Here is a 72,089-nt window from a genome sequence, read left to right on the forward strand (position 1 = left end):
AAACTGCTAGCACTAATTGATGAGTTTAATAAAGTAGCAGGATAGAAAATTAATGCCCAGAAATCTCCTGCATTCCTATACACTAACAACAGAAGAGCAGAAAGAGAAATTAAGGAAACTCTCCTAATCACCATTGCAACAAAAAGAATAAAGTACCTAGGAATAAACCTGCCTAAAGAGGTAAAAAAATGTTTATGCAGAAAACTTTAAGACACTGATGGAAGAAATCAAAGATGACACAAACAGATGGAGGGACATACCATGTTCCTGGATTGGAAGAATCAACATAGTGAAAATGAGTGTACTACCCAAAGCAATTTACAGATTCAATGCAATCCTGATCAAATTACCAATGGCATTTTTCAGAACTAGAGCAGGAAATCTTACGATTTGTACGGAAATGCAGAAGACCCCAAATAGCCAAAGCAATCTTGAGAAGGAAAAATGGAGTTGGTGGAATCAGGCTTCCTGACTTCAAACTATACTACAAGGCCATAGTGATCAAGACAGTATGGTACTGGCACAAAAATAGAAAGGAGGATCAATGGAATAGAATAGAGAACTCAGAAGTAAGCCCAAACACATATGGGCACCTTACCTTTGATAAAGGAGGCAAGAATATACCATGGAAAAAAGACAGCCTCTTCAATAAGTGGTGCTGGGAAAGTTGGACAGCTACATGTAAAAGAATGCAATTAGAACACTTCCTAACACCATACACAAAAGTAAACTCAAAATGGATTAAAGACCTACATGTAAGGCCAGACACTATCAAACTCCTAGAGGAAAACATAGGCAGAACACTCTATGACATCCATCAATGCAAGATCCTCTTTGACCCACCTCCTAGAATCATGGAAATAAAATCAAGAATAAACAAATGGGACCTCATGAAACTTAAAAGCTTTTGCACAGTGAAAGAAACCATAAACAAGACTAGAAGGCAACCCTCAGAATGGGAGAAAACGGTTGCCATAGAAGCAACGGCCAAAGATTAACCTCCAAATTATATAAGCAGCTCATGCATCTTAATACCAAAAAAGCAAATAACCCAATCAACGCATGGGCAGGATACCTAAATAGACATTTCTCCAAGGAAGACATACAGATGGCCAACAAACACATGAAAAGATGCTCCGCATCACTAATCATCAGAGAAATGCAAGTCAAAGCCACAATGAGGTATCACCTCACACCGATCAGAATGGCCATCATCACAAAATCTGGAAAAAACAAATGTTGGAGAGGATGTGGAGAAAAGGGAACTCTCCTGCAGTGTTGGTGGGAATGTAAGTTGGTACAGCCACTATGGAAAACAGTTTGGAGGTTCCTTAATAAAATAAAAATAGAACTACCATATGATCCAGTAATCCCACTCCTGGGCATATACCCAAAGTAAACCATAATCTGAAAAGGAACATTTCCCATAATGTTTATTGCAGCACTATTTACAATAGCCAGGACATGGAAGCAACCGAAATGCCCATCATCAAATGAATGGATAAAGAAGATGTGGCATATATATACAATGGAATATTACTCAGCTATAAAAAGGGATGAGATGGAGCTATATGTAATGAGGTTGATAGACCTAGGGTCTGTCATACAGAGTGAAGTAAGTCAGAAAGAGAAGGACAAATATTGTATGCTAACTCATATATATGGAATCTAAAAATGGTACTGATGAACTCAGTGACAAGACAAGAACAAGGACGCAGATGCAGAGAATGGACTGGAGAACTTGAGGTTTTGGAGTGCGGGAGGTGAAGAGGAAGCTGAGACGAAGTGAGAGAGTAGCATAGACATATATATACTACCAACTGTAAAATAGATAGCCATTGGGAAGTTGCTGTATAATAAAGGGAGTTCTACTCGAGGATGGATGATGCCTTAGAGGACTGGGTCAGGGAGTGTGAGGGGAGTCGAGGGAGGTAGGGAATACAGGGATATGTGTATAAAAACAGTTGATTGAACTTGGTGTACCTCAAAAAAATAATAAATAAAAATAAATAAATAAAAAATGAAATAAAATACAGGTGACTATAAAGTCTGGGAATCCTGACAATGTTTTCAAAATAGGTGGAATCTCCTTGATAGTTTCATCTAATGCAAACATGCACATTTATGCCATGGAAATTGGACGCACATATCATCTGAGGCAACATATGACAGATGCACATGCAATTACCAAGGGGAATGCTGCTGTACTGCACATTGTTTATTGCAGTTTTGCACAGTTTATTGAACAATGAATTGCTCATGAGGGACAATCACATTCACACATCACAATAAACTATCATGGAAATTTGTCTATGTTTTCAGTTTTTAAGTTTGTTCAACTTAAATTCAAAGGACTGAATAACAATCAGTCTAATACTGTTAAGATAGTCAACTTGAAAAGGAAATAATACACTTTGTAAATACTTCCCATGTGGAATTTTTCCTGATTGGTCCCATTTTGTTATGATCATGAAACGTACCTGCATAGCTTTCACTACAAACAAATACCCCCCAATAGAACACTATAGGGCACCCATGACCACATTCCATCATGGTGTCATTCAGTGGTAATTGCAAGGAAGATTGTAAGGAATTAAGGTAGAAACTTAGTTATAACGTTTTAAATCATGGAGAATACAAGAAGGGGATGTTTTTTGTTGTTGAAATAAATAGGCCAAAAGAGCCCTCATGTCTTCTCTGCTTCTCTTAGAGGAAGGATCATGATACTGTTATCCTAATGGATAATCTGACTTAACCAATGATAAACAGTTGACAGCCATCATTAAAGTAGCTTTTAACAAGGCAAGGAAAACTAGTTGTTATGAGCAATGAGAAATACGCATGTAGTATCAGGAAAGCTCCCCTTTGGAAAGGGCAGATTCTACAATGTGAGGAGTATGATGGTGAATGTACACTTTGTGTATGTTAATGTGCACTTTGATCAAGGAATCTTCCTAAATAGCTCATCACTTTAAGCTATGTTACCTAGACATTAAGATTTTGACATATCATGGAAATATGTATAATACCATTTGAGGGCCTTACCACAGAGGACAAAAAAGGAATATTTCCAGATATATGATTCATCTGAAACATCTTCACATACTTTAAGCCTGTTTCATTTAAAAACAAAGCAAAACCCACACATCTGACCCAAGCTGTGATGTGCAATACAATGTGTCAGTTGCACAGCCCCCTGGGAGGTGGGTGAGACCCATCATGCCTTTTTGCTGGTTTATTTTATTCCTAGAGCCCATTTGCTGCCAGCCTTTACCTTGTTTCCAAAGTAAAGAAAAATACCATCTTGAGGTCAGATAGTTTCCCCAAGGAAATAAAAACAGTATAATATTGACACCTTCTGACTGGAAGAGGACTAAAATGGCACAAATAAGATATATTCTCCCATTAGAGGTTGGCAGCATTTTACTCATATTTAAAGTTTGTATTCTCTAAGGCCTGGGTCAGAGCTCAAGCTAATGAAGACCTGGGGAGGAAAGACCTTTTCAGGTCTGCACTTGGAATGCTGTAATTCTTCGGTTCAGAGGCAAGGGTTAGAAAAGGACAAAGTTTCATGAGCACTTCTCCAAACAAAGAACCCCGTTTGGGGCAAAGCTGACAATGTCTGGGGGCCTTGGAGTTCTGGGGCATCAGGGAACGGTCACTGGTCCTTCTCTTGTGTAGCCAGTGTGTTAAGTGACATCAGACCTACCATGAAGGACCTATCAATGGGTGTTTACTCATAACCTAAAGAATGCCTGTGACGTCTCTGCGGGTGGTCACAGGGAGAGGTCTCTGTGGGATGATCTAGAGGTCTCTGGGTGAGATGACTCAGTGTGTGTGTGAGGAGATGCCTGTGTGGGTTGAGTGTGAGTATGTGGGGGGTCCCTGGGTGGGGTCAGAGTGTGGATCTGTCAGAGGGTCTCTGTGGGGTGAGTGTGGGTCTGTAGGAGGTCCCCCTGTGGGGTCAGGGTGACACACTCAGAGATCACAGTGTGGATTCCCTGTGGGTCTGCAGAAGGCAGCTGGGTAAGTTCAGTGTGTGTCTGTCAGAGGTTGTGTGTGGGGTCACTGTGTTTATGTCTGTTATCCTGTCTAGGGTCGGTGTGGGTCAGTGGGTGGTCCCTGTGTGGGTAAGAGAGGGTGTGAGGATCATCTCTGTGTGGGGTCAGTGTTGGGTGGTGAGAGGTCCATGTGGGGGTTAAGTGTGGGTCTATCACAGTTTCTATGTGGGGTCAATGTGGGTCTGTGGGAGGTTGCCGGGGGGGGGTCAGTGTGGGCCCCTGTGTGGGGACTCAGTGGGGGGCCCTCCATTGATGGCCTTACTGCCCCTCATGGCAGGAGAAGAGCAAAGGGACTTGCCCCTTGCTGTTCCTTGCTGTTCTGTCAGGTCCCTTCTCTGTCACTTCCCCTGACAGATGCCATAGGGGTCCAGCTCCCCCCACCCCAGTCCTCCCCTCTTGGTGCCCCTGAGAGGACCAGGCAGCAGCCAGGCTTAGGGTTTCTGCTCTGTGCTAGCCTCTACTGAGCTCTGGAGGGCGCTCTGTGCCCTGGGTCCCACCCCTCCCAGGGGCCCTGGCTGTGCCCCCACTGCTGTGCCCACCCTGGAGGATGGGGCCCAGAGAGGGGACCTGGCTCCAGGGAGAAACTGCGGCAGGAGCAGACCTCTGTCCAGTGCCCCCCCAAACCCAGGTCCTGGTCCTCCATGTTTGGGTCCTGACAGGCACGGGGGCAGGGCCATTAATGCTGCCCCTGGATCAGGGCCCCTCCTGGAGCAGGACTCTCCCCCTCGGGACTGACTGGTGCACAGAGGCCCGCATCTCTCTAGAGAATTGCTCCTGTCTCCCCGCTTTCCCTTGTGGACGGGGCCATGGAGGAAAGCTGACAGCACCCTCATTCCCTACAGGTCACTTCCCGGCCTCTGGGTGACACAGCCTGTCTGCTGGCCTCTTTCCTCGCCGGGCTCTGGGGTGAGCAACGCTGCTAGCAGGTGAGATGTGCTATGACCCCAGCACCGTCCCTGGGCCTGTAATGTCCCACCTGTCCCCTGGGATCTCCAGGTAGCCTCCACCTGTCTGGGCTCTGGGAGCTGGAGTGGGGGAGACTCTGGGGTGGAGCCACCAGGCCCGAACTTCTTTCCTCTGAGCCTGTAGATGGTGGTGGGACCCCAGGGGCTTCTTGGTCACTGCACCACTTATGGGCACCCCTGCCACTTGCCTTCTTCCCCTGCATCCCACCCTAGGGGCACATGTCAGACAGTGAGGTGACTGCACACACAGCCACGCCCCTGCTCAGCCCCCAGGCGGGAAGTGGGTGCTGTGAACAGCGCTCTCTTCTCCTCCGGAGTAGGGATAGACCGGCCCTTGGGGGCCTGTATACTCCTCACCTCACACCCTCAGCGCTGGGACTGCATGGTCCTCATCCTCCCCACTGCTCCAGGGAGAGAGAGGCAGAGGGAGGGTGACATTCCCAGCCCGTCTCAATCCCAGCTCCATGGGGAGAGGAGGGGCTTTCAGGGCAGACATCAGCTATCCCCACTGAGACATGCGGGCAGGCTTTCTCCCACCTCTGGACTTGGGGTCAGCACTGCCCCCAAACTCCCCTCCTTGTTCTGACAGATGAACTTGTCTCTGACCCTTTCTGGAGCCTGAGGGCCATGTCAGCCTCTGCAAAGCCCTCCCCTAGCAGCCACACAAGTTCAAGGTAGAGAGCAGGAGAGGACTGAGCCAGATCCTGAGAGGGGAGGTCATTAGGGTTAGTTCACCTTGACACATCCTGAATGCTGTTACTTGTTTTTGTAGTGCTGCTATGATAGATACTTAAGGTACAGTTAGGGAATTGGCGTGAGGCTTAGTATTCCATGCTGGGCTCAAATTCCCTCCCATCCCACCTGGAAGCCAAAGCAGGCACCTGGGAAGAGTGGACCCTGATCCCATCCCCTCCCCCCAGCGGGGAACAGACAGAGGTCACCATGTCTCATGAGAAAGAACATGTATTTCAGGAAACAATAAAGATTGTGCTGGGAAGAACCCATTAGCACAGAGAGGATGTGCTAACATGAGAGAACAAAGCCTTTTTCTGCACGGTATGCATTTTTTTTGGAGAAGCATTTTCCTACCAGGAAAGCTGTGACAGGCATGTTCTGTTTGAGCAGAAGAAGTGTATTTGTCAAGGATACAGTGCCCTGGACAGTACATGGGATGGCCTGGGACACGTGCCGCTCTTGCTCCATGCTGGCAGGCCCTCCCACGGCGGGGACCTGGCTCCCTGGGTGGGAAGGCCCACTTGCTCTCCCTGGGACGGGTCCACTCCCTCTTTTGAGGACAGCTGTGGCCCATGGGGGTAGCTTGGTGTTCATGGGCTGTATCTCTCATCACTCTCCTTTGCTCTTGCCAGGAGAGAAGCCTATGGTAGCAGGAGTGTGGACCTAATGGGTCCCAGAGTTCCCCTTTGCACCAATGTAACTGGGAGGCATGAAGTCCATGGTGAAGTGCCACCGTCTCCCCTGCCATCCGTCCAACAGCTGTCATGAGAGCCTGGGCCTCAGCAGCCCTGCTGTCCTTAGACAACCTGCTTTTGACGGGTGCCTGGCTCTGGGCAGTGGCTGCTGCAGGCTTGCCCTTTTGCAGGGGTGCATCTGGTCCTTTGCCTTGACTGGGGAACATCCACTGCAGAAGGTGCTTAATCCTTTGTCTGAAGTGGCTTTCTGAAGGAACCTGGCCGTTCTTCATGATTAACTGGTGGAAGTTGCTTCCTAGGGACTCTGCGGATTCCTTTTTCTGGCCAGGGTGGATCATCCCACGGGCCTGGTAGGCCCTTCGTTCTGCCAACCCCTTTTTTGCGCCGTCCTAGTTTGGGCTTCCTCTAATTCTCTATCCCATTAATGGGGGCAGATTTCCTGCTCTGGTTTTTATATTGGGGCTGCCGTCTCAGGTCCTCCTGCTGCCCCTGGCTGCTCTCTCCACTGGTTGTAAGAGCAGAGACTATCTGGGAAATGGACATGTCTTCACTGGAGCAGGTCTGGGAACAGGACCGAGTTTCCTGAGAAGCCAAGATGTCTGCGGCAGTGAATATGTTTGAGCACCAGTCTTTGAGAACCATGTCTGTGGCACAGTTGTGAAGCAGCATGCTGGTGGCCCAGCCTGGGGCTTGTTTCTGCTGGTCTGTGAACCCTTGGACCTCAAGTTTATGAAACTGTGCCTCAGAGTATAAATTCTCTGGATTTGAGCCAAAAATCTTTATATTTGACGAGAGGCTTTTATTGGCCCTTGGAGATCGTGAGCTCCTCAAATCCTTAATGATTTGGGATTTGATGAGTGTACTCAGTCCAAAGGTGACTTTCGAAGCAGGGTCCCCCTCCATGGAGGGCCTCTTGGGCCCTGGCAGATTGGGACCCTGCATTGAGATCCACCACAGTCACGCTAGAGCAAGAGTCTGGGGAGGCCTGTCCCCCAGCCTCCTCCTGTGGCTCCTTCCTGGCCATTGCTGCACATGGACTGGGCTCCAGGCTGCCTTTGTCAGCCCCCACAACAAACCCATCATGCCAGATTCTGCCCACAAAGTTGTAGGAGGGGGTCTGAGATAGTGGCTTGTCCTCCTGTTGAGTCACAGGGGCCTCTGAGGGTTTATGGACGTTGCCAGGTGGCAGTCCTCCCAGGCCCGCCTGGGTTTCCTCACTTGCCTGTGAGGGGACAGGGAAGGGACTCTCCAGGGGGGGAACTGCCTCTATTGTTATCACTTTCTCTCCCAGTTGGGGCTAAGGAGGTTTTTCTAAGTCCTCAGTTAACCGGGCTGTTGAGTGGTCCACAGATTCCAGTGTGGCCCCTGGAAGGGGTATGGGGTGAGCCTTTTCCAACTTCAAGGTACATATGAACTTGAGACCTTGAGGGTTAGGCTCCACCTGTGCCTCACCCAAACTTTACAATATGTGCTTCCAGCTCCTGTTGCATATAAGGACTGAGGACAAGAGACCCGTGGGAGGTGTCCATGGAGGCTCCGCCATCCTGAGAGGACTCTTCTGTTTGCTTATGAGCATGTGACTCTCCAAGAAAGTCTAAGACATGGGAGGCAGCAAGCCCCGGATGGTGGACATGCATACGGATCTGACTCTCCTGGGTCTGCTCTGCCTTCCTGCCCACAGGGACTCCTGAGCCTTCTTCTGGAGGCTTCCTACCTGGGCCCAATTCTCTTTCTGACTCAGGCTTCACTCTTGGAACCTTTTCTGGGGGGCTGGCTGAGGCCATGTACAGATCTTTTAGGATCCTCCCCACACTCTGCCCTACAGCCTGGTTCAGGTCTTTCCCTCCCGGGATCCTTGCTGGGCACCTGGCCCCCATCTTCTGTGCATCCTGGCTGCTTTTGCCTGTACCTGCCAAGGGCCTTGAGGGCTCCTTTTTGTCCTATGCCTGACAAGGCTTTGGGAATTCATCCTGAGGCTGCATCAGTGTCTGAGATGCTTGAATTCTGTGAGGCAGGCCACTTTGTTGCTGCATGAACCTTTTTGAAGTGTGGTGCTCCAATTTCTCCTGAACCTCAGGGCTGATCAAATCCCCAGGAAGGACGGAGACAGAATTCTGGGCCTGGGAAGACCTGCTGTTCTGGGGAAGGTTGGGAGTGATTTGGCTAAAGATTTCCTGAGATCTTTTCACCATAGAAGGTAAAGTTCTCCCACTTTCTATTTTCTTTTTCAAGAAGTGATTTTCCAGATTATGAAATGTTTTGGGGAAGCAAGATTGTGCCTTATTTTGAACGGTAGGGCAAGATATGTCACGGGACCCAATCTGAGGTTGAGACAAAAATGGACTGATTGGGAAACAGAGTGTGAGATGGGCAGTGGTCTCCAACTGAGCCACAGGTGTGAGCTGACACTGAGGCATGGTTGGCATCAAGGGTTGGGGTCGGGCCTCGGTTTCCATGTGAGCCTGAGGTGGTGGTTGACATTGGGGAATTGTTGGAGTCAAGGATTGAGATGGAGCCTGGGCACCAGGGTGGTTCAAGGGCTGAGCCAATGACAGTCGTGATGTTACTTTATCTTGAAAATGGAATGGTACTGCATTAGTGTCTTCATTGAAAGCAACAGAGCGTAACTCTAGAGGGGAACCAGCTACCATGGCTGTAGCCACCAGAGACTCGCTGTGCAGAAAGGGGAGACCCCAGAAGAGCTGGATGCATGTCTTCTGTGATGGTCCCCCAAAGAGTCAGGGTATGGGGGCTTCCTGGGACCAAGCAGCTGTTCTGGTTTGCTGTTTATGCTCCAGAAGTGGTGATGACCCAAGGTGTCCTGCTTGTCACCCAGAGATTTGATGCTCTTCCCCAAAGAATTAAGGTGGTAGCCTGACTCCTCCTCCTTTTCCTTCTCCTTCCAAAGCTTCAGTTCTACCCTCTTGGTGATGAGTATCTCCAGCAGCTTGTGCACCTCTGGGTTGGCAAAAGAGAGGCTACCAGGCTCTCCCTGCCTGTTTGTGGGGTCTCTCAAAAAAGAGGCCTCTGGTGGGTGGTGGAGAAGGTGCTCTTGCCAGGACTTGAAGTGTGTCAAGGTGGCAGGGCTCCAGGATTTTGCAGCCACCTGCCCCCAAGATGGGGCTGAAGTGGGACAGCTTGAACGGACAAGGCCTGAGATGGCCGGTCTTGGAGGGGAGCGTGGAGATGAGGTGGGTGGGATGGTGCCCAGGGGGAGTGTCGTGGAGTCACCCTGAGTGAGGCTCAGCATGGAGCCTGGTGGGGGTGGGGCAGAGGAGGCTGTGAGAGGTGGAGGGTAGGGCCCTGCATCTGGGGGGCATGGCGGGGAAGGGGAAAGAGCCAGTGGCCGGGGTGAAAGGCTGTCCAGGGGAAGGAAAGACTCAGGTGGATGAGAGGTTCTCAGGGATAAGTGTTTATGAACAGAACCTGAGGAGGTCACTGAGCCTAGAGAAAGAGTGGAGGCCCAAGGTAGAGGCCACTCAGTCAGAGGAGCTGTCTCTCCCCTGCATGGCTGGTGGGCTGCAGTGGCCGCTGCTTTGCACACCTTGCTGGGATTCTTGACAGGAGAGCTGATGAAAGCGGCCCTTGTCCGGGAGCCTCCCCATGTGGCTGCAGGAGACACGAGGCACAAGCTGCAGCCAGGAGGGCTGGGCCGGCCAGGCAGGGGTGGACACCTTCAGCCCACCGCCCTCCAGGGCCCCCATGCTGACTTCACAGTGCTCCTGCGGTCCCTATCCCCAGGGCTTTAGCCATACCCTGCCCCCAGGGCTCCCCTCCCAGCTCAGCCCCAGGCTGCCTGCAGCCCTGGGTGACATCATAGGCTCTGGGAGGAAGAAGAACCCAGGAGAGGAGGAGAAGATTCTTTACCTTTGCAGAAGTGCCATGAGGTCCAGAAGCTCCTCGAACTCCTCCAGCTCCTCCAGGCAATCTCTGCAAGCTGGAAATCAGCAGACTGGGTCATGGTGGGGAAGGCAGGCGCCTAGGGGTCTTAACAGGAGGCTGAGTGCAGGGTCCCTTTAGGGGACACCATTGGGAGTTTGGAGGCCAAGCACCAGCTTCCAGGTCCATATGGTCCCTGACAGTGATGGCCAAGCTCATGAAAGGGTTTCTCATTTACAAAGTGCTTCCTTATCCATTACCCCTTGCTGCGCTCACAACCTCACTGTGGGAGAGAGTGGGCAGGGCTCACCTCACGGAGGTATCTCGGTAAAGCTATGCAACTTGTCCGTGGTCAGACCTGGAGGTCCCACCTCCCAGTCCAGGAGCTTTGGGTCCATTGCAGCCCACATGCCTCTGCTGGGCCTCACCCTTTTCCAGGCCCCTCGTGGCTTCACTCTGCACCTGAAATCTGGGATGTATCTGGGTTCTGCTGTCCTTCCCAGGAGCCTCCCTGGGGTTCTGTTTCCTGAGGGACAGGCCCTGCCACTGGAGCCCATAGAGCTGGGCCCTCAGGGCCGGGAGAGGTGGGCACACGCTTGGGGCACACAGGGCTGAACGGCAGAACTTCCCTTTCAAAGATCCATTTTTCTTTCTGTGCCTGCTTCTCACCCTCAGCTCAATTTGATGCTGCGAGAGAGAAAAAAATGAGGACCTGGGACCCTATTCTCACTGTGCCCTGTCTAAAGAAGCATCAGACACTCTGTCCATATATAGTATGACTTTCTACATTTAACTAATAGAGTTCCATATTTTTTGTTTCCTTTCACTCATTTTTAAAGCAGATAAAAATATTGTCTGTTTTCCTCTTTGAAGAACATAAAGAAGGATTTTCAAAGTGAGATTCACCCTGGATTTCTTTCATCACTGTTCATCTGCTCAAGAAGCACACATTCTCAGACCTATGGGCTCATCTCATTACCAAAACAACAGTTCGTGTACCCATCGCCCAGTGAGGCCCAACAATACCAGAGCATTGCAGTTCGGAACAGAGAAAGTTTTACTACAGTGCCATGCAAGGTGGGTGGCTCATGCCTGAAAAACCCCAAACTCCCTGAAAGCTTTCAGCAAAGCCTACTTACAAGAAAAGTGAGGGAGGGATGTGGTTAGTGGTTGCAGACTTCTTGGTGTCAGATCCTTTGTTGTTAAACTCAGGTCATGGTCAGGTAAGATGTTCCTATAAATCTCCAACAGACAAATGGTATTCTCTGTTCTGACAAGAAAGGGCAAGGTCCCAAGGCACAACTCTCAGGCTCCAAGGTCCAGGTCCTGGCTGGAGAGGCAGATCTCAGTTGGCAGCTCCCTCAGGGCCAGGTCCCCACAACCTACCCCCTGTCACTGCTGAGGGAGCTGGGTACCCAGGACCCAACTGTCCCTCAGGTTCCTCAGGCCACCCAAATGGCGGGGTCAGATCCTGCAGCTTGGGTGCCAGGCAGACAGCCGCTGCCATCAGGTCACAGAGGCGGGGAGAGGGGAGAGGTTCCCTGTCGCCTCCAGGCCTGGGCCTGGGCAGGGGGTGGCTTTGGCAAGGGCTCTAGAACCATGCTGGACACAACATCCAGCCTGTTTGCTGGGCAGCCCAGCTCACCTCGCAGGTGGCCGGGTGAGCTATAGGGCCCGGGTGGAGCAGGCCGCGGTCTCCTCTTACCTCGCTCTCCCCCTGAAGACCACCTCCCTGGGGACCATTGGCTGAATCTGCCAAGTAACAGCTGTTCATTGAGAGTTGCTTGCTGGGGGAAGGGCCCACTATGGCACTGAGCAGTGGCTGAGCAGGACCTCTAACAAGCTTTAACCCTCCTGCATTAATAGTCTCCCAGCAACCATTGCCTGGTACCTGGGTGCAGGGGAACAGGGAGCAGCAATGGCCAGGGCTAAGGGCTGCCCATGCAGTGCTCTGTTACAATGTGAGCTCCATCAGGTCGGTCTCTGCTTCTGGAAGCCAGGGCCCCCCTCCAGCCCCCGCACGAGGCTCTCAGGGCCTCAGCACTGCCAGCAGATCAGCCCTCATCCAAGACCCCTGTTCGTGGCTGGTGACCCAGTGCTCAGGGGCCTGTCCTCTGGCTGAGATTGAACTCAGTGTCCAGTCCTGGGCCTCTGGTCACTGAGTTTGGGACTTGCCCTGGAGTCCTCGGCCACACCTGGACAAATGGTCTGAGATTTTTGGATGGAAATCCTAGTGTTTCCTCTGTCCCTGCCCAGGCTGGCTTGTCCATAGAGGGGAGATGTTCTGTTCTTTCTTGAAAATAGGTGTCCTATTCTTTCCCATCTCAGGAGTCTCTCTAGTTGATTCAGAGAAGTGGAAATAATAATAGAAAAGAAGAGGGAGTCATGTGCTCGTGGTCCTGGGACAAATGTTCCTAACCTTCCTGATGTTTCCATGTTTCCTAGGAGGTGGTAGGGAGGTAGGGAGGGAAGGTAGGGAAGTAACAGGAAAAAGAGCCCCAGTCCACACAGCAAGGCAAGGATGATGTCAGTTGCCCAAGAAGTGGAACTAGAGTTCAGCCAAGTATCAAAAGTGCTTTTCAGGGAAAAGAGAAGATTCTCCATCCTGTGAATCACACTGCTGCTCTCAGGCAACTGAGCACAGCGTGTGTACTTGGGGACTAAAGTCTTAGGCCCACATCACAGAGCTGTGGTCTGGTCACAAAGGGCTCCTGAGGGTGGGGAGGGAGTATTAGAGGAGAAGCCTGGACCCTGGCCCCTCCCCAACCTTCCAGCCCCACAGCTCCATTCATCTACCTTCTCTGAGCCTTCCCCAACTACCTCCTCATTCTGCTAGACATAGACTTAGTTAAGCTTTGATTCATTCCACCTGGAACTCAGATAATACTTGGTTCCTTTGAGATTTCTACTTGACCCCCATCAATACCTTTTACAATTCTGGAGTTGTCCCTGGAATTTCAGTGAATCCCAGGAATTTGTATTCACAGGATGCCCTTGTCTGTAGCTCTAAGGTTTACACAAAGTGTGTTTCTGCATTGCATTAGCCCAGACACAGAATTTAAACTTCTCGCATACTTCTTTAGCTATGTGAGTTTCAAAATATTTAAGAAATTAAAAAAAATTAATTTTCACTCTATTCAGCTGCAGGGACTTAAACATTAAATCAATAGTTATTCAAATTTTTCAAAGCTATGAAATATAAATCATATTGAAATAGTGAAACCTCCAGAGTAAATTTTTCATGTTTGCAGCATCCTTGCTTCTGAAATCAATAAACTGGACAAAAACTTTTGGAACATTCTGTACAGATAAACACATCTTTTAACAAATGATTCCAGCATTTTCAAATCTAGGAAGCAAGTTTTTTGTTTTTGTTTTTGTTGTTTTCAGTTCAGAAGTCTTCCTTCAGTAATTGCTGTAAGTTGGACTTCTAGCAGCCAATTCTCCCGGTCTTTGTTTATCTGGGAATATTTTTATTTTGCTTTCTTTTTTGGAGGATAGGATTTCTAGACATTGAATCCTTGATTGACAGTTTTATTTCTTTCAGCTCTCTGAATATGTCACCTCACAGCCTTCCCTCTACTGTTTCTGATTGGAAGTCAGTGACTAATCTTACTGTGGTCCCCTCATACATGGAGAAAGTTTCTCTCTTGCCATTTTCAAGATTTTTCCTTGGATTTTCCACACTTTGACTCTGATGTGTCTTAAAGTGGATCTGCTTGCTTTCATTTTACTAGAGGTATTCACTAAATCTGTAATGTTTCCCATCAAATTTGGTAAGTTTTCAGCCGTTATGCCTACAGTTATTTTTTTTTTCCTCTCCTTTCTCTCCCTTGTTTCTGAGACTCACTGCACACATGCTGTTGTACTTAATGGGGGCCATAACTCACACTCCTCCAAATCTTTTCTCTTTGCTTTTACATTAAAATCTATTAATCTACCTTCAAGTTTACGGATTCTTCCTTCTTCCATCTCAAATATACTGTTGAACCCCTCTAACCAATTTTTCATTTTCTTTATTGTAGTTTTCAATTTCAGAATTTATATTTGCTTTCTTATTTCACAATTTGTAGCTCTTTATTGAGTTTCTCTGTTGACTTATATTTTCATCTAATTCTTCAAACATGGCTCCCTTAGTTCTTTTGTAGTTATAGTTATTTTTAATACTTTTATCTTTTGGCCTAACACTGGAATTATAATTGATATACTATATGAGTTTTAAGGGATATGTTATATAAATGCCTTACCACCGTTACAACATCAGAGTACTCTGAATTTAACTGTATACTTACCTGTCCCAGGGAGTTGTTTTATACTTTGGTGTATTTTCCTTTTACTAGTTAGCATCTCTTCATTTCAGCTTGTAGAGCTCCCTTGAACATTTCTTGTAAGACTGATCGAGTGGTGATGAACTCCTTCAGCTTTTGCTTCTCTGGAAAACTCTCTCTCTCCTTCCAGTTCTGAAGGACAAATTTGCTGGGTATTATTTCTTTGAATAAACTTTCTGTCCCTTTCTCTGCCTCTTCTCCTGGGACCACTATATTGCATATTGTTGATCCACTCGACGGTGTCCCTTAAGGCTGCTTTGAATTCTTTGTTTGAAAAATACAATATCTGAGAATACTTAAAGACAATTTCTATTGTTTTATTTTCACCCTAGTATGAACACATTTTTATGTTTCTTTTCACGTCTTATAACTTACTATTGAACACTAGACTTGAAATTATATACCATAGATATCTCTGCCCAAATAATTTATTTCTTTTTATTTTTATGTATTGAATTCCAGGCATAACCCATCTTTCTTTTTTCTTTTTTTAGAGTTCCATCCATTTTTTCCTTTTTTTCTTCCAGTTTTATTGGGATATAGTTGACATACAGCACTGTATAAGTTTAAGCTGTACAACATAATGGTTTGATTTACATACATCATGAAATGATGACCATAAATTTTAGTGACCATCCATCACCTCATATATTATAGATAATAACTAAACAAATAGATAATTTTTTCCTTTGTGATGAGAACTCAAGACTACTCTCTCTCTTTTTTAAAATAAATTCATTTATTTATTTATTTATTTATTTATTTATTTATTGACTGCTTTGGGTCTTTGTTATTGCGCACAGGCTTTCTCTAGTCACAGTGAGCGTGGGCTACTCTTCGTTGCAGTGCGCGGGCTTCTTTTTGCGGGGGCTTCTCTTGCTGCAGAGCATGGGCTCTAGGCTTGCAGGCTTCAGTGGTTGTGGCACATGGGCTCAATAGCTGTGGCTCACGAGCTCTAGAGCACATGTTCAGTAGTTTTGGTGCATGGGCTTAGTTGCTCCACAGCATGTGGGATCTTCATGGAGCCTGGAGCGGGCATTGAACCTGTGTCCCCTGCATTGGCAAGTGGATTCTTAACCACAGTGCCACCAGGGAAGTCCCTCTTAAGACTGCTCTCTTAATAACTTTCATATACAATATGCAGCAGTGTTAATTATATTTATCATATTATAATTACATCCATACTACTTACTTATCTTGTAACTGGAAGTTTGTACCTATTAACTGCCTTCATCCAACTCCCCCTCCACCCACTGCCCACCTCTGGTAATTGCAAATCTGATCTCTTTTTCTATGAGATTTTAATGTTTGTTTCTTGAAGTATGAGTTGACCTGAACACTATGTTAGTTCCTGTTACACGAAACAGTGTTTTGATACATCTGCATATTTCAAAATGATCTCAATGATAAGTCTAGTTACAACCTGTCACCATACAGAGATATCACCTAGTTATTAACTGTATTCCCCCCAGTGTACATTTCATACCTATGACTTTTTTTTTGCAACTGGAAGTTTGTACCCTCACCTAGTTCTCCCCTTTCCCAACCCTCTTCCCCTCTGGCAACCAGCTCTTTGTTCTCTGTACCTATAACCGTGTTTCTATTTTGTGATGTTTGTTTTTTAGATTCCATGTATAAATGAGAGCATAAACTATTGTCTTTCTCTCTTTGACTTATTTCACTTAGCATAATACGCCCTAGGTCCATCCATGTTGTTGCAATATGTGTGGAATTGCAATATATATATATATATATATATATATATATATACACACACATACCACAACTTCTTTATTCATTCATCTATTGGTGGGCACTTAGGTTGCTTCTGTATCTCAGCTATTGTAAATACTGCTGCAATGAACATAGAGGTGCACATAACTTTTTGAATTAGTGTTTTTTGTTTTCTTCAGGTAAATGCCCAGGAATGAAATTGCTGGATCATATGGTAGTTATGTTTTAAATTTTTTGAGGAATCTCCATACCCTTCTGCATAGTGGCTGCACTGATTGACATTACAATTTACGTTGTTTGATAGAATTCCCTGTGAAGCCATCTAGTCCTGGACTTTTGTTTCATGGGAGTGTTTTGATTACTATTTCAATTACACTACTAGTGATCAGTCTGTTCAAGTTGTCCCTTTCTTCCTGATTCAGTCTTGGAAGATTGTATGTTTCTAGAAATTTATCCATTTTTTCTCACCATCTGATTTGTTGGCACATAGCTGTTTGTAGTATTGTCTAGGATATTTTAAGCTCTGTGATATCGGTTATAATTTCTCTTCTTTCATTTCTTATTTTGTTCATTTGTGTGCTTTCTCGTTTTTTCTTGATGAGCCTGGCATATGAGTTATGTGTATCTTTACAAAAACCTAGCTCTTAGTTTCCTTGATCTTTTCTATCAAATTTTTGGTCTCTCTCATTTCTTTCCTCTCTGATCTTTATTTTTAACTTTTTTTTTCTCTCTAATGTCCATAAAGGGTAGGATAGGTTGTTTATTTGACATTTTTCTTGTTTCTTGAGAAGGCCTGAATTCCTATAATCTTCCCTCTAAATACTGCCTTTGCTGCGTCCCATAGGTTTTGGGAGGTTTGGCCTTATTTACATTTGTCTCAAGTTATTTTCTGATTTCCTCTTTGATTTCTTCATTGACCCGTTGGTTTCAAAGTAGCGTGTCTCCATGTGTTTGTTTTTTCTATTTTTTTTGTAATTAATTTCTAGTTGTATACTGTTGTGGTAAAAAAAAGATATAATTTCAATCTTGAAATTGAAATCTTGTGCACTTGAAAAGAATGTTCTGCTGTTTTGGATGGAATGTTCTACAGCTATCAAGTCCAGGTGGTATATGTGGTTTAAGACCACAATTTCCCTACTGATTTTCTGTCTGAATTATCTGTCCATTCATGTGAGTGGGGTGTTAAAGTCCTCTGCTGTTATTCCATTACTATCAATTTCTTTTTCTATGTCCGTTAATATTTGCTGTATATATTTAGGTCCTCTTATGTTCGGTGCATGTATGTTAACAAATGCTATATCCTCTTTTAGTATTGATCTTTTTATCATTATATAATACAATTATTTGGCTTTTGTTTCAGACTTTATTTTAAAGGCTATTTTGATTCTTCTGTTTGATGTGAGTATTGCAACCCCAGCTTTCCTGTTGTTTCCATTTGCATGAAACATTTTTTCCATCTCTTTAGCTCTGAAGTAAGTCAACGGCAAGCAGCATATAGATCGGTCTTTTTTGAAATACAGGCACCCTAAATCTTTTGATTGGAACATTTACTCTATTTACATTTAAAATGATTATTAATAGGTATGTACTTATTGTGATTTTATTACTTGTTTTCTGGTCGTTTTGTAAATCTTCTCTGTTCTTTTCTTTTTCTTTGAGCTTCTTCACTGTGATTTGATCATTTTCTTTAATGGGATACTTGCATTCCTTTTTCTCTGGTTTTTGTGTCTACTGTCAGTTTTTGATTTGTAATTGCTATGGAATTACCATGTTCACCTATACCTACATCTTCCTGTTTTAATCTGGTAGTCATTTAAGTTCAAATACATTCTAAAAGATCTACATTATTTTCCTTCCCTCCCCTGGTTTGTTTTGTTCCTTTACTATATGATTTATGTAAAGAAAAGTGTTAATCCATGATAATATTTGTGAAAATATTAAACTTTCTTTTAATGATATTGCTTGAAATAGTTATTCCATTAGATGCACAGCAGTGAATTTATAATTCAGACATTGTTTCTAGTTTTAGATTTTATGTATACAAAAGAGCAGTTATTCATCAATTTGATCTCTGTAGTTACTCTCTTACACAGTTATTAATAGCTATAATTAATATATATAATTCTATTAATATATTAATATGTTAACATTAAAACAACATTCTATATATATTAACACATTGACATATATTAACATATTATATACTAATAATATATCAATTATATATTTATTAACATATCAATAGCCAATAATAATCACTATATTAATAATTAATTATTAATAATTACTAAATTAATTATATATAATTAATAATATTATATTACTAAAATTATTAATATGTATTAAATTGATATGTAAATATGTTATGTATACATTAAAATTAAATATATTAATACATGATATATTATTATTATAAATATAATATATATTTTTATATATTAATAATATATAATAATTTATATATTAATAATAGTAATTATATATGATAATAATATAATAAAATATATTATATTATATATAGATAACTAATAATATGTGAAATATATAATATAATATATATTCTATAACTATATAATTGTAATTATATAATTATATAATTACAATTATAATTAATAGGTATAAAAGCTTAATAATTCCCTTAACATTTTGTGGGGAACAATTTTAGATTCATAGAAAAGTTGCACAGATAGTACAAAGTGTTCCCTTCATGCAGTTACCCCTAAAGTTAGCATCTTTCATAGCTAGGGTACATTTGTCAAAACTATGAAATTAACCTTGGTGCAATGTTGTTAAGTAAAGTATAGGTTTTATTTAGGTTTCACAATTTTTTCACTGATGTCCTTTTTCTGTTTCAGGATTCTATCCAGTACACCACATTATATTTAGTCACCATATTTCTTTAGCCTCCTCTGATCTGTAACATTGTTCCAGTCTTTCCTTTTTTTCTCATAAACTTTAGACTCCACCTTGAAGAGTACTAATGACGTATTTTGTAGAAAGTCCTTAAATTTGGGTTTGCATGGTACTTTATTATGATTATATTTGAGTTATGAGCTTGGCGGAAGAATTCCACAGAAGTATAGTCCCCTTTTAATCACACATGAGGAATACGTGATAGCAACATGCCATTGCTGGTGATGTTAACTTTGATCATTTGGGTAAGCTTTCTCCCACCAAGTTTCTCCACTGTAAATTTGCTATTTTCCTCTTTCCATACTCTCTGGAATTGAGTTACTAAGTCAAACCTACACATAAGGGGAAGGGAATTAAATTCCATCTCCTAGACATAGGAATATCCATCCATTATTTGGAATCCTTTTTTAAGGAAAATTGGCCCCTTCTCACACATTGAACTCTAACCATCTCATTGTGACATATTTAAAATTAGGCTTAGGGCTAGACTTAGGCTTAGAGTTAGGTATGTGTTTGAAGTTAAGGTTATGGTTAAGGTTAAGATAAGGTCTGAGGCTAAACCTAGCGCTAGGATAGAAGCCAATGTTAGGGTTAAGGTTAACATTAGTGTTATTGGTAGCGCTGGGACTAGGGCTAGAGTTAGGGTTATTTGAACCTCAAGTTTGGAAGTTCAAGATCTAGATCTATATGGCTGACCAGTTTTGTTTTGTTTGTTTTTTTTTTTGGGGGGGGGGGTACACCAGGTTCAATCATCTGTTTTTATACACATATCCCCATATTCCCTCCCTTCCTTGACTCCCCCCTCCTCGAGTCCCCCCCACCCTCCCCGCCCCAGTCCTCTAAGGCATCTTCCATCCTCGAGTTGGAATCCCTTTGTTATACAACAACTTCCCACTGACTATTTTACAGTTGGTAGTATATATATGTCTGTGCTACTCTCTCGCTTCGTCTCATGGCTGACCAGTTTTTGAGGTACACCAGACTCACTCAGTTCTATTTATATATATATCACCATATCCCCTTCCTCCCATGACTCCCTCCCTCCCTCCCCATCCCGGCCCTCTAAGGCATCATCCATCATCGAGTTGATCTCACTTTCTTATATAGCAACTTCCCAATGGCTATCTATTTTACACTTGGTAGTATATATATGTCTATGCTACTTTATCACTTCATCCCAGCTTCCCCTTCACCCCCTCCCCCCCCAACCTCATGTCCTCCAGTCCATTCTCTGCATCTGCATCCTTATTCTTGTCTTGTCACTGGGTTCATCACTACCATTTTTTTTTCTTTTTTTTAGATTTCGTATATATGAGTTAGCAAGCAATGTTTGTTTTTCTCTTTCTGGCTTACTTTACTCTGTGTGACAGACTCTAGCTCTATCCACCTCATTACATAGAGCTCCATCTCATTCTCTTTTATAGCTGAGTGATATTCCATTGTATATATATGACACATCTTCTTCATCCATTCATTTGTTGATGGGCATTTAAGCTGCTTCCATGTCCTGGCTATTGTAAATAGTGCTGCAATGAACATTATGGTAGATGTTTCTTTTTGGATTATGGTTTTCTCTGGGTATATGCCCAACAGTGGGATTACTGGGTCATATGGTAGTTCTATTTTTATTTTTTTAAGGAACCTCCAAACTGTTTTCCATAGTGGCTGTACCAACTTACATTCCCACCAACAGTGCAAGAGAGTTCCCTTTTCTCTACATCCTCTCTAGCATTTTTTGTTTCTAGATTTTTGATGATGGTCATTCTGACCGGTGTGAGATGATACCTCAAGTGGCTTTGACTTGCATTTCTCTGATGATTAGTGATGTTGAGCATCTTTTCATGTGTTTGTTGGCCATCTGTATGTCTTCTTTGGAGAAATGTCTATTTAGGTCTTCTGCCCATTTGTGGATTGGGTTATTTGCTTTTTTGGTATTAAGCTGCATGAGCTGCTTGTATATTTTGGAGGTTAATCCTTTGTCCGTTGCTTCGATGGCAACTGTTTTCTCCCATTCTGAGGGTTGCCTTCTTGTCTTGTTTATGGTTTCTTTGGCTGTGCAAAAGATTTCAAGTTTCCTGAGGTCCCATTTGTTTATTCTTGATTTTATTTCTGTTATTCTAGAAGGTGGGTCAAAGAGGATCTTGCTTTGATGGATGTCATAGAGTGTTCTGCCTATGTTTTCCTCTAGGAGTTTGATAGTGTCTGGCCTTACATGTAGGTCTTTAATCCATTTTGAGTTTAATTTGTGTATGGTGTTAGGAAGCGTTCTAATTGCATTCTTTTCCATGTAGCTGCCCAATTTTCCCAGCACCACTTATTGAAGAGGCTGTCTTTTTTCCATTGTATATTCTTGCCTCCTTTGTCAAAGATAAGGTGCCCATATGTGTTTGGGATTACCTCTGAGATGTCTATTCTGTTCCATTGATCTTCCTTTCTATTTTTCTGCCAATACCATACACTCGTGTTCACCATGGACTTGTAGTATAGTTTGAAGTCAGGAAGCCTAATTCCACCAACTCTGTCTTTCCTTCTCAAGATTGCTTTGGCTATTTGGGGTCTGTTGCATTTCCATACAAATCGTAAGATTTCCTGCTCTAGTTCTGTGAAAAATGCCATTGGTAATTTGATCAGGATTGCATTGAATCTGTAAATTGCTTTGGGTAGTACACTCATTTTCACTATGTTGATTCTTCCAATCCAGGAACATGTTATGTCCCTCCATCTGTTTTGTGTCATCTTTGATTTCTTTCACCAATGTCTTAAAGATTTCTGCATACAAATCTTTTGCCTTCTTAGGCAGGTTTATTCCTAGGTATTTAATTCTTTTTGTTGCAATGGTGAATGGGAGAGTTTCCTTAATTTCTCTTTCTGCTCTTTTGTTGTTAGTGTGTAGTAGTGCAAGAGATTTCTGCGCATTAATTTTCCATCCTGCTACTTTATTAAACTCATCAATTAGTGCTAGCAGTTTTCTGGTAGAGTCTTTCGGGTTTTCTATGTAAAATATAATGTCACCTGCAAAGAGTGACAATTTTACTTCTTTTCCAATTTGGATTCCTTTTATTTCTTTTTCTTCTCTGATTGCTGTGGCTAAAACTTCCAAAACTATGTTGAATAATAATGGTGAGAGTGGACACCCTTGTCTTGTTCCTGTTCTTAGAGGGAATTCTGTCAGTTTTTCCCCATGTAGAATGATGTTGGATTTTGGTTTCTCATATATAGCTTTCATTATTTTGAGGTAATTTCCTTCTATGCCCATTTTCTGGAGAGTTTTTATAATAAATGGATGTTGAATTTTGTCAAAAGATTTTTCTGCATCTATTGAGATGATCATATGGTTTTTGTCCTTCAATTTGTTGATATGATGTATCGCATTGATTGATTTGTGTATATTGAGGAATCCTTGCATCCCAGGGATAAACCCCACTTGATCATGGTGTATGATCTTTTTAATGTGCTGTTGGATTCTGTTAGCTAGTATTTTGTTGAGGATTTTTGCATCTATATTCATCAGTGGTATTGGTCTGTAATTTTCTTTTTTTGTGACATCTTTGCCTGGTTTTGGTATCAGGGTGATGGTGGCCTTGTAGAATGAGTTTGGGGGTGTTCCTCCTTCTGCTATACTCTGGAAGAATTTGAGAAGGATAGGTGTTAGCTCTTCTCTAAATGTTTGATAGAATTCGCCCATGATTCCATCTGGCCCTGGGCTTTTTTTTGTTGGGAGATTGTTAATCACAGCCTCAATTTCCATACTTGTGATTGGTCTGTTCATGGTTTCTATTTCTTCCTGGTTCAGTCTTGGAAGCTTGTATTTTTCTAAGAATGTATCCATTTCTTCCAGGTTATCCAATTTATTGGCATATAGTTGCTTGTAGTAGTCTCTCATGATCTTTTGTATTTCTGCAGTGTCTGTTACTTCTCCCTTTTAAATTCTAATTCTGTTGATTTGCATCTTCTCCCTTTTTTACTTGATAAGTCTGGCTAATGGTTTATCAATTTTGTTTATTTTCTCAAGAAACACATTTTAGTTTCATTAATTTTTGCTATTTGTTTCCTTTCATTATTTTTCATTTATTTCTGATCTGATCTTTACAATTTCTTTCCTTCTGCTCACTTTGAGGTTTCTTTATTCTTCTTTCGCTAATTGTTTTATGTGTAAGGATAGGTTGTTTATTTGATATTTTTCTTGTTTCTTAAGGTAGAACTGTATTGCTATAAACTTCCCTCTTAGAACTGCTTTTGCTGCATCCCATAGGTTTTGGGTTGTTGTGTTTTCACTGTCATTTGTTTCTAGATTTTTTTTGATTTCCTCCTTGATTTCTTTAATGATTTCTTGGTTGTTTAATAGTGAATTGTTTAGCCTCCATGTGTTTGTATTTTTTGCAGTTTTTTCCTGTCATTGATATCTAGTCTCATGGTGTTGTGGTCTGAGAAGATGCATGATATGATTTCAATTTTCTTGAATTTGCTGAGGTTTGATTTGTGACCCAAGAAGTGATCTCTCCTAGAAAATGTTGTGTGTGCACTTGAGAAGAAAGTGTATTCTGTCATTTTTGGATGGAATATGCTATAAATATCCATTAAGTTGAGATGGTCTAATGTGTCATTTAAAGCTTGTGTGTCTTTATTTTCTGTTTGGATGATCTGTCCATTGATGTAAGTGGGGTGTTCAAGTCTCCCACTGTTATTGTGTTACTGTCGATTTCCCATTTTATGGCTGTTAGCATTCGCCTTATGTATTGAGGTGTTCCTGTGTTGGGTGTATAGATATTTTCCATTTTGATATGTTCTTCTTGGATGGATTCCTTGATCATTATACAGTGTCCTTCCTTGTCTCTTGTAATAGGCTTTACTTTAAAGTCTAATTTGTCTGATATGAGTAGTGCTATGCCAGCTTTCTTTTGATTTCCATTTGCATGGAATATCTTTTTCCATCCCTTTCCTTTCAGTCTATATGTATCCCTTGGTCTGAAGTGGGTTTTTTGTAGGCAGCATATAGAAGGGTCTTGTTTTTGTATCCATTCAGCCAGCCTGTGTCTTTTGGTTGGAGTATTTAATCCATTTACATTTAAAGTGAATATTGACATTTGTGTTCCAATTACCATTTTCTTAATTGTTTTGGGTTTGTATTTGTAGGTGTTTTCCTTTTCTTGTGTTTCCTACGTAGAGAAGTTCCTTTAGCACTTGTTGTAAGGCTGGTTTGGTGGTGCTGAATTCTCTTAACTTTTGCTTGTCTGGAAAGCTTTTGATTTCTCCCTCAAATCTGAATGAGATTCTTGCTGGGTAGAGTATTCTTGGCTGTAGGTTTCTCTCTTTCAGGACTTTCAGTATATCCTGCCATTCCCTTCTGGCCTGCAGGGTTTCTGTAGAAAGGTCAGCTGTTATCCTTATGGATTTTCCTTTATATGTTATTTGTTGCTTTTCTCTTGCTGCTCTTAATAGTTTTTCTTTGTGTTTAATTGTCGTTAGCTTGATTAATATGTGCCTTGGTGTATTTCTGCTTGGGTTTATTCTGTATGGGACTCTCCGTGCTTCTTGAACTTTGTTAATTAATTCCTTTCCCATGTTGGGGAAGTTTTCCAGTATAACCTCTTCAAATATTTTCTCAGACCTTTTCTTTTGTTCTTCTTCTTCTGGGATGCGTATAATTCGAATGTTGGTGCACTTAATGTTATCACTGAGGTCTCTGAGACTGTCTTCTATTCTTTTTATTCTTTTTTCATTTTCCTGCTCTGTGGCGTTTATTTCTCCCATTCTATCTTCCAACTCACTTGTTCGTTCTTCAGCCTCAGTCATTCTGCTGGTTATACCATCTAGAGTGTTTTTAATTTCAGTTATTTTGTTATCCATTGCTCTTTGTTTTTCTGAGTTCTTATGAACTGTTTCTTGTACATTCTCTATTTTGTTATCGAGATTTTGTATCATTTTTACTATCATTACTCTGAATTCTTTTTCAGGCATTTTTCGTATTTCCTCTTCATTTATTTGGTCTTGTGGGTTTTTTTTCCTGCTCCTTTGTCTGCATGGTGTTTCTTTGTTTCCTCATGGTAGTCCAAACTTTTAGGGTTGCTTGTCCCGGCAATAGAGGGGTTTATAGAAGACTGTTCATGCCCCAAACTAATGTCCGAGTGTTGGATTAAACAAATATTAAGTCTAGGAAACACATACATGTATAAGACACATAATTACTGAATCCATTAGGACAGAAGTCTCTGGAAAGACCTGACAGAAGAATCCCAGTACACTACCAGATATTCAAAGAGAAATCCCAAGGAAATTCAAAATCAAAACAGAACAAAACAGAAACAAAAGCAAAAACAAACAAACAAATAACACCTTACACATACAAACGCTAATCCAGGGAGATTTTGTAAGCTAGGATCAAATATAAAAAAGAGCTAGAGTACCACCAGTCAGAATGGAGATTCTTAGAATGAAATTAGACAATTGTACTAAGAGCTAAGATAAAGAAAAAAACCTAACATTAAATACCAAGGCGGTGTGTCATCTGGAAAATAGAGCAAGGAGTCTGAGCAGATTGATAGTGTTGCTTATAAGTATGTTAAGATAAAATAAACTAAAAATGGATGGAAGACAGGTGAACAGAAGAGCGTAGTGTGACCGGAAATATGCAAATAAAAGGAAAGGAATAGAAATGTATAAAAGATAGGATGAAAGGAAGCTATGAGAGATATGTTGTCCGTACTACCAAAAACTTAGCTAGAAATAGAAGTATATAAAAAGGCAAAAATATAAAAATAGAATAAAAAATAGAATTAAGAAAATATGTTGTAAAACTTGTAGATCCCTTAGGACTAAGATTGTAATTATTAATGGAAAAATAAAAAAGGGAGAGAAAAAGAAAAAAAAAATCCAGAACTCATCCCAGAATGGACCAGTTCAGTAGAATTGATACTAATATTTCTGTTTCTTTAGAGTCTCAGCTGTAAGTGTCCTCCTACTCGCCTTGGGTTTTTTGTATTATTCTGTGACCAGCAGAGGTTCCTTTATTGTTCGTCTGTAAGTATTGGTGTGTGGGGAGGGAGAGGGTACAGTAGTGGCTCCTTCCCCTGGGAGTGAGTGAGCAGTGGCGCACTGTTGTTTCAGTCGGGCTTGGAAGTGCCTGTTGCAGACGGACGCCGGTGGCTCAGGTGTAAACAGAAAGTCTCAGAGTTGGGCCTTTCTCAGGGTTTTTTTGTTTGTTTGTTTCTCCGCAGCCTCCCTGCTGCCAGTGCTCCAAGGGGTTTTAATCTAGCCCCGCCCGAGTGCCTGAGGGTGCTTGTTATTCCTGAGTGCCTTAGGTGGCCCACAGGGGGTCCCTCCACTGCCTGCTGCAGGTGCCGAAAGAGAAAGAGAGGCTATGCTTGCGGCTCCTCCCCTCCGCCCATGAGCCTGCAGCATCCAGCAGCCATTGTGGCCAGGCAGCTCTCAGGGGCAAGCACTCCTCGCTGTGGGCCTCTTCCCTCCTGTCCTCTCAGTCCGTCACCTTACTGGTAACAATTTTTCTCACTCTGAATCAGCTCTCCAGTTCCTACATTCCCACTCCTGGACCCTCTGTTCAGCTGTGAATCAACGTCTCAGTCCAGGAACGCTGAGCTGCGGTGTGGACCCTCCATGTGTTTCTCACTTCCTCCCGTCTGCCACAGCTCTGCCGCTTCACCCTCTTTGAGCCATCGTAGATGCCTCCCTACCGGTTATGTCAGGATCCTTATAATCCTTTCTGGTGTCCGAGGTCGTGTGCTGGTGTTCAGTTGGTTCTCTATGGGAATTATTGTGTCTTTTGGTGCATTCCCAATGCATCTGTGGAGAGGGATGCATTCCACACCCTCTACTTCACCGCCATCTTTTTTTTCTTCCTAATCTACCTCGTTGTTCTAACTATCAGAATCCTGAGAGAGACTGTGTATCTGGGAATCAGCCCATCTTGGACCAGTTGTTTTCCTCTGTGCTAATGGCCGTGACAGGGCATGGACCTTGGCCAGGCCTGGCCCGTGGTGGCACTGCTGGGTGCACTGCTTGGAAGGGTGTGTTCTGAGCAGGCAGCTGCAGATATGCAACAGAAGCTGTTTACATCCACAGGCCCGAATGTGCTTATCTGTAAACCTGGGCTCCTTGGGGACCAAGTGAGATGCTCCAAGTGGAAGTTCTCTGTATGCGGCCCTGCACAGCCCTGGTTCTGAGTACAGCCCAGGTCCCAGGCAGGGTGGGTAGTATTGGGTCCTGCCTCCCTGTGCAGCCTTCTTCAGTTGAGCTGTAGGTAACCACCAGGAATGCTTCAGACATGCTGTGCCCATGCTCACAAAAGACCCCACCATCAGTCCCCCTGCAATGGCACAATCCCAGGCAGTGTCCACACCCATGCTCAGCAACTGCTTTCCTCCTGGATGCACCTGTCTCCTCTGTGGTGGAACATTTCTTCTGTGTTGTGTTCCCTACCAAGCTGTGCATCCTGTGAGGATGGGGATCACACCCTTTCCACCTACACTTCCCCAGTGTGAGCTGGGTGATGGTTGAATGAATGAAAATAATACATGTTTAGGAAATGAATGGGGTCTATGTGAGTTGTTACGTTAATCTTGCTGTTGTCCAGGGCACGGAGATCTGGTCGAGCCCTCTGCAGCCTGTGGCTCTGCTGAATTTGGTGACCTACCCTCAGCTGCAACTGGTTGTCACCGTGGACAAGTGGGGACTGATCAAAGTATGGAAAGCAGAGGAAGGGTGTGAGCAAGCCTCTTTCTCCCTGCCTACGTACTCGTCTTCATTGGAGGCCTGTGACATTCCAGAGGGCCCCCTCCTGCTGGTGAGTGACCCGGCTCCCAGGAGTCTCTGCTGTTTCCCAGGGTCTGTGGACCTGGCACCAGACCACTGTGCTGGGTGGCACCTTGCCCTGTGGGCTGGCTGTGATTTTTTATCCACGGGCTCCTGCTTTCCTGTTTCCTGGTCCTGCTCATAGTCATTCTTCCCCTTGCAGTTCCTTCTCCCTACTGCATTCTCACCCTTCTTTCCCCCTTTTCAAGTCTCTGTGAGGGCCCAACTCAAAGGAAAATTGAGGCATGTTTGACAGAATGCAAGCATTTGCCTGAGATGATGCAGGCCTCCTGTTGTCAGGACATTTGGTTTAGAGGTGATTCTTAGGCATTGGGAGGGAGCATTTGACCACAGAGAAATAGTGAAAGTGGGTATAAGCTGTCAGATGGAGGAAGTGGCCTCCATCTGGGGTCAGTATCCTCCTCCTGGAGGGAAGGAGGTCTTTGAAAGTGTGGGCAAGCTGGCATCCCAAATATCAAGATGAACAGACATCCAGGAAAAGTTTCATATGTAAACAGAACTAACTCTGTAAATGAACTAAGCTTGTAAACAAGAAAAGTAAGACCTGATGAAACAGATTTCATATAAACAACTCTATAGTTGTTTAAAGACTTTGGAATAAGTGTAATTAACATCTCCACAGCAATTTGAGAATATATTGTACAGATGAAGAGGAAGCCACTATGATTCTCTCCTGGGAATGGTAGAGCACATGATTCACACTTACTTGTTGGTAAAGGACAATTAGAAAAATTAGAATATATATCAGGTCAGAGAGTTAAAAAGAACAAATGGTTTCTAAGCCAAGATTCAGAAGGTGGCAGAAATCAAAGTGTTGAGCTTAACACTGGGGCTGCCTTTGTTCTGGAGATGTTTACTTCAAGGCTAAGGGGATGAGCAGAGCTTTAATAGCCAAGTAGAGAAAAGTTGGAGTGCAGGGCCACCAAGGTTTGGGGCCCTGTGAAGTCTCTTACTTTGGGCAGGTTATCAAGTTGCAACCTAAGGGTGAGGGTGGTCTGAAAGTAAACGGTCCCTGCACTGGCTGCAGCTGCCCAGTTACCAGGTAGGAGTGAGTGAAAATCCTTTCTGGAGGTTAACACCTCCCAAGGCCTCTCTGTTCAAATACAGTGTTCAGCACTCAGAGCTGAGTAGGGCATGTGAGATGAGATAATGTGAACTACCCAAGGCAATCTGCAGATTCAGTGCAATCCCTATCAAACTACCGATGGCATTTTTCACAGAACTAGAGCAAAAGTTTTAAAATTTATATGGAAACACAAAAGATCCCGAATAGCCAAAGCAATCTTGAGAAAGAAAAACAGAGCTGAAGGAATCAGACACCCTGACTTCAGACTATACTATAAAGCTACCGTCATCAAAACAGTATGGTACTGGCACAAAAACAGAAATACATATCAATGGAAGTGGATAGAAAGCCCAGAAATAAACCCATGCACCTGTGGTCAATTAATCTATGACAAGGGAGACAAGAATATACAATGGAGAAAAGACAGTCTCTTTGATAAGTGGTGCTGGGAAAACTGGACAGCTACGTGTAAAAGAATGAAATTAGAACATTCTCTAACACCATACACAAAAATAAACTCAAAATGGATCAAAGACTTAAATGTAAGGCCAGGCACTATAAAACTCATAGAGAAAAATATAGGAAGAACACTCTGTGACATAAATCGCATGATCCATCTGCTAGAGTAATGGAAATAAAAACAAAATAAACATGTGGGACCTATTAAACTTTTGTTTATAATAAAACGAAAAGACAACCCACAGAATGGGAGAAAATTTTTGCAAGTGATGCAACTGACAAGGGATTAATCTCCAAAATATACAAACAGCTTATGGAATTCTATGTCAAAAAAAACACAAACACCCCAATCAAAATATGGGCAGAAGATCTAAATAGACAATTCTCCAAAGAAGGCATACAGATGGCCAAAAACCACATGAAAAGATGCTCAGCATCACTAGTTATCGGAGAAATGCAAATCATGATGCTAAAACATCAATGAGATATCACTTCATGCTGGTCACAATGGCCATCATCAAAAAGTCTACAAACAGTAAATGCTGTAGTGGCTGTGGAGAAGAGAACCCTCCTACTGTTGGTGGTAATGTAAATTGGTACAACCACTATGGAAAACAGAATGGAAACCACTATGGAAAACTTAAAATAGAGCTACCATATGACTCAGCAATCCCACTCCTGGGCATATATCTGGAGAAAACCATAATCCGAGAGGATGCACACACCCCTATGTTCATTGCAGCACTATTTACAATAGCCAAGATATGGAAGCAGCCTAAATGTCCATTGACAGAGGAGTGGATAAAGAAGATGTGGTACATGTATACAAGGAAATATTACTCAGCCATAAAAAAGAATGAAATAATGCCATTTGCGGCAACATGAATAGACCTAGAGATTATCATACTAAATGAAATGAGTCAGACAGAGAAGGACATATACCATATGATGTCACTCATATGTGGAATCTAATTGAAAAAAAAAAGATACAAGTGAACTTAGTTACAAAACAGAAGCAGGCTTAATAGATATCAAAAACAAACTTATGGTTACCAAAGGGGGAAAATGGTGGGGAGGGATAAATCAGGAGCTTGGGATGAACACATGCAACTGCTATATATATGATAGATAACCAACAAGGACCTACTGTATAGCACAGGGAACTCTACCCAATATTCTGTAATAACATATATGAGAAAGAATCTAAAAAAGAATGAATATATGTATATGTATAACTGAATCACTTTGCTCTACACCTGAAACTAACACAACATTGTAAATCAACTATACTCCAATAGAAATTTAAAAAAAAAGGAGATAATGTGAACTAGGACCTGTAGGATAAGCAGCAGACAATGTCAGTAGAGCCCCAGGGGCTTCAGATATTGCAGTTAGTAGCTCTAAACACTAGCAAGCATATAGTTGCTCTGCTCAGGGAGAGAAATTTCAACAGAGAACTGAAAGCCATGAAAAATGATGTTGTAGATTTGCAAAAGAACCAAGTAGAAGGAAATTCTAGCGTAGCAGAACTGAATAACAAAGGTTAGGACTCAGTGGATGAATTTAATAGCAGGACAGTTGAATCACACAAAAGTCTGGGGAGGGTGAGGGGAGCTTGTGGGCCACTGGCAGTGTTCTACTTCTTTACTTTGGTAGCAACATGAACATTTATTTTGTAATAAGTTACTGAGCTTTTTTACGTTTATGTTTTGTGCAAGTTTCCATGTGTATTATATATATCAATTAAGAAGTTAAGAATATAAAAGAATAGTGAACTGGACTATCAAAGTAATTTTCTGGAATGGAATGGGGATACCAAGAGTGGTAAATGTAGAAGAGAGGCTGAGAGATGGAGACCACTGTTTCTCAGACTTGAATGGGACGTGAATCAGTGGGGGGTCTTGTTTAAATGAAGATTCTGATTCGGTGGGTCCCTGGGGATGCCTGAGATTTTTGAGTTTTTTAGAAGCTTCTTGAGAATATTGATGCTATCAGGTCACAGAACACACTTTGAGTGGTGAGGCCATAAAGGATCCATGAAAAATTCTACTATTCGTTTCTTTGATGTCCTAAGAGTAGGTGAGGCAGGGAGGCATGAGAAACATTTGAAGAGATGATGGTACATATGTTTCCAAACTAGACTAAGGACGTTAATCCATGGAATCAGGAAGTCCCCGCAAACCCCAAGCAGGGTAAATAAAAATAAATCTGCATAGAGACCCATCAGAGTGAACTGAGATCATTGAAGACTAAGAAAAATCTATTTAGTAGCAGCAAGAGGAAATAAAACTACCTTCAGTGTAATACTAATGAAACTGCTTCAATCAAAGGGAAAGTGACCACAGATGAAATTTCAGAGAAGCAGGAAAGATTTATGAGCAAAAACTGTGGGCAATATGAGGAAATCTAAATGAGTATCAACTGTATAAAACAGCAACAACAATCCCTTATGCACTTTTAACTATATATAGAAGTAAAATGTGTGACTTTAGCATTTAGGTTAGGAGCAGTTTATGAAGAATTGAACGGTCTAAGCTCCTTAAATTGTCCAAGAAGATTAAACATACCAATTAGCCTGCGTTAAATTGGCAGATGAAGGGAAGTTCTTTGGGGTGACTTGCTCAGGAGCTCAGTATTGTGTGAAATGAGAGTCTTGGTCACTGTAGGTAATGTCTGGGTCTGCAAAGCGGATAGAGGTGCCTGGTATATGTGGAGACATGTGTGACCGTCATTAATATTTGGGATGTCTGGGGGGCAGGAGGTCCTGAGGTCTTCATCCCAAAGGGGGAAACCTTGGATAAGAATTTAGTTTCTGCATTCACTGGCCACATGGCCACACCACATGGCCTGAGAGTGTAAACATGCATGTTCAGGGCTGGTTGTTGGCTGGGCATTGAGGGCTAAGCTGACTGCCTGGAGGTTAACCATTTGTGTGGACTGTTGGGTCCTTCCTCTATCAGGGATACCTGGTTAAGGTACAGGCAGCAGCACTGCTCTGGTGGACCACATGGCATGGGGTGGTGGCAGTGCTATCTATACAGTGTGAGAATTCCTTTTCTTATCTACTCAAAGGGTGGCCTACTCTAGTGTCATTGCCTGTGGCAAGGGTCTGAGGACAATGGGAAGCTGCTTCCTCCCGCACCAGATGACCAGGACTGCCTTCACCCTGAAGGTGTCATTTCTGTCTTAGCAAGGAGGCTTTAGTGGCTTTGCAGAGCCTGCAGGATGCTACCTCCACCTCCTGAGGCACAATACCTACCTGACAACAAAGAGTCATGGGTTCTGGACCTGTGATCACCTCTGTCACCACAAGAGCCCAGATATAACTATAACTTTCACTTTGATCGTGTGTTGTGCATGGCCGAGGTTGGCAGATTTTATACCAGAAGCACTGACTTTCTTGAGGTTGCCCTGTCAGAGGATGGGGCAGGATCAACCCCTAACCAAAATTTGGATCAAATTTTGGAGACTGCTGACTACTCATGTACCAACAGGGTACGGAAAAGAGTATTCCCCCAAAATTCAGGTCTGCCCAGGGCCTCAAAATGTGACCTTCTTTGTCCTTCCTTGGAAATGGTGCATTTGCCATATATTTAAGGATCTCAAGATGAAATCATCCTAGATTTAGTTTGGGCCCTTAATCTAACAAGTGGTATCTTTATAAGAAGAGGAGAGGACACACACACACACACACACACACACACACACACACACACACACAGAGAAGCCATGTGCAGACGCTACAGACATTGGGATGTGCTGTTACAAGCCAAGGAAAGCCCTAGAGCCTTCAGAGGAAGCATAGCCCTGCTGGCACCTTGATTTCAGACCTATAGCCTCCAGAACTGTGAGAGAATAAATTTTTGTTTTTATAAGTCACCTTGTTTTGTTACTGCACTCCTAGGAAACTAATGCAAGACTCATCTAAAAGAGAACACTTAAGGATGTTTGGAATTAAAAGAATGGGAAAATGATGGGCGTTGGAGATGCTAATCAGAAGCTAGCTGACACAGCTAGTAATGTTAGATGAGAAGACGAGATGATAAAAGTCTTTACTGTATCTTAGCAGTCATTTCAGAATAATAATTAGATCAACCTCCCAGGAAGATACAGCAAGGCTAATTTTTGCTTTGTAGGTTTTTTTGTTTATTTTGGTTTTGGTTTTGGTTTTGGTTTTTGGTTTTTGTGTTTTGTTGTTGTTGTTGTTGTGTTTTGTTTTTGTGTGTGTGTATGTTTTTGTTGGTGGTGGTTTTATTTATTTATTTATTTTGGCCACGCCATGCAGCACGTGGGATCTTAGTTCCCTGACCAGGGATTGAACCTGCGCTCCCTGCAGTGGAAGCTCAGAGTCCTAACCACTGGACTGCCAGGGAAGTCCCTGGCAAGGCTAATTTTTAATGCACCTCCAAAATATAGCCTAAAATATATATCAAGCAAAAATGTGTGGAATTTCAAACAGAAATGGCCAAAGCTATGAGCAGAGGAGAAATTTCTGTTACCTGGCTAAAGAGAGATGATCTGGGTGGACCCACACGCATTCCATGAGCACTGTAAAAGCAGACAGTTTTCTCTGGCTGGTCACAGAAGGGGAAGTCAGAGAAGCGAGGGCACAGGGGCCTTACGTGCTAGCTGCCAGGCTGTTAGTGGGCCTGGGAATGAGAATAATCTCTGCCAACAGCCAGCGGGCGGGGAAACCTCAGTTCTGCAGCCACAATGTCCTGAATTGCCAACAACCTGAATGGGCCCCCAAATGAGAAGCCAGCACCCTGCCACCTTGACTCGGCTTTGTGTGACTTTTTCTCTGTCCCAAGGGTTATTTGGAAGTTGTTCTACATGTAGGTCAGTGGCTCATTTCAAGTTAAATTCTATTTGTGTACAAGGTCCATTTACCAAACCCAGGCGGCAGTGGGAGTCAGGGGGACAAGATTGTAAAGTCAGAAAGAGTGTGATTTTATGCTGTGGTTTAAAACTAGAATTTTGGAATGACATGTTTTTTCTTGTCAGAGTAAGTCCTACAAAGTAAGGACAGGGCTGACAGATTTTATATTCCTCCTGGGTTATGGTGAGACGGCCGACCTCACAGCTGTCAGTTACTTCTCATGAGGTATGCAGTAAATTCAACCTCCTGTGACAGACATCTTACAATGAAAGAATACAATGCACCAAACTAATTATTTTGTTTTTTGAAAAATTTTTAAAGAAATTTTCTCTGTTTATTTACTGACTGCATTGGGTCTTTGTTGCTGCATGTGGGCTTTCTCTAGTTGTGGTGAGTGGGGGCTGTTCTTTGTTGTGGTGCACAGGCTTCTCATTGTGGTGACTTCTCTTGTTGTGGAGCACCGGCTCTAGGCATGAGGGCTCAGTAGGTGTGGCTAGTGGGATCTAGAGTGCAGGCTTAGTAGTTGTGGCGCATGGGCTTAGTTGCTCCGTGGCATGTGAGATCTTCCCGGACCAGGGCTCGAACCTGTGTCCCCTGCATTGGTAGGTGGATTCTTAACCACTGCACCACCAGAGAAGTCCCTTAATATTAGTTTTTTAAAATCAGGATTGAATGTTGAATTTTGTGAAAGGCTTTTTCAGCATGGAGATATAGGATTTTCTCCTTAGTTCTATTGTTATGGTGAAATATTGGATTTTTAAAATATGTCATCCATGCATTTCTTTTTAATGTACTGATGTATTTTAAATGCTGATATTTTATTAGGATTTTGGATCTGTGTATGTGAGATTGTTCTGTAGTTCTTCTTTGGGGACTTTCCTTTATCAGGGTTACATATAAAGGCTCTGCTTTCTTCATGAAAGAAATCTGAACATTTTTCTTCTTTTTTAATGCTTTGGAACAATTTAAGTTACATTGAAATTACATACTTTTCAGTTTGGTAGAATTAATCTTTGACATCATCTGGTGCTGGATACTTTTTTGTCCCGTAGTTTTCTCTCTCTCATCTATGGAAATTGATCTGCTCAAGCCTTTCTGTCTCTGCTGGGATCAATTTTGATATATTGTATTTTTCTAGGGAAATGCCCAATATATCCAAGTTTTCAATTTTTTATGCACACAATTATCTAGGATATTCTCTTAAGGTTTTTTTTCTTTAAATTTCCTCTATTTGAACATTTGTTTCCCTCTTGTCATTTCTTCTTGTATATAAGACCTTTCTCCCATTTTTTTTCTGATTATATTAGCTAGTGCCTTGTCTGTTTTATTTAATATTGTTATTGATTTCTAGTTTTATATCACTGTGATTAGAGCATATTGTTTGTATTACATTGCCATACATAATTTATTAAGTTTTCTTTGTGACTCTATATTCAGTTTTTGTAAATGTCCGTGTGTGCTTGCAAGGGCAGTGTGTTCTCCATTATTGGGTGCAAAGGTCCAAATATAGTCATTTTTTTTTTATTAGAGTATTATTGGTTTACACTGTTGTGCCAGTTTCTGCTGTACAACAAAGTGAGTCAGCTGTATTTATACATATGTCGCCATATCCCCTCCCTTTTGAGTCTCCCTCCCACCCTCCTCATCCCACCCCTCTAGGTCATCACCAAGCATCAAGTTGATCTCCCTGTGTTAGGCAGCAGCTTCCCACTAGCTACCTATTTTACATTTAGTAGTGTATATATGTCATTGCTATTCTCTCACCTCGTCCCAGCTTCCCCTCCCCGCCATGTCCTCAAGTCCATTCTCTACATCTGCATCTTTATTCTTACCCTGCCATTGGGTTCATCAGTACCATTTTTTTTAGATTCCATATATATGAGTTAGCATACAGTATTTCTCTTTCTCTTTCGGCTTACACACTCTGTGTGACAGGCTCTAGGTCCAGCCACCTCACTGCAAATAACTCAGTTTCATTCCTTTTTATGGCTGAGTAATATTCCATTGTATATATGTGCCACATCTTCTTTATCCATTCATCTGTTGATGGGCATTTAGGTTGCTTCCATGTCCTGGCTATTGTAAATAGTGCTGCAATGAACATTATGGTACATGTATCTTTTTGAATTATGGTTTTCTCAGGGTATATGCCCAGTAGTGGGATTGTTGGGTCATTTGGTAGTTCTATTTTTAGCTTTTTAAGGACCCTCCAAACTGTTTTCCATAGTGGCTGTACCAGTTTACATTCCCACTAACAGTGCAGGAGGGTTCTCTTTTCTCCACACCCTCTCCAGCATTTATTGTTTCTAGATTTCTTGATGATGGCCATTCTGACTGATGTGTGGTGATACCTCATTGTGGCTTTGACTTGCATTTCTCTGATGAGAAGTGATGTTGAGCATCTTTTCACATGCCTCTTGGCCATCTGCATGTCTTCTTTGGAGAAATGTCTATTTAGGTTTCCCGCCCATTTTTTGATTGGGTTGTTTTTTCAATATTGAGCTGCATGAGCTCCTTGTATATTTTGGAGATTAATCCTTTGTCAGTTGTTTCATTGATGAATATTTTCTCCCATTCTGAGGGTTGTATTCTTGTCTTGTTTATGGTTTCTTTTGCTGTGCAAAATCAAAGAAGAAATAAAAAAATACCTAGAAAACAATAACAATGAAAACACAACGACCCAAAACCTATGGGATGCAGCAAAAGCAGTTCTAAGAGGGAAGTTTATAGCAATACAATCCTACCTCAAGAAACAAGAAAAATATTGAATTAGCAACCTAACCTTACACCTAAAACAATTAGAGAGAGAAGAACAAAAAACCCCCAAAGTGAGCAGAAGGAAACAAATCATAAAGATTAGATCAGAAATAAATGAAAAAGAAATGAAGGAAACAATAGCAAAGATCAATAAAACTAAAAGCTGGTTCTTTGAGAAGATTAACAAAATTGATAAACCATTAGCCAGACTCATCAGGAAAAAAAGAGAGAAGACACAAAACAACAGAATTAGAAATGAAAAAGGAGAAGTAACAACCGACACCACAGAAATACAGAAGATCATGAGAGACTACTACAAGCAACTATACGCCAATAAATTGGACAACCTGGTAGAAATGGGTAAATTCTTAGAAAAGTACAATCTTCCAAGACTGAACCAGGAAGAAATAGAAAATATGAGCAGACCAATCACAAGCACTGAAATTGAAACTGTGATTAAAAATCTTCCAACAAACAAAAGCCCAGGGCCAGATGGCTTCACAGGCGAACTCTATCAAACATTTAGAGAAAAGCTAACAGGTATTCTTCTCAAACTCTTCCAAAATATAGCAGAAGGAGAAACACTCCCAAACTCATTCTATGAGGCCACCATCATTCTGATACCAAAACCAGACAAAGATGTCACAAAAAAAGAAAATATAGATAGTTGTGTTTTCTTTTGTTCATCAATCTGAAAATCGTTTTATTTGAATAAGTGAATTAAGCCATTTACACTGCACGATATCGCCTTGCATTTTATCTCACGTTTGCTCTGTGATGTGGTTCATTACCAGGCTCCTTTCTCCACATCTGTTTTCTTCCTGTTTAATCTGTGTGTTGGGTTAGGGGGTGATATCTTTTGTCATATAGGCGGGTTTGTATTTTTGTTGTAGTGGTTTTCTTTATCTTAACATTGTCTCTCTCCTTTTTCCTTGGTATGGCCTGTCTCCTATTATATTTGTTAACTTTCGATGACACTCCTTTACTCCTACGGTAGTTGAATTATTCTATTTTGATCTTTCTTCTCATTTTTTAAGATGTATTATTTCCAACTTTTTTGAGACCATACAGTATTTATACACTGTTCTTCCCTTGTGTCCACTTTTTTATTTAATAGCTCTTTGATCTACAGTTTAATATATTTCATAACCACAGCAGTTCTTTGGTGACCTTTTCCTTGTATCTTGTGGTTTGATGAAGCCCATCCCCTAGTCAGTTCCCGAGGAAGTGCTCAGGAATGCAGTTCTTGCATATTTAACGCTGCTGTTCTGTAGCCTTGATGCTTGAAGGATGGCCTGGCTGGGCACTAAATCCCTGGCTCATGCTTTCCTTGAATTTTGTGGAAATATTCCACAGTGTATACTTCTGTTGAAAAGTCTACAGCCATCCTTATTTCTTTTGTTAGACACTGGACTTTTTAAATCAAAGGCCTAAAAGACTTTTTTGAAATATTTAAAGCGTAGTAGTTGTATTGTGACATGTCTGTGATGACCATCCCAGCTCAACTTTCCCAGGATTTCTTTTATTTCCAAAAAAGTTTCATTGCACATGAGTTTTAAATGTCTGTTAATTATTTAACTTTTCCTTTGTACGAAACTCACTTATGTGTTTATTAGATCTTCGCTTCTCTTCTTGGACACCTTCTCTTCGATTCTTTTTGGTTCTTGATTCCATTTTTGTTCTCTTGCTTGCAGGCCGCCTGTGCCGAAGGGGCGCTCTACATGCTGATGGTGCCACAGCTGCAGCCACTCTCCAGAGTGAACGTGTTTCCCAACAACCCCACCAGTCTCCTCTGCTCTCCTGACCGGCAGTGGGTGTTTGCATCAACCCAGAACTCAGACCTGGGCCCGAAGGTCAGTGGTGGGCTGTGTCCCTTGCCTGAGGGAGGGGCCTGGCTCTATGTATACAGGGTGACGGGTCCTGTGCCCTAGGCTTGTGGGGTGCATCTGGGGGCAGCTTCTCACGTAGGACCAAGTCCCATAGCCGTGAGGATGATGACGATGAGTCATCCGTGGCTGTTCACAGCAGTGAACCCCTTCTCAGGGCCACCAGCTGGGCTGATGGCTGTGTTGGCCTCTCCCAGGAACCTCTACTCTTTCTAGGCTCCCATGTTGCCCACAGGTTGGAAGGGGTCAGCTGCCCAGCTGGAGACGGCAGAGTTTAGTTCTGAAGAGGTTTGGGGCCTTAGGGCCCTCCTGGTGGAAATGATCATGAGGTATTTGGTGGCCTGAGAACAGGCTTCCACAGGAGTGAGGAAGAGAGTTTCCAGGTCAGGCACAGAGGAGGTGCTGACAGCGTGGGGATAGTGTCCGTCACCTGCAGGCCTGCACACAGCTGGCCTGGGAGAGTGGCTGCCTCTGCGAGAGATTCTTGGACTCAGAGATGCTCAGCCTGGGTGCCAGGCTGAAAATTAGACCAGAGTAAAAAGTGGGCAGCTGGAGAGGGTCTTGAGACAAGGAAGGATAGAGAAAGAGAAGCAGTGGCAGAGCTGGACAGGATGGGCAGTGCTGGGACCTGGTAGCCAGGGGAGGCCAGTGGTCAGGGGGCAGCCAGAGGAGAGAGGCCACTGGATCAACGGGCAGCAACAGAGCAGTTCTGGGGGCCGGGAAGGGGTGTTTGGAGCCAGACTGCAAGGAGATAGGAAAGGAAGACAGAGGAAGACATGGGAAACAGAAGCAAGATGGTAAAATGCAGCTGCTCAAAAACAGAAAATCCGTTTATTTGATTCACCCATTACACTGACCTCACTGGGACTGGTGTGCCAAGATGTTTCCAGCGGGGCCAGATGTGAGCTGGGGTTGACCTTGCTCCCTCTTGGTCATTGTGGTCAGGAAAGGAGGGTCCACATGGGCCATCCTGTAAGACCCAGTAAGGTCACTGTGGGTGTGGGTCTGTGGAAGGGGCTTTCAGAGTGCTCCTGGGTTGAAGAAGTGCCCTCCCTCACTGGCAATGAGGAGACTTGCGGTGCTATTTTGCCAGGTGCTCCACACTCACTCCTTGCTCTGCCCGTCAGAAGACAAGCCTCCCGTCTCCGCCACTCTTCCCACCCGTCTGACACGCAGAGGCAGCCAGGCTAATGGTGATATACATAAGTGACAGCAGTGTGCAGTTGGCTGTTACCACCTATGAGCTGGGGGCCAAGAAGTCCAGGGATAGAGCGGATGTTCTGGGTGAGGATGCCCATATCAGGATGGTCACCACCACTGCCTTATAGTGCTTCAAGCACAGGTTCCTCATGTTTCCTTTGGGGTACTTTTTCTTTCTTTTCAGTGAATCATAGTGACCCCACAGATGTTTTCTTGTGATTTTGTGTACTGGTGGAGTGGTTGAGTACTTGCTGTGTGTTGGGTCCTCTGCATGGCCCTGGGATTCAGACGTTAGCTACTGTCCACTCTCCTCCCTTCTCTGCTTCCATTCATCCCTATCTCTTCTTTCACAATTTTATGTCAGAGTCACAGTTCTCAGCACTGAGTGCATACAGAGATGAATAAAAGCCACAACTCTCTCTTCCCTAAGGAGCTCCTAGTCTAGTAGGAAAGTAAGACCCACATCCCTCTCCTTTCCTACCACCTCTGTTTCCCAAACCCCAAATCACCCTGATAGGCCTTTCCTATGGTCCTTATCATTTTTTTCTTTTGTATTCTATTCATTTGTTTTTGTGTCATCATTTGACCATAAATTTTACACTGAGCTTCCCAGCAGCCGAGGAAAAAAGGGAAATGGGATGGGTACTGTAATCCCTTGTCTGATATGAGAAAATGCATGAATTCTTCAGAAGAGGTAATTTTATGTTCCTGCTGCTAAACTCCATGAGGAAATGATCAATTTTTTTTTTAACAGGGAATGCTATACAGTATAAAAGACAGTATCTTCAACAGTAGTTTTGTCATAAATGTCACAGTTCTCATGTGGCCATTTCTTACATCAACGTGTTTTAGATGAGGAAGGGTAGAACACAGGGTGGAAGCCTCATCCCTGGATAGCGCTGTGTGCCAGATACTGTCACTTTCACATGCATATGGCCTTGAACCTTTACAGCCCCTGTGAGGCTGTAATCAGCATCAAAATCAGCAGTTTAGAGCCGATGACCGGGAGGCGATGACCGGGAGGCGATGACCGGGAGGCAGTGACCGGGAGGCGTAGGGGAGTAAATGCGTGGGTCCGGACTGAATGCAGGTGTGACCACAAAGTTGTTGTTGTTTTCATTATGCCACATCATCTTATGTGAGGCGTGTCTATTCCAGACCCCAGCTGCTACTAAGAAATGACAGTCTGTGTGTTTTTATTTCAAAAAGTACAACAGATCGCAAGTTTCCTGCTGCCAGACACCATGATGCCTCCTCACCTCATGAAGGGCCATGGCTTTCAGGTGATCCTGCTCGTGTCCAGATCGGAGCTGGTTCTCTTCACCATACACAGCCTGCAGCTGGCAGCCTTTCAGGACCACCAGAGGCCTATCACGACCACGTGGGTGGTGAGTGTGGTGCCCTGCCTGCCTGCCTGCCTCTCAGCTCCATACTTTGGAGCCCACGTCCCTGCCTCACTTGGTTTTTCATTTCAAGGACCAGAGTCGAGTCGTCACCTCTTTCTTCGACCTCTCCTTGCGAGTCTACGTGTGGAAAAAGGAAAATAAATTTCCTGTCCTCAAGAGCTGCTATCATTTGCTTGGTGGGTCGCACAGATGGGCCAGGTAATTGCTTCTGATTTTTAAAATGTTACCTGTATGATGGCCTCTCCTGGCCTCCCAGCAGGAGGATGCCATTGGAAAGGATGTGAATGGGACTTGGCGTCTTAGCCCAGCCTGCCCCTCACTATCTGGGGACCTGAGGCAAGTCATTGCTGATATTCATCCACTGTTTTATAGAAAGAAGCTACGCTGTGCATCATCTACATTATCTCCTTTAATGTACAAAACCACCGCCTGCAGTTAGCGTCACCCACATTTCCCAGATGAAACAGAGGCTCAGAGATGTAGCTGTTTTGCCCAAAGACCCACAGGGATGCATAGTGGAGCCCAGGGTGGGCTTTGATGCAGCCCTGCAGCCCGGCTCTTACCTCCCCTCCGTAACCCGCACAATCCCAGAGCCATTTACCATACCCAGGGGGAGTCAGTGGGGGCAAGATTGTAAAAGTCAGAAAGAATGCGCTTTTGTGTTGTGGTTTAAAATTAGAATTTTGGAATGACTTATGTTCCTTCTTGTCAGAGTAAGTCCTACAAAGTAAGGACAGGGCTGACAGATGTTATACTCCCCCTGGGTTATGGTGAGACCACTGACCTCACAGCTGTCAGTTACTTGTCACGAGGTATGGGGTAAATTCAGCTTCCCATAACAAACATCTCACAGTGTTAAATGAAAAAATACAATGCCCCAAACTAAATATTTTTAAAATTAAAGATTTCTATAACAAACCTACCTAGTTTCTGAGTTTGCGAGCCCTAATGCTCCACCTCCACACTGCAGGCCGTGAAGTGCTGTATTTTTCCTACTTAGCACCCTGATATGTTGCTACTTACTCTCCCCTGCACTCGGGATAGGTGGCCTTGCTGGGCTGTTTCTGCGTTTGGCCACAGGCCAGCCTTTGTGAAGCAAAGCCCTCAGGCCGGTGGCTACACTCCCCACAAGCACTCATGACTCCTCAGTAATGATTTTCTCCCTCCAGTGGCAGGAAAACCTTTCCTCTTCTAAGGGAGACATCCGTGCAGACACTTGTTGCCACTGGAAAGAGGCCATTGAAGAGGTTGCCAGGGCCCTGGCCAGCTCACCCTTCAGGGGTTTGTGTGCTGATGTTGGCCTCCAAGATGTGATTTTTTTTCTTTCCTTTTTTATACATGTCTTTAAAGAATTCTTACATCATTACTGAATGGTTAGAATATCTTTTCACTGAAGTAACACTTGTCAACTTAACAAGGAAGGAGCACTTCTAGAAACTTCTTTCTTACATGTTTTTTTTTAAAGGTCTTTATTGGAATATAATTGCTTTACACTGCTGTGCCACCCTTTGAGGTACACCAGAGTGAAGCAGCTGTACTTATACATGTTATCCCCATATCCCCTCCCTTCTGCGACTCCCTCCTACCCTCCCCACCCTGGCCCTCTGGGTTATCACCCATCATCAAGTTTCTCTCCCTATGTTATGCAGCAGCCCGCTATCTGTTTTACATTTGGTAGTGTATATATGTCAATGCTACTCTATCACTTCGTCCCAGCTTCCCCTTCACCCTCCACCCCATGTCCTCAAGTCCTTTCTTCACATCTGCATCTTCATTCTTGCCCTGTCACTGGGTTCATCAGTACCATTTTTTTAGATTCCATATATATGAGTTAGCATATGTTTACATGTGTTTTTAAACACTGCACTACATGCATTACGCAAAGCAAAACTTTCATTCACTGAAATTATACTCGTGGTGAGCATGTAGCAGAGTTAGAAACTTCTTTTTTACAGGTATTTGTAAACTGCACTACCTGCACTATAGGATGGGAAACTCATCCATTCACTGAAATGACTGTTCTCGATGTGAGTAGCACACTTAGAAGCATCTTCTGAGAAATGTGCTTTAATCAGAACCCTAGAATGGATTACAGTCTTGAATTACACTCTTTCCTGATTCATCACAGAGTCCTCGAGAAATCCTTAGTTGATTGGATGAGTGGTAATTTCTCTTTGGGAGTTTCATTTGGCAATCATAGACCCAGTAGTCTTGCTTCTTGCTGTTCCCTGCAAGACAGGCAGCCATGGACTGCATTTCCTCTCTCTTTTCCAGCACCTTATTGAATGCTGTAGGAGATAAAGAGTACTTTTTAGGAGCTTTTCGGTTTCCTAAAGTGTTATCATCTGTGAACATGTATTCTGATTCTCCAAAGAAAACGGGTGTGTTAAACATAAATTTAACAACAACCTAGCAGCGTACCCCTGGGAGAAATAAAACATATGTCTGCATGTGGCTACAAAGACTTGACTGTTCTTAGCAGCTTTGTTCAGAATACCCCGAAAGTGCAGACAGTGCAAATGTCCATCAGCAGGTGAATGGATAAACCCACAGGGGAATGTTACTCAGCCATAAAGAGGAACGGTGCATTGACACACACTTGACATGGGTGAACTGCAAAAGCATGGTGCCAGTGAAAGAAGTCAAATGTATAAGATCACATATTGAATGATTCCATTAATGTGGTACATCCAGAAAATCTGTGGGAACAGAAGGTAAGTTACTGGCTGCCCGGGGTTGGGAGCCATTATTGCAAATGGCTATGACAGATCTTTTTGGGCTGATGGAAATATTCTTAAACTGGGTTTTGGTGATAGTTACACAGTTCTGCAAATTTAGTAAAAATCAGTTGAGGGGGGAGAAAGACTAAGACGAAGTCTCTAAAGAGAAAAAGAAAGAAGACAGGTGCTAGTTCAACCTTCTGTGCTAACAAACCACAGAGACTTCTGGCTGCCGTACCATCTCAGGGAGCACCTGTCACCCTGCTTCTTGCTCAGCCCCACATAGACCAGCCAATGCTGCAGTTTTCTGACGTAGTCTGGAAACTGTTGTATTCCAGTCTTGATGGTAATTCTAAATTGAATAGAACTTCAGTTGCTGCTTAAAGACACTCAGTAAATCAGCACAGAATTTACGTTGAAAGATATTTCATGAAAGCCAAAGCAGAAATATTTCAGAAGCAACCTATAGACAAAAACTGGGCTTCTGTAGGGAACTCAGGAAGTTCCTTCTCTAGTTTTTTTGTTTGTTGGTTTGATTCAGTTCTCTATACACTTGCTTCATTTTTCTCTTGTGCAATAGAACAGCATTGTATGTTTGTGGAAAAATGAGGGCCCCATTGGCTCCTGCATTTACATCTCCTTCACTGAGACTGGTTAGGAAATGATAGTACTTCTAAATTCTGGAGAAATGACTCTGACTTGCCCAGATTGGATGAGGTGCCTTCCACACCTGTATCAGGAGAAGTTTCTAGAGTAGCTGGAATCATTGTGATTCAGGCAGCTACTATCAGGAGGACCTAGAACTGATCACGCTCAAGTATGTGGTGATTTTTGCTAATTCATACAAATGAACGTAAGTCCTCAAGTCAGAGCCCAGAGTAAACACGGATGGGGTGGACTGGGTGGAAAAGGTACAAGGTTACACTCCATCTTCCTGTAAAAGCTTTGACACTTAAACATTTGTCCTTTTCTCAAGTTAACACACAGCATGCCCCTTCCCTTCGCAGTGGATCTACTCATGTGGAAAGCAACAGTATGAGCATTGTAGGCGTGGAAGCCAGAAACATCGGAACGAGTATTCTAAGATCATATTACTTCAAAGTGCAGTGTGGCTGAGATGACTGCATCAACTGAAGATGATCAGGACATCTGATGAGGAGCTTGTCTGCATACAAAGCCTAAAGTAATTAATGCATGAACATTGGGAAAGGAAGTAGTAATCCTCAAATACTATGGGCCACACACTGTGTGATGTGACTTTATTTTTAAATCCTGGCAAGAAGGCAACGAAATGGGTATTATTGTCTCTATTTTTCAGACAAAGAGCATGAAATATAACAGAAGAGTAGTTAACCCATTGTTATTCCATTTTCCAGCTATCAAGCAAGCTGCCCGGAGGTTATTCAGATATCAAGTAGCCACGAGGGGTGAGTGCAAGACTTTGGGTGCTAGAAAGCCCAGGTTTAAAGTACTGGGATTGTAACATAATTGTTTTTTGTTGTCCTAATATGTAACTAAGGAAACCTTTTTTATCTTCCTCGTCCCTGTTGTGCCCTAGACACACACTAGTGAACGGTTCTCACTGTCATACACGTGAGTGGTGTGGCGCCACATTGCATAGCTGCAGGGATGCCGCTTTGTGTTTTGTGACAGTGGCGCCCCTGGATTTGGTCCACAAGGAAGCCCTGGCTAGTTTAGTGCATGTATCTTTAGAGTTCTTAATTGCAGGCAGCAGGAATAGCAAGCTGGCTCACTAACACCAAAAATGGAATTTATTGGAAAGAAATAGAGTAGAGCACTGGGTCAGTATGCAGGCTTGAGAAACAGACTTGACACCAAGGGAAGCCGGGCAGCAGGCAGCCACCAGGGCCTGCTTCAGCGAGGCCTGGCCTAGGCCGTCCCTGGCTCTGCCGCTTGCAACACCATTTCCCCTCTGGCTCCACCGTGTTGCTGCCACTGTCCTCCCATCGCTGTCACTGAACAGGCATCACTGCCACCAGCTGGAAACTTCCCAGCTGCCCCTGAGGAAGTGTGATTCTTTGACACTGTAGCGGGGCAGGTGTGTGTGTGTGTGTGTGTGTGTGTGTGTGTGTGTGTGTGTGTGTGATTTGCTGACCTGGGTCACATGCCCACATCATCAAGTCCAGGATGGGAGAGTCTGCCCCTTCAGCTCTAATAGTAGTTACTGCCAACCAAGACTCACACAATGAAAAATTCCTCAAAAATAGGAAATAAGGATTAAAAACCTCTTTATTACATTCTAATACTGTGGCTGCCCAATACCCAATATATGCTATTTCCTGTATTTGCCTTTTAACAACAGTTTTTTGGCCTAACAGTATCTATATCCTACGTAGCCAACTCCAGATGCAGTCATTTCCCCCAAAGGAGAAAATCTAAGGCTTTTTTCTTTCTTTCTTTCCTTTTTTTTTTTAGTCTGAGGTGAGGTTTATTTTGGAGTTATTTTATTTTATAAATTTATTTCCTTATTTATTGGCTGCATTGGGTCTTCATTGCTGCACACGGGCTTTCTCTAGTTGCGGCGAGTCGCGGCTGCTCTTCATTGTGGTGCATGGGCTTTCTCATTGTGGTGGCTTCTTTTGTTGCAGAGCACAGGCTCTAGGCTCTTGGGCTTCAGTAGTTGGGGCACGTGGGCTCAATAGTTGTGGTGCATGGGCTTAGTTGCTCCTCAGCATCTTCCTGGAGCAGGGATCAAACCTGTGTCCCCTACATTGGCAGGCAGATTCTTAACCACTGCGCCACCTAGGAAGTCCTTGGAGTAATTTTAGATTTACAGAGAAGTTGCAAAGACAGTACAGAGGATTCCCATATGCCTTTTACCCGTAATGTATTAACCTTGCATGACTGTGATACATTTGAAAACTCAAGGTCTTTGTTAGCTCTGGAAACTGGCATCAAGTCAGAACTCTTAGGGGTGTGTGTCTCTCTTTTAGTTCTATCATAGTTTTGCTTACTGTTCCAAAGCAGTGGGGAAAGGGGAAGGAGATGAGAAATTAGCTGAAATAAATGCACACACACACACACACACACACACACACACACACGACACAGCAAGAAAGGATATAGCTGTTCAGAAGGTGAAGGGAAAATTCAGGTAAATTGAGATATAGGGAGGTTTGCTGAAGACACAGGGGGAGGAGTTGGGGTGTCGGCAAGAGATTGGGGACCAGACAAGGGAATGTTGAGTGTATGGGTCCACCTGAGAAGCTTGGAGACACAATGGCTAGGAAAGCAGTTCTGGTCATTTCTTAGGGGAAGGCAACTAATCAGGTCCAGGCACTCCGTCCTCAGCTGCAACATTAGAGGGGTGTCATGTCTGGGGATGGCAGCCCTACCCGAGAACATGTGCAACTCTAGGGATCCCTGTTTTAGGTGTGTGGAGAGTCTTGGTAAGGGAGTCTTTATGGGAACACAGGAAGCTCTGGGGGATTTTGTGAATCTTGCTGAGGGTGAGTCCTGAGTCTGGCAGATGGGCTGTCATTAGGAAAACATGACCTGCTGAGGTGTGGTGCCATGGCTGCAGGAAGAGGCCCTTAGAAACTACGCCATGCTTTCAAGCCTCTAGATCCAAGCCCTGAAGGCTTGTTCTCCAGCATGCAGGAGGCACTGTGCCACTGGAGGAGTGTGAGGACCTAAGTGGTCCTCTCTGAGTCCTTCAGAAGCAGGCACATCTCTGTGAGATCTTCCATGCATTCCTGGTGTAGCCCAAGATAGTCTGTATTAATTGGAAAAAAAGTTCCCTAGTATTTGGCCACAAGTCAAGTCTTAACAATTTGCAAAATACTAATTGCTAACCATAATTCAATAATTCCTTTTTAATCGAGTCCCTTTGAATACACACACACACACACACGTGTGTGCACACACACGATTTAAAATAATTGACGAATTAAGTAGAAATTATAAAAATCTCAATAAAATAGAGATAGAAGATAGTTTTCTTAACTCAATAAAGGAATCTAAAAAAATTACAGCAAACATGCATAATGATCATGGGGAACACTTTCGCTGGTGTTAGGAGCACGGTAAGGGTGATAGCACCAGCATAATTAAGTATCGCCCTGAAAGTGCTAATGAATATAATACTTTTAGAAAACAAAACTGAGTTCTAAAAGGATAAGAGGTTTATTTACCATAATTTCTAAACAGTACAACCTCCTTTAGAAAACTAAGAAAATCAGTAGAATTAGTAAGCACAGTTCTGCATGACTGGTGAAGAGGTTATCTACCTCTTAAAATCAGTGTACTAACAATTAGAAAATATGATAGGAACAGTATTCCATTCACAATAACAGCAGAAACTATAATATCCCAGAGTAATTTTTAACAAACTTTATGGAGAAAAAACAAAGCTTTTCTAAAGAATAAAGAGATACATCCATGTTGACAGCAACTGCCAAGAAATGTGATTTACAGAACAAACCAAACCAGATCCTGACGTATGAGATAAAATGTTCAAAATCATTAATAATCACAAGCAAATAAAACAATAATGACCCATCACTTTATTAGGCTGGTTAGAAAAGGTTGGCGGCAGGGGATGGGGGCGGGGGAGAGGAAGATGCATGATGTCAAGTGTTTGCAGGCATATGGGGATACAGGACCCTAATGACGGAGGCTGTGTCAACCCTGTTCACAGTCTGAAGGTCTTTGGCCATTCCAGTAGTGCACATCCATCCAGTGCATGTTCATGGTCACAGTTTTTCAGCTCCCCACTCTGCCCCCACCCAGTTTCCTGCTCTGGTCAACACCAAGGTTGCCTATCTGTTACTCCCTGCAATTGGGCGGAGTGGGGGTAGGTTTAGATGCTAAACGCCTTTATTCTGAGAGGGTCCTTCTTTGAGGTCCTAGCTCATTGTGGGACTGACTCCTGTGCACTTCCAGTTTGCAGCATCCAACACTTCGATGGCTGAGGGAAGACCGTATCTGCCCTGCAGTGTGCCTCAACCAACTCCAGAAGTGGGAGTAGCCTGGTGCAGGTGAGGTGCCAACCAAGGGAGAGAGGAGAATGGCTGAGGGAATTTGAGAAAGTGTACAAGTTTGTGTCCCAACTCAGTCCACGCTTTGTACCACTCACGTCCTCCCATTATATACAACCCTCCTACTGTAATGAGGCCTGCTGTCCCCCAGGCCCCCTCTATTGAGAATGGAGACATCCTTACGCTACAAGTCGGATTAGAGACCCCAAGCTGGTGACCATTTCTGATCCGGAAGCCTATGACAAGAGTGTTAGTGAAACAAGGTAGAGTCCCCTCTGCTGGATTTCCTCCACCCAAATGAGTGCTTTGGACAGTCTGGGTTGTTTGCTTGGTGTGGTGCCCCAGCCCTTCATCCCCAAGGTGTTGGTTGTGGTTGTTTCCCGTGCTCATTGAAAGTCATTTCTGGGTATAAGAAAGATAGCCCAGCTACTTACCTCAGTTCCAGACACACGCCACCCTACTCACATTACACACCAGCAATCTAGTCCCTGATGTTTGTCAGTTATAACCCTAATCATGATAGTCATTCCTTTCTTTGCCTGTTGGGCCATGGAAAAAGAACAGAAAGTACTCAGGTGGTAATCACAGCTTCCACTGAAGAGGAACAATTTCAGTGACTCCTGAAAGAACTGTCTCCACTCCTACCTCCAGAGGAACTAGGGCCTACAACACTGAGAGCCTAAGGTGGCACGAATGGGAAACAAAAAATAAACAAGTGGGCTGCTGGGTGTAATAATAAAACGGCCCACCGCTATACCTGTTGGTTCTCAGACTCGTGTATTCTAGCTATAGTCACACTGTCGATCATTGGTCATTGGTTCAGAGTACATACCACATCCTGCATTGGAAGATTGTGTCCAGACGTCACTAAGTGCTGTCTCCCCCAGCCAGCACCTTAGCTGAGCCTTCAGTAAGGCCATCCCACCATTGTATCAGGCCAGTTACTTGATGATGGACAAGTGACAAAGTCAATGCATTCCATAGTCATGGGCTCATTGTCACACCTCTGATGTAAAATGGGTCCTTTTGTTCTGAGGCAGTACTGTGCAAGATACCTGGATAAGGCATTCTGCAGGTTTGGGGGGTGATGCAGGCAGAAGTATGGGCAGGGTTCATGAGGCCAAAACACTGCCCTGTGATTAATGGTGCCAAGTCAAGAGCTCAGCATCAGTCAGCAACTATGTCAGTGTTGACAGAGGAAGACGTTGTTGGGTCCATGCTGAGCTGTGACCCTTTACACTGTCCACGGTCCCTTTGCTCAAGGACTGGGTTGGTAAGAAGAGTCTGCCTAGCAGCCAGAGGACCACCATCCCATCCTCCTGACTACTGAGAGCTTTCTCTGAAATGCATTGGTCTCTGTTGATCTTTTAGGTAAAATAGATCTGCGTACTGTTCACCCACTTACATACCTCTTCCTCAGACCTTCAGTTTTGATCCTTCCAAGCCCTTGAGAAGCCGAAGCCATTAGCCACTGCCAAAAGCATATATCTGTACCTCCAACCACTTTTCTTTCCATATGAATGAATGACTGAGCCACTCTGTGGCTTTTGGCCCATGTGAAGGACTTCCTTTTATATGTCTTTCAGGGATATCCCCAAGTGGTGCTGAGATGAGGCAGCAGTGCAGCGGGCAACCATTTTCAGCAAAAGCCCACATAATGAGGCGACCTAGTTAGGATCTGCACCTGAGTCCTTTCCTCATGTGCTGGCTAGTTGTAGGGCCATGAGGCCTGGTGCTGGTCGAGGGAGAGGCAGCAGTGCAGCAGAGGCAGGTGATGTGGGAGTCTGGGTAATTTACTTGGGCCGTGTGGTCCTGTCCAAGCTCAGCGCCAAATGGGCCACTACTTTTGCACAATAGATCACTGCGGTGCACACCAAATCTTATGATTCATTGGAATAGATCACATCCAGCTCATGAGGTATAACTCGTATCAACTGTCACTTTGTGTCATGTGACGGGGTGGTTTGTTGCTACCAGGGCACAAGAGATGTTCTGTAAATGAAGACTGGTTTTCTTCTGTGGAGGGTGTAGATTTACTCCCAAATTATAATGGTCTTTTTTGTGGCTCCCTACTGAAACTTTCCCCTATTGGAACTTTCTAGATTCCTTCCCATTAGATATCTCTAGCATCATCTGACCTGCTGGGTTATATGACCAAGAAAGAGGGAAACTTGTGCCACAACGAGGATCTGGTTGTGGATCTGATTGTACAGCCATCTCTTGCTTTAGGCCCCTAAAAATTTGGCAGCCTTTGGGGTTATTCAATAACTGAATCAGAGAAGTATTTCAAAATTTGGTACTTGTTTCCTCCAAATTCAAATGCCCAAGAGGCCCACCAGGTGCCTTCTGTTGTTTTTGTTTTACTGTTCAGATATTTGAGGTGCAGGAGCGTGTCCTTCACCTGAGGGGAAACATCCTGACATGCCCTAGACCTTGCTTGGGGCATGGTTACTCTGGCATATGGTCACAGGTTGTTCCTGTGAGAAAGGATTGTGGGGATATTCACTGCATATATTTGTGACGGAGTTACAGGCACTTTACTCAAGTGGAACTGACCTTTTCCATCAGGTGCTCTGGATCTGTACATTTAGGTCTGGAAACTGGGTGTGGGGCCTTAATTTTCCATTGAGGTGGAAGACAGTTCACACATTCTCACTTTTCTCTGTTTATGTAAGTATACTAGCGCCCTAGTTGGCTCTCCATTTAGGGAATTGTGATGTATCAACCACCACTTCAGATCCTGCAGGTCAAACCACCTTGATTGCCACTCCAAGCCTGCTGGTCCTTAGCTTGCCAGCATGGCTTCAGGTGTTTTTACCCCAGTAAGAATCCTCAAAGATGAGTGCCCTATGTCAGTGTCGTCTCCAGTCTTAAATTCTGCCTTCCGTTGTCCTACACCAAGATCCACTTTTACGCATGCTCCCAGGTCCTATTATTAGGCAGGTCCTATAATTATTTTGCTATGAAGGCATTTTTTTTTTCTGAGGCAGGGTTTGTATTTCTCAGTCTGGGCTTTGCTGGTACCTGGCTCTTGATATAACCCTAGAAGTAATGAGGAGTAGGCCCTGAGAAGAACCAACATCATCTTGCAAGGCATCCACCTCAGGTAAGGCTGATCATCCCTGATAATGTGGAAGGGGCTGTTTCTGCCATCAGGAAGAGCTCAGGGAAATTTGGGGGTGGGTTCAAGATTCTCAGATTGTTCACTCAAATATCCCAACTCCAAATCTTAGAGTCTTATTCTTTCCATATCTGGGCCTAATTTTTATATGAGACCTGCTGAGACTGTACATTTAGTCTCTTTTGCAGCTCTGCCACTTTTATAATCAGATCCTGAGCCCGATTTTCAGCAACCTGCCCTGTGGCTGCAGAAGATAAGGTTCTCTGGTTTTCAGAGAATAGCTTAAGTTGAAAGGTGGCTGTCATCTACTTTTTGTAAAATGACAAGATATTGTATTTCATCCAAGTCCTAGAGGGGAAATTAATCTCAGATACGTCGTTGACCAAGAGAGAAAGAAGCAGGAGTTATAGAGAATCTAAGAAGGTACACAGAGTTTCCATCCCAACATGGACATCACTTCTACAGCTACAGAATATATTTTCTTTGCAAGTACACAGGAAAAGAAGAAAGAAAGGAAAAAAGAAAAGAAAGAAAAAGAAAATATATACTTGGAAATAAACTCTCAATAAATGTCAAGGAACTAATATTACATGAATTATGTTCTCTGGCCATAATAAAATTATTTTAGAAGTAAATGACAAAAATATAATCAGAAGTTCCCATATGTTTTGAAATTAAGAAGCATACAACAAAATAACCATGTCTAAGAATACACTGAAAGAGAAATTTGATAATTTTTGAACTAAATGATGAAAAAGTATTATCAAAATCTGCAGAATGCAGCTAAACTAGTATTATGTAAATTTTATAGTCTTATGTGTCTATATTCAGAGGGAAAAAAAGGCTGAAAATTAATGAGCCTCCATCCATCTAAAACTGTTAAAAAGAAAGAAAAGGAAAATAAATAATAAAAGAACAGGAAATGAAATCATAAAAACAATAAGTTCATAAAATAGAAAAAGTACATAATAAAATGAACAACAAAGGTTAAAATTTTGTTCTTTGACAAGACTAACAAATTGACAACTCCCTAGCAAGATTAATGAACATTTTTTTAAAAAATCACAAAAAGCCAATTTTCGGAAAGTAAGGGACATCATTAAAGATACTATAATAATAGGAAAAACAGAAAATATGAATAATTATATGCTAGTAAATTTTTAGTTTGGATGACATGGATAAATTCTTAGGAAAGGATTACCCACCAAAAGGAACAGGGAACTTGAATAGTCCTCTATTCATTAAAAACAGAATTGAACAGAGTTGAGAGTTTCCACAAAAATTAGCAGAGAAGATATATAGATGGCAAATAAGCACATGAAAAATGCTCAGGATCACTAGTCACTGGGCAAATGAAAATTAAAACCACAACTACTAATATAGGTAAAAATTTTAAAGGAAAAAAAAAATCCCCAAAATGACAAACGTTGACAAGGACGTAGAACAACAGGAACTCTCATACACTGCTGGTGTGGATGCAAAATGGTACATCCACTTTGGAAAAGAGTTTGCTAGTTTCTTATGAAGTTATACATGCACTGTAGGAGTCTAACTTTTTGTTGTTGTTCTTCTGATGTTTGATAGCTTTTAAGCCTAACACCTCTCTCCTCCCCTCTGTCCACATCTGAGCAAGAAGACAAGACCTCAGCTCAGGTGCTCCCTCCCTTGATTATGGGAGGCTTAAACCACAAAAGCCCCTGCCCATGCTTGGAACTCTCACCCTTGCCCCACCCAACAACCACCATAAAAACTCCAAGCTTGGCTCCTTTCCTTCGTCTTTCAAGCCATTTTTAGAATGGCTTCATAGCTATCCTGCTCTCCCCAGGAAACCTCATAATGTACTCAGTCTTTCCTTGGTGTATGGGTGGCATTATCAGTCTCGACATCCAAAGCAAACTTGGCAAATATACCTTTGCAGGGTGACCACCATATCCACCCAAAGGCTTGAGCAAGGATGTTTATAGAAACTTTACTGATAATAGAGACTAGGAACAACCCAAATGTGTATCAACTGGGGAGTGGATAAACAAATTGTGGTTCATCTACACAGTGGAATACTACTGAACAATAAAAAGGAACAAAATTCTGATACACGCAAGCATGAATGAATCTTAAAAGTATTATGCTAAGTGAAAGAAGCCAGTCACAAAGGCTACATATCTATGATCCCACGTATAGGACATTATTGAAAACACAAAACTATAGGAACAGAAACAAAATCAGTGGTTTCTTGAGTCTGAGGGCAAGGAGAGGGGATCAAATACATGGTGGCATGAGGGAACCTTATGGGTTGAAAACAAATGGTCCACAAAACATTCTCTTTTCCTTCTGAAGGCTTTACAATGCATTGTTATCATTAACCAGTCTTTTACTATTAAACTTAAATGGCCAATTGAGACAAACAGTTCTGGGACCATTCTTTCACCTCTGATTAAGACTGAAGTAGCAGTATTGAGGGTAATATTCATTTAGCCTTCTGACCTTTCTGGGCACAACTGGTGACCTTGCCAGCTCCAGCTGCCTTCTTGTCCACTTCTTTGATGACACACACAGCAATCGTCTGTCTCATGTTACAAACAACAAAACAGCCTGGGGCGGGGAATAGTCAGAGAAGCTCTCAACACACATGGGCTTGCCAGGAACCATATCAACAATGACAGCATCACCACATTTCAAGAATTTGGGGCTATCTTCCAACTTTTCTCCAGATCAATGATCTATCTTCTCCTTCAGCTTGGCAAACCTGCAAGCAACGTGAGCTGCGTGGCAAGCCAGCACAGATGCATATCCAGCACTGATTTGACCTGGATGGTTTAGGATAATCACCTGAGCTGCCTTCATTGGCGGGTCATTTTTGGTGTCATCAACCGCACCACCATGATGAACATCTTTAACAGACATCTCCTTGGCATTGAAATCCACACTGTCCCCGGGAAGAGCTTCACTCAAATCTTCATGGTGCATTTCAACAGACTTGACTTTAGTTGTTATTTTGATTGGAGCAAAGGTGACCACCATTGCCAGATTTGAGAACACCAGTCTCCACTCAGCCTGCAGGAATGGTATCAATACCACCAATTTTGTAGACATCCTGGAGGGGCAGAAGCAAGGGCTTGTCTGTTGGACGAGTTGGTGACAGTGCAATCCAGAGCTTTAAGCAGTGTGGTTCCACTGGTATTGCCATCTTTACATGTGAGTGTCTATCCTTTGAACTAAGGCATGTTAGCATTTGTCTCCAGCATCCTGTCACCATTCCAACCAGAAATTAGGACAAATGCTGCTGTATCAGGATTGTAGCCAGTTTTCTTTATGTAGGTGCTGACATCTTTAATGATTTCCTCATATATCTTCTGGTTGTAGGGTGGCTCAGTGGAAGACCATTTTGTTAACACCAACAATTAATTGTTTCTCACTCAGTGTGTAAGCCAGAAGTGCATGCTCATGGGTTTGCCCATTCTTCGAGATACTTGCTTCAACTTCACCATCACCAGCAGCAACTATCAGGACAGCACACTCAGCCTGAGATGTGCCTGTAATCATGCTTTTCATAAAGTCTCTGTGTCCTGGGACGTCAGTGGTGGTCACGTAACACTTGCTGGTCTCAAATTTCCACAGGGAAATATCAATAGTAACACCATGCTCACATTCAGCTTTCAGTTTATCCAAGTCCCAGGAATACGTGAAGGAGCACTTCTCTATCTCAGCAGCCTCCTTCTCAAATTTTCTGATAGTTCTTTTGTCAATCCCACATTTGTAGATCAGATGGCCAGTAGCAGTAGACTTGCCCAAATCTATGTGCCCAATGATGATGATGTTGGTATGTCTTTCTCTTTCCCATTTTAGTTTAGGTTTATCAGTGGTTTTCATGACACCGGTGCAAAATTATTGTGAAAGTCCAATAATATAGTTTAAAAATAGACAATATATCATAGTCAAGACAAATTTATCCTAAGAATATAAGGTTGGTATAAGATTAGAAAATCTATCAATGTAAGTAACCACTTTAATGGATAAAAGGATAAAAATCATACGACCTCAAAAGATCCAGAAAAATGACTTACTAGAATTCATATCCATTTATGTTGATAGAAAGTCTTAGCAAACAAGAAATAAAAGGTAACTGTTAATTTTATAAATGTTCCTATAAAAAAGCTACCACAAAGCATCCTTACTGATGCAACATTGAAATCTTCCCCTTTGCAACCAGGAACAAAACAATCCACTATTACTTCTGTTGTTTAACATTTTTATTGGAAAACTGAGCCTGAGCAATAAGGTAAATAAAAATAAATGCACAGTGATTGGACAAATGAAAGAACAGTATATGCTTTTTGGAAATAAGATGACAATGTATGTACTAAATTCAAAATGAGCTTACAATAAACTACAACATTGATAAGATATTTTAGCAACTTTGCTGGATAAAAAAATGAAAAGATAAAAGTCTGTGTTTCTACATACCAGCAATTTATAAAATAAAATAGATATTAATTATAATGGAATAACAAAGTTAAAAGTACCTGGAAATAAGTGTACCAAAGTGTGTACAATCTTTTCAGGTAAAATTATAAATCTTTACTTAGATCTATTAAAGAAGACCTAAGTAAATACAGAATTTGTTTTGTTTTTGATCGAAAGGCTCAATGGTGAAGATAAATAACTATATTTAATGTAATCCCAACAAAATCTCAACATACTTTTTCTCTGGAACTTGACAATCTGATTCTAAAATTTATATGCCAATACAAAGAGCTAAGACCGGAGTGATGTCAGCACAATGGCTGAATAAGATATCTCTTACACATACCCCCTCCCACAACAAAAACTTGACATCCATTCATGGACGAAAGTACCCTTGTTGTTGCTGTGGGATCCAGCACCATATGCAAAGGACCTGAGAGGAGTCTTGCTCACTGTGGTCTCAGGTAACAGGAGTACAGAACTCAGAACCACCTATGGATCTTGCAGTGGCCCATAAACTGGCTCCAGCTCCATCTTGGCCATAATACAGAAGGCCTCGGAGAACCCTAATGACCTTGCAGAGGTCCAGGAGTCCAATGGAGAAGTTGTAGCACACCATTGGAGCAAGAGAAATCTGAGACTGGGTGCATCGGAGAGAGTAAGAGGAACCAATTGATTTTACTCACATAAACCTTCTCCCAAGACAGCACAGCTCAGTTTCAAGACAGATTTTCTCAGCCCATGATTTCTTCTATGGGGAAAGTGGGAGCATATGAGTGAGCACCTGGCTTCTCCAGCTATGCAGGATGCTGCTAAAGAGGTCCATTTCTCTCTGGCCCCATTCAGGGTACTGAATAGTGAGCTGCATAACTTGGGGGCTAGTAGAGGAAAACTGGACTTTCAGTGGGCATTAAAGGGATGTAGATCCTATTAACTGCATTGTGAACTCCAGCAAGAAACCTGCCCTGAGCCACTGAGAATGCCTTGCCCATGGATCCCCCAGACTGGCCCACAAGTATCCCCAGCACACCATGCATCTCACCCATACCCTGTGGCTTGCTCCCTGTGTGAGCTTCCAATGGCAACAAGCAAACTTTGACAGGCAGCTGGTAAGCATGTGCAGAAAGCCAGCCCAAATCTGTGGGCAAGGGAGAGATCACAAATTAGAGCTTTAGCACTGCTTTTGGGAAACAAAAGAGAAGCCATCAACACCCAGCCTGGTGTGTTGCAGGATCAAAGGAAGTCACCCAAGTTGAGAATTCTGCCACAATGAGGGAGCAAGAAGTGCAGAGCAGCTATATCCTAGAAGGTCTGAGAAAACCTCAGTACACTAGCAGGGCTGATGGAAGTTATTTATCTTCCAAAGTCAAACAATAAAGACTGGAGGCATGGCTGCTACTTTAAATGTGAAGACAGTAATACAAGACTTCAAGGAACATGAAAAATCAAAGAAACATGATATCAACAAAGGATCAAAATAATCTTCCAGTGACTGACTCTAAAAATGTGGAGATCTGTAACTTACCTTATAAATAATTTTAAATAGCTGTTTTCAGGAAGCTCTATGAGCTACAAGAAAACACAGAAAGACAATTCAGTGAAATCAAGAAAACAACATGAACAAAATGAGAAGTTTAACAAGGAGCTAGAAATCAATTTTTTTTAAAATTCTGGGGCTAAAGAATACAATAAATGAAATGAAACATGAAATTGAGAACACTGACAACAAAATAGATCAAGCAGAAGAAAGAATCTGATTTGTGAAGGAGAAGACAGGATCTTTGAAATTATTCAATCAGAGGAGAACAAGTAAAAGTAAAAGATAAAAAAGAGTGAAGAAAGCACACATGAATTATAGGATACCATCAGGAGAAGCATCTGAGCATTACTGGAATCCCAGAAGGAGAAGAGAAGGAGAAAGGGTCAGAATGCTTATTTAAAAATATAATGGCTGAGAACTTCCCAAATCTTGGGAAGAGATTTGGCCATTCAAGTCCATGAATATCATAGGTCCCCAAACAAATTCAACTCAAAAAGGTCTCCAAACACATTATAATAAAACTGTCAAAAATCAAAGGCAAAGAGAATTTTAACAGAAGAAAGAGAAAAGAAGTGTATCACCTACAAAGGAACTCCTATAAAGCTACTAGCAGATTTTTCAGAAGCCTACAGGCCAGTAAAGAGTAGGACAGTATATTCAAAGCATTGAAAGAAAAAAACCTACCAATCAACACTACTTTATACAGCAAAATTATCCTTCAGATATGAAGGATAAAGATGTTCCCAAACAAGAGCTAAGTGAGTTCATCACCACTAGACCTGCCTTACAAGAAATACTAAAAGGAGTTCTTCAAGCTGAAATGAAAGGATGTTAGTGAATAATAAGAAAACATAGGAATATATGAACACGCTGGTAAAAATAAGAGTATAGTCAAATACAGAATACTCTAATACTGTATTATGGTAATGTGTTAACAACCACTTAAATCTAGTATAATGGTTAAAGGATAAGAATATTAAAAGTAACTAGAGGGACTTCCCTGGTGGTGCAGTGGGTAAGACTCCATGCTCCCAGTGCAGAGGGCCTGGGTGCGATCCCTGGTCGGGGAACTAGATGCTGCATGCATGCCGCAACTAAGAGTTCACATGCCGTAACTAAAGATCCTGCACATTGCAACAAATATCCCGCATACTGCAACTAAAAAAAAGATCCCACATGCTGCAACTGAGACCTGGTGCAGCCAAATAAATAAATATTTTTTAAAATAAATAAAAATAACTATAACTACAACAATTTGTTAATGAATACACAATATAAAAATGGGTAAATTGTGACATCAAAAACAAAAGACGGGAAATAAAAGGTAGAGTTTTTCTATGTGCTTGAACTTAAGTTGTTACCAGCTGAAAGTATATTGTTACATCTATAAGATGTTTTATGTAGGCCTTCATGATAACCACAAAGCAAATACCTGCAGAGATATACATAAGCTAAAGAGAAGAAAATCAAAGCTTATGCAGGACTTCCCTGGTTGTCCAGGGGTTAAGAATCTGCCTTCCAATGCAGGGGACGCAGGTTCCATCCCTGGTCAGGGAACTAAGATCCCACATGCCATGGGACAACTAAGCCTGTGCACCACAACTACTGAGCCCATGCTCCTCAACAAGAGAGAGAAAACCTGCATGCCACAACTAGAGAGAAGCCCATGCACCACAGCCAAGAGCCCACGCACTGCAACAGAAGATCCTGCACACCACAACAAAGATCCTGCATGCTGCAACTAAGACCCAGTGCAGCCAAAAATAATATATATATATATATATATATATATATATATATATATATATGTAAATAAATAAATAAATTTGGAACAAAAATCATATGCTATGGAAAATCATCAGTTCACAAAAGAAGACAGCAAGAGAAGAAGAAAAGAACAAGGGAACTACAAATCAGCCAGAGAAAGTTAATAACATGGCATTAGTAAGTCCTTAGCTACCAACAATTACTCTAAATGTAAATGGATTAAATTATCCAATCAAAGGCATAGAGTGTCCAAGTGGATGTAAAAAGAAGACCCAACTCTATGCTACTGCCAGAGACTCACTTCAGCTTTAAGGATATATAGATTTCAAGTGAGGAAAGGAAAAAAGTATTTCAGGTCAATAGAAATTAAAAAAAGCAACAGTAGCTATACTTATGTCAGACAAAATACTCTTTCACTCAAAAGCTGTAACAAGAGACAAAGAAGGACATTATATAATAATGAAGGCATCAGTTCATCAAGAAAATATAACAATTGTAAATGTATGCACCCAGTACTGGAGCACCCAAATGAATTAAGTAAATCCTAACAGATCTGAAGTGAGAAATAGACAATAATATAATAATATTAGGGGAATTCAGTACCCTACTTTCTATGAAGAATTCATGATCCAAGCAGAGAATCAATAAAGAAACATTGGACTTGACCTATACTTTAGACTAAGTGGAAGGAACAGACATATACAGAGCATTCCATCCAATAGCAGCAGGATATGCTTTCTCCCAAATGCCCATGGAATATTCTCCAGGATATATCATATGTTAAGTCACAAATCAAATCTTGGCAAATTCAAGAAGACTGAAATCAAACCAATTATCTTTTCTAGCCACAGTGGTATGAAACTAGAAATCAATAACAGAAGGAAAACTAGAAAATCACAAATATGTGGAAATGAAAAAACATAATAATGAACAACCAGTGGATCAAAGACAAAGTCAAAAGGAGCATGACAATGTATCTTGAAACAAATGAGAATGGAAACAGCATACCAAAACTTGTGGGATACAGCATAAGTAGTTCTAAGAGTGAGATTTATGAGGTTATGGTTTACACTTACATTAAGAAAAAAGAAATAGCTCAAACAACCCAACTTTACACCTCAAGGACCTGGAAAAAGAACAAACCAGCCCAAAGTTAGCAGAAGGAAGGAAATAACAGAGGTTGGAGCAAAGATAAATGAAATAGAGAGCAAGAAAATAATACAAAAAATTAATAAAACTAAGAGGTGATTGTTAAAGATAAAATTTACAAACCTTTAACTAGATTAAAAAATTTCAAGGAAAGGACAACTTTTTAAATAAATAGTGCAAGGATAATCAGGTATCCTTATAGAAGAAAAACTGTATTCCTTCCTCAAACCATAGGCAAGAATTAATTCCATGACATGTGTGAAGTAAACTATAAAACATTTAGAAGAGGGAACATATAGAGTAATATAATTTTATTTTATTTTTTTCACTTTGTGGTATGATTGCTTAAATCAGTAATAAAATAACTACCCATAAAGAACAGATTTATAATTTAACTACATTAAAATATAAAAGTTCTGTACATTAAAACACTTTAAAAATTGAAAAGATAAAGTAAGGAGTGTCAGAAAATATTTTCTAAGGATATAAACAACAAAAGATTAAAATGTATATACATATATATTCTAAATTTAAACATACAATTTTAAATCTCTGATTCAGTAAGAAGGCAGGCAACGAATAGAAAATAGGTGGTACTTCATAATAGAAGAAATAAAAATAGCCAAAATGATATGAAAATTTACTTAAAATCATTATTATTCAAGGAAGTCCATATTAAACCATGGGGAGATACCACTCTATCCCCTCAGAGTGGCAAACATTCAAAACCTTTAGAGTTATGAGTGTTGTTGAGGATATGTCACAACAAGAACTCATTCAGCATTGGAGGCAGTGCATATTAATCCATCCCTTTGGAAAACAAGTTGTTATTAAATGGTAAAGTGGTGATATCCATATCATTACTCCCAGGAATATATAACTTTGAGAAGCTCTTGCACGTGAGAACCATGACAATATGAACAAGATTGGTCATGAAAGAAAGCAGAGTAGTCCCAAATTAGAAAACACCCCAAGTATTCATAGTAGTAGAATGGATAAATATACTGCAGTAGAGTCATACAGCAGAAATGTTCTACAGCAATGCAAATAAACTACAGTTACGTGTAACAACACTGATGAATGTTACAAAAGGTTGAATAGAAGAAGCAAGACATAAAAAAGTAAATCTATGATTCCAGAGATTCCATTTTCTGAGATATAGTTGACATAGAGTATTTATTTATAAAATTGTATTTATTGAGATATAGTTGACATACAATAAGCGGCATATATTTAAAGTGTACAATTTGATATTTTTTTCTTATTAGTAATGTATATATGGCAATCCCAATCCCCCAATTCATCCTGCCCCAACCCACCCCCCTGCTTTCCCCCCTTGCTGTCCATATGTTGGCTCTCTACATCTGTGTCTCTATTTCTGCCTTGCAAACCAGTTGATCTGTACCATTTTTCTAGATTCTGCATATATGCGTTAATATATATTTGTTTTTCTCTTTCTGACTTACTGCAGTCTGTATGACAGTCTCTATGTCCATCCATGTCGCTACAAATGTCCCAATTTCATTCATTTTTATGGCTGAGTAATATTCCATTATATATATGTACCACATTTTCTTTATCCATTCATCTGTTGATGGACATTTAGGTTGCTTCCATGACCTGGCTATTGTAAATAGTGCTGCAATGAACATTTAGTGCATGTATCTTTTTGAATTATGGTTTTCTCTGGGATTTAATCCCAGTAATGGGATTGTTGGGTCATATGGTAATTCCATTTTTAGTTTTTTAAGGAACCTCCATACTGTTCTCCATAGTGGCTGTATCAATTTACATTTCCACCAACAGTGCAAGAGGGTTCCCTTTTCTCCACATGCTCTCCAGCATTTATGGTTTGTAGATTTTCTGATGATGCCCATTCTAACTGGTGTCAGGTGATACCTCACTGTAGTTTGATTTGCATTTCTCTAATAATTAGTGATGTTGAGCTGCTTTTCATGTGCCTCTTGGCTATCTGTATGTCTTCTTTGGAGAAATGCCTATTTAGGTCTTTAGCCCATCTTTTGGTTGGGTTGTTTGTTTGTTTGATATTGAGCTGAATGAGCTGTTTATGTATTTTGGAGATTAATCCTTTGCCTGTTGATTTGTTTGCAAATATTTTCTCCCATTCTGAGGATTGTCTTTTCATCTTGTTTGTAGTTTCCTTTGCTGTGTAAAAGCTTTTAAGTTTCATTAGGTCCCACTTGTTTATTTTTATTTTTATTTCCATTACTCTAGGAGGTGGAAAGATCTTGCTGAGTGTTCTTCCTATGTTTTCCTCTAAGAGTTTTTATAAACTCTTACATTTAGGTCTTACATTTAGGTCTTTAATCCATTTTGAGTTTACTTTTGTGTATGGTGTTAGGGCATAGATTCCATTTATATGCAGCTCAGAAATAAGCAAAACTAAAATGTATTGTTTAGAGATGTAAACATAGGAGACAAAATCATAAAGCTAAGCAGAGAGATGATCATCATGAAGATCAAGATTGTGATTGCACATAAACTGGAACAAGAGGGTTTTAATCATGAAAGAACATTCATGTGCTTTTCAGGGATCTGTAACTTTTTATTTCTTAAACTGGGTAGTAATTACATCAATGCTTGCTTTATAATAATTTGTTAAATTGTACATCTATGTTTTGTTTACCTCTTTGCACATATTGTGTTTAACAATGAAAATTTTTAAAATGTGTATTACTTACCTGTTATAAAAATATTTACCACAACATTCAAAAGTTTAAGTAGGCAACTATTTATCTCACATATCTTCTGAAGGCCAGGTTTTGGGAGTGTCTTAGCTGGGTGGCCTTGAGGTCAAGCCATTGGCCGGGACTATAGTCACATGGCTTGACTGGGGTCAGAAAATCCACTTCCATGAAAGTTGACACACAAGCTTGTTGGCTGGGGGCCTCAGCTCCTTACCACGTGGACCTCTTCACAGGGCTGCTTGAGTTTCCTTACCACATGATAGCTGACTTCCTCCAGTGTGAAGGATTAAAGAGAGGAAGAGAAGGGTGCAATGCCTTTCATAACCTAGTATCAGAAGTCATACACTGTCACTTTGCCACATTCTATTCATTAAAAGGAAGTCATTAAAGTCCAGTCCATGCTGAAGGATAGAGGAATTAAACTCCATCTCTTCAAGGGAATGGTATTGGAGTATTTGTGGACATATTTTAAATCACCATAAATTTTATCAGAAGTCTAACTATAAACAAATTCAATGTAGAGTAGCTATATTAGGAAAAGTATTTGCAACATATAGGAAAGCAAAATGACAATCAATTGTAAGTGAAGATAAGAACTCAATATACAAACTGAAAAAAAGACACGAAAAAATTCTAATAAGAATATAAGAGGAAAAATATAAACATTGCTAGTGAAAATGAAAATCTGAGTTTTTACAGCTTTTTTTGAAAGAAATATCACAATATATATTAATGTGGAGACTTCAACCACTGAATATATGAAGGATTTATTTTTTAAAAGGAGACCAATATGTATAAAACATATGGAGATGTTTATTTAACATTATTTATAGATAAAAAAGCTGAAACAAATTGAATGACCAATAAATACACAAATGTTTGAATAAATTATGACACATCCATGCTGTGAAAACATTTTTTTTAACTTTCTATTGACAACTAGTGTACATACAGAAAAGTGCAATATTGCATGCATAAAACCTAAAGAAATACCAAGATCTGGTCATACTCATGAAATCAGGATTCCAATCAAGAAAGAGAACAATGCCGGGACCCCCAAAGCCCTCTCAGCTTCATTATAGTCTTGAACCTTTCAGGGTAATCACTATCCTGACATCTGAGAACATAGATTATGTTGCTTTTTTTTTTTTTTTGTACTTTGCATGCATGAAATCATATAGTATGTTATATGGTGTATTATACAGTTGACGCTTGAACAACACTGATTTGAACTATGGGTTAACTTATATGCAGATATTTTCCAATAGTAAATAGTATAGTACTACACAGTCCGTGGTTGGTTGAATCTGCAGATGCAGAGGAACCATGGATATAGAGGGTCACCTATAAGTTATACATGGGTTAACCCCCATGTTGTTCATAGGTCAACTATAGTTTTATTTTCCTTTATATTGTATTTGTCAGATTCATCCATACTACATATAGTTATAGGTAATTGATTCTCATTGTTGCACAGTATTTTATTGTGTCTCATCTTATTTAGCCACACCACTTTTTTGCATTATTCTGTGACCAGCAGAGGTTCCTTTATTGTTTGTCTGTAAGCGTCAGTGTGTGGGGAGGGAGAGGGTACAATAGTGGCTCCTTCTCCTGGGAGTGAGTGAGCAGTGGCGCACTGTTGTTTCAGTCAGGCTTGGAGGTGCCTGTTGCAGAGGGACACTAGTGGCTCAGGCATAAACAGAAAGTCTTAGAGTTGGGCCTCTCTCGGGGTTTTTTTTTTTTTTTGTTGCTGTTGTTGTTGTTGTTGTTGTTTTCTCTCGGCAGCCTCCCTGCTGCTGGCGTTGCAAGGGGCTTTAATCTAGCCCCACCCGAGTGCCTGAGGGTGCTTGTTATCCCTGAGCGCCTTAGTTGGCCCACAGCGCGTCTCTCCACTGCCTGTTGCAGAGGCACCGAAAGAGAGAGAGAGGCTATGCGTGCGGCTCCTCCCCGCCCCGCCGCCTGTGAGCCTGCAGTCTCCAGCCGCCATCATGGCCGGGCAGCTCTCTGGGACGGGCACTCCTCTCTGCGGACCTCCTCCCTCCTGTCCTCTCGGTCCGTCACCCTACCGGCAACAATGTTTCTCACCCTGAACCAGCTCTCCGGTTCCCACACTCCCTCTCCCGGACCCTCCGTTCAGCCGCGGATCGATGTCTCGGTCCGGGAATGCTGAGCTGCGCTGCGGACCCTCCGTATGTTTCTCACTCCCTCCCGTCTGCCACAGCTCCGCCGCTTCACCCTCTTTGAGCCTTCGTAGATGCCTCCCTACCGGCTGTGTCGGGCTCCCCTCGGTCCTTTCTGGTGTCTGAGGCCGTCTGCTGGTGTTCAGCTGGTTCTCTGTGGTTATTACTGCGTCCTTCTGTGCATTCCCAATGCATCTGTGGAGAGGGATGCACTCCACGTCTCTCTGCTTCACCGCCATCTTTTCTCTCCAGTCCTCCATGCTCCGCCACACCACTTTTAACAGGTATTTAGTTTCCAGCTTGGGACTATTATGATTAGTGCTATGAATATTCTAGCATGTGTTTTTTGGTGAGTATATCTACACACTTCTGACAGATATATATGTAGGAGTAGAATTGCTGGGTCATAGGATATGCATGTGTTTGGCTTTAGTAGACTCTGCCAAACAGTATTCTAAACAAAGTGGTTGGACCAATTTATGCTAACATCAAGAATGTATGAGATTTGCTGTTGCTCCACATTCATGCCAACACATGCTTTTTCCATCTTTTTTTGCATGGGTCATGAAATGGTTCTCATGTTTCTTCTAGAAGGCTAATTGTTTTTTCTTCACATTTAGGTATGCAATTCATATGGAATTAATTTTTATGTATGGTATGAGGTAAGTGTCAAGTCACATTATTTTTTCATATGGATATTCAATTGACCTGGAACAATTTATTGAAAAGATCATCCTTTACTATACTGTTTTGATGATGGTAGCTTTTTAGTATAGTTTGAAATCAGGGACCATGATACCTCCAACTTTGCTCTTCTTTATCAGGATTGTTTTGGCTATTCAGCTCTTTTGTATGGAAAGATACACTGTGTTCATGAACTGGAAGAATTAATGTTGTTAAAAATGACCATACTACCCAAGGCAATCTGCAGATTCAGTGCAATCTCTTTCAAAATACCAAAGACATTTTTCACAGAACTGCAATAGATAGTTCTAAAATAAAAAACATAGAAGACACAGAATAGTCAAAACAATCTTGATAAAGAAAAAACAGCTGGAGGTATCATGCTCCCTGATCTCAAACTATACTATTACAAAGCTACAGTCATCGAAACAGTATGGTACTGGCACAAAAACAGACACATAAATCATTAGAACAGAATAGAGATCCCAGAACTAAACACACACTTTTATGAGCAGTTACTCTATGACAAAGTAGGCAAGAACATACAGTGGGGAAAAGATAGTGTTTCCAATAATTTGTGTTGGATAAACTAGAGAGTTCCATGCAAAAGAATCAAACTGGACTACTTTCTCACACCATAAAAAAAAAACTCAAAATGGATTAAATGTAAGATCTGAAAACATAAAACTTCTAGAAAAACGTAGTCAGTACACTCTTAGGTCTTAGCAATATTTTTTTGGATGTGTGTCTTCAGGCAAGGAAAACAAAGGTAAAAATAAACACACAGGACTACATCAAACCAAAAAGCTTTTGTATAGCAAAGGAAACTTTTAACAAAATGAAAAAACAGCATGCTGAATAGGAGAAGGTATTTGCAAATAATATCCAATAAGGGGTTAATATCTAGTATATACAAAGAACTCATATAACCCAACACCAAAAAAAACTAACAATCCAATTGAAAAATTGGCAGAGGATCTGAATGGACATTTTCCCAAAGACATACACACAGCCAATAGATACATGAAAAGACTAAATATCAGGGAAATGTAAATCAAAACCACAATGAGATATCACCTCACACCTGTCAGAATGGCTATTACAAAAAGACAAGAAATAACAAATGTTGGTAAGGATGTGGAGAAAAGGGAACCCTTGTGCACTGTTTGATGGTACAAACTGGAAAACAATGCGGAGTTTCCTCAAAAAATTAAAAATAGAACTACCACATGATCCAGCAATTCCACTTTGGGTATTTTTCTAAAAACAAAAACACTAATTAGAAAAGATATATGCATCCTTGTGTTTACTGCAGCATTACTTACAAGAGGTAAGATATGGAAACAACCTAAGTGTCTGCTGATAGATAAATGGATAAAGATGTGGTATAGTATACACAGTGGAATATTACTTAGCCATAAAAAAGAATGAAATCTTTTGAGATTTTGATGTGACAACATGGATTGACCTGGAGGTTATTATGCTAAATGAAATAAGTCAGGCAGAGAAAGAAAAATGATGTAAGATTTTAACTTATATGTAGAATCTAAAAAGCAAAGCAAATGAAAAAATGGACAAAATAGAAACAGACTCAGATACAAAGAAGAAATAGTGAGAAGAAATAAGGTAGGGAGTGGTAGTTTGAGTGAAATAGGTAAAGGAGATCAAGAGGTATAAACTTCCAGTTACAATATAAATGAGTCATGAGGATGAAATGTACAGCATGAGGAATATAATCAGTAATATTGTAATATCTTTGTATGGTGATATATCATAACTAGACATATCATAGTAAACATTTTCTAATGTACAAAGATATCAAATCACTATGTTGTGCACCTGGAACTAATATAGTGTTGTAGGTCAATTATGCTTCAATTAAAAAAAAAAAACTAGTTCTTTGAAAAGATCAATGGAGTTGATAAGCCTCTAGCCAGTCTAACTAAGAACAAAAGATAGAAAACACAAATTAGTAAGACCCAAAATAAAAGAGGGACATTACTACAGATCCCATGGATATTAGAAGTAGAGTCAAGGAATACTATGAACAACCCTATGTCCACAAATTTGATAACCTAGATTAAATGGAGTAATTCCTTGAAAGACACATCTGCCAAAACTCACACAAACAGAAAAAGACTCTGAATAGGCCTGTATCTATTAAAGAAATTGAATCAATAATTAATAACATTTCAAAACAGAAAGCAGCACGTCCAGATAGTTTCACTGGTGAATTCAAACATTTAAGGAAGAAATTATGCCAATTCTATACAATCTCTTCCAGAAGATACGTGCAGAGGGGAAACCTCCTAACTCATTATATGAGGCCAGTACTACCCTAAAACCAAAACCAGATGGTCTTTAAAAGAAAACTACAGACTAATATCTCTCATGAGCACAAACGCAAAAATCCTCAACAAAATATTAGCAAATCAAAACCAAAAGTGTAAAAATAATTATACACCATGACCATGTGAACTTTATCCAGGTATGCAAAGTTGGTTTACCATTTGGAAATCCATTAATGTAATCTATCACATCAACAGGCTAAAGTAGAAAAATCACATAATCGTAATCAATAGATACAGAAAAAGTATTTGACAAAATCCAATACTCATTCTGATCAAAACTTCTGGCAAACTAGGAATAGAGGGGAACACTCTCAACTTGATAAAGAACATCTACACAACAGCTAAACCTTATACTTAAGGATGAGAAACTAAGCTTTTCCACTAAAAGCAGCAACAGGGCAGATGTCCTCTCTCACCGCTCCTTTTCAACATCATACCAGAAGATCTAGATAATTCAGTAACACCAAAAAAGGGAAGTAAAAGTTATACAGAATGGAAAAGAAGAAATAAAACTATCTTTGTTCATAGATGACATGATTGTCTATACAGAAAATTCAAAAGAATTAACAAAAAAATTTCTGGAACTAAGGTATTACAGCAAGTTTGCAAGATATGAGGTTAATGTACAAAGGGTTAACACTTTCCTTATCCCAGCAATAAACAAGTAGAATTTTAAATTAAAAAGATATTACCATTTACACTAACACTCAGAAAATTTAAATCCTTAGGTGTAAATCTAACAAAATACATACAAGATCTATATGAGGAAAACTACAAAACTCTGATGAAACAAATAAAAAAGAACTAAAGTGTAGAGATATTTCATGTTCATTGACGGGAAAAACTCAATTTTGTCAAGATGTTGGTTCTTCGTAACTTGATCTACAGTTTCAATGCAATCCCTGTTAAAATGCCAGCATGTTATTTTGTGGATGTCAACTGAGAGATTCTAAAGTATATCTGGTTTCTTTCATTGTGCAAAAGCTTTTAAGGTTCATTAGGTCCCATTTGTTTATTCTTGATTTTATTTCCATAATTCTAGGAGGTGGGTGAAAAGGATCTTGCTTTGATGGATGTCATAGAGTGTTTTGCCTATGTTTTCCTCTAGGAGTTTTATAGTGTCTGGCCTTACATTTAGGTCTATAATCCATTTTGAGTTTATTTTTGTGTATGGTGTTAAGAAGTGTTCTAATTTCATTGTTTTACATGTTGCTGTCCAACTTTCCCAGCACCACTTATTGAAGAGGCTTTTTTCCATTGTATATTCTTGCCTCCTTTGTCAAAGATAAGGTGCCCATTAAAAGCTTTTGCACAGTGAAAGAAACCATAAACAAGACTAAAAGGCAATCCTCAGAATGGGAGAAAATACTTGCCAATGAAGCAACAGACAAAGGATTAATCTCTAAAATATACACACAGCTCACAGCTTAATACCAAAAAAGCAAATTACCCAATCCACAAGTGGGCAGAAGACCTAAATAGACATTTCTCCAAAGAAGACATATAGATGGCCAACAAACACATGAAAAGATGCTCAACATCACTAATCATTAGAGAAATGCAAATCAAAGCCACAATGAGGTATCACCTCACACCGGTCAGAATGGCCATCACCAAAAAATCTAGAAATAACAAATGTTGGAGAGGGTGTGGAGAAAAGGGAAGTCTCCTGCACTGTTGGTGGGAATGTAAGTTGGTACAGCCACTGTGGAAAACAGTTTGGAGGTTCCTTAAAAAACGAAAAATAGAACTACCGTATGACCCAACAATCCCACTACTGGGCATATACCCTGAGAAAACCATAATTCAAAAAGATACATGTACCACAATGTTCACTGCAGCACTATTTACAATAGCCAGGATGTGGAAGCAACCTAAATGCCCATCAGCAGAGGAATGGATAAAGAAGATGTGGCACATATATACAATGGAATATTACTTAGCCATAAAAAGGAATGAAACTGAGTTATTTGTAGTGAGGTGGATGGACCTAGAGTCTGTCATACAGAGTGAAGTAAGCAAGAAAGAGAAAAACAAATACCATATGCTAACTTATATATATGGAATCTAAAAAAATGGTACTGATGAACCCAGTGACAGGGCAAGAATAAAGATGCAGACGTAGAGAATGGACTTGAAGACATGGGGTGGGACGTGAAGTGGGAAGCTGCTGCATAACACAGGGAGATCAACTCGATGATTGATAATGACTTAGAGGGGTGGGATAGGGAAGGTGCGAAGGAGTTGACGGAGGGAGGGGATATGGGGATATATGTGTAAATACAGCTGATTCACTTTGTTGTACAGCAGAAAGTGGCACAACAGTGCAAAGCAATTATGCTCCAAAAAATAGCTTAAAAAATGCTCATCATTATATGTCATTAGGAAATTGCAAATTAAAACAATAGTAAGAGTATGGTACTGGCACAAAAATAGAAAAGAAGATCAATGGAATAGAATAGAGAACTCAGAAGTAAGCCCAAACACATATGGGCAGCTTATCTTTGACAAAGGAGGCAAGAATATACAATGGAAAAAAGACAGCCTCTTCAATAAGTGGTGCTGGGAAAATTGGACAGCAATATGTAAAAGAATGAAATTAGAACACTTCCTAACACC

At 41.6% G+C, this 72,089-nt stretch overlaps 2 pseudogenes; one reads left to right on the plus strand and one right to left on the minus strand.

Annotated features, from left to right (window-relative positions):
• The first annotated feature begins 27,274 nt into the window (after window positions 1–27,274).
• Window positions 27,275–45,902, plus strand: LOC130844423 (F-box/WD repeat-containing protein 12-like; annotated as a pseudogene).
• A 9,293-nt stretch (window positions 45,903–55,195) lies between these two features.
• LOC130844424 (elongation factor 1-alpha 1-like) lies at window positions 55,196–56,497 on the minus strand (annotated as a pseudogene).
• Between the last annotated feature and the right edge of the window lie 15,592 nt (window positions 56,498–72,089).

This window comes from Hippopotamus amphibius, chromosome 2 (assembly GCF_030028045.1).
Source record: "Hippopotamus amphibius kiboko isolate mHipAmp2 chromosome 2, mHipAmp2.hap2, whole genome shotgun sequence".
Taxonomy (NCBI): Eukaryota; Metazoa; Chordata; class Mammalia; order Artiodactyla; family Hippopotamidae; genus Hippopotamus; species Hippopotamus amphibius.